The following is a 70,761-nucleotide window of genomic DNA, read 5'->3' as shown; positions in this document are numbered from 1 at the left end:
GTTCTTGCTCCCAAAGGTGAGGAGGGCAGCCTCCAGGCTGACCCAGTCCTGTCCTCAGCGAATGCTGGATCCTCAGCCAAACCCAAGGATGTCAGCAGTGGTGGGGAGGAGACCAAGCTCGAGGGCCAGCTGGAGACAGGACCCAGGACGGGTGAATATGATGAGCTCTGGAGGCCTGCAGACCTGGGTACAAGTCCTGTCTTTGCTGCCTTCTAGCTATGCGCCCCCTGATGCTGCCAAAGTCTTCCTGGCATCTGACCCGAACTAAGAAGTATTCCACCAAGGCTGTGAGCCCTTGTAACCCAGGCTGGGCTCACCGGAGACACAGCTGCCCTGTCTCTCCAAGGACGTCCTCTGATGGGGCAGACTCTTGTGGGGATGATGAGCGTCAGGGACAGAGGGAGGGCAGGACATCAAGGCAGAGGCAGACGGAGGGGTCTGCTCAGTGGGGAGGACTTTTTGATCAAGACATTGTTTGAACTTCCCAATGCATGGTGATAATAAAACACAAACTGATTTTAATCCATTTTATTGTTTTTAAACTCACTACAGACAGTGTAACTCTTCTTGCCTGAACTCAGAGGAGAGGGCTCCTACCACCCCTGCCCCTGCGATGCCAGATGCCAAGGCCCCCTCTCCTACTGCTACCTTCTCTGGAGAGCAGAGGGGAAGCTTACCTTGACTCCTTGGGGCACAGACATGATAGGCCATTTATTGACTTACTCAACAAATATTTATGAAGCCCTGCTACATGTCAGGATCAGTGTTAAATGATGGAAATACAGGTATCTATTAGACATGATACTGCCCTTGAGAGAGGCTTATTCGTTCATTTCCCCATTCACTCATTCATCCAATATGATATTAATTGAACACCTACTGTGCCCAGCATGGGAACTGTGGCCCCTCAGTCAGGTTATCTAACTGGGATGGTTAGACTTTCTCAAGGAGATGCCTTCAAGGTGCTTCAGCTCTCCTTTGCAGGACAAGTGGAAGATAGCTAGATGAAGAAGGGGGAAAGGCATCTTCCAGATGAAGGATCAACACTGGTAAAACCCCAGAGGTATGAAACAACTTGAGGTCCAGGGAACCATGAGTACTTCTACATGGCTGGAAGAAGGGTCCACCTGGGACACTAGGCAGGAGAAGGGCCCGAGAGAGGGCAGGGGCAGATCATAAAGGGCCTTGAATGCTAAGCCAAGAAGGGGAACTTTTTACTAAAAGCCATGAGAGAGTCACTGAAGTGTCTTAGGCTGGGTGGAGAAAGGGGGTAACAGGTAGGGACAACCGTCATCGGATATCACAAAGATCTGGCTGCAGCAGGGGGAATGGAGGGGAGCACAGGGCACTCAAGACAGGGAGCCCAGGTAGGAAGCTGTCAGGAGGCCAGTACTGAGGAGGCAGGGGGATGGAGAGGAGGGGCGTGTCAAAAGACATCAGGAAGGTGAAATCTGTAAGAGGTGGCTTGTCAATTAGTTATTGCCAGAAAATGCTGCAAACCCAACCACTCCAAATAATGTCTTAAAGCAACATTGATCCCAGATCAGCTAAGAGTTGGCTGATCCTGCCTAGGCTCGGCCAGGCTTGGCTGGACTTGAGCATATATCTGTTGTTGGCTGATATCAGCTGGGCCGGCTCAGGGCAGTTTGGTCCTGCTCTGTGAGTCCCTCCTCTTCCTCCTGGCACCAGTGGGCATGCTCTTCTCATGGCAACGAGGGCAGAGGCACAAGAGAACAAGCCTAATCAGGCAAGAACTTTACAAGCCTTTAGTTTTGTGATACCCATCAACATTCCACTGGGTAAGTCATGGGGTGGAGCCCAAGGCGAAGTGGTGGGAGCTATATTCCATCTTTTTGGAGGAAGAACTGCCAAGTCACATGGCACAGGGCATGGATTCAGGGAGGGGTGAAGAGCTGGGGTGTCATTCAAGCTATTTCCTGCACCAGATCAGGGCTGGGAGGAGAGGAAGGGAGTTCATGAGTTTCTTGCCAAGAATGGGGTACATATCAGCCCAACTACCTCCGGAGTTTGGATCTGTTCCACTCTGGACCTCAAAGCCCAATCAGGAATTAAGCCAGGGACAGGGGTCGTCTCAGATGCAATGTCTATGCAGCCCACCCACCCTGCACTGAATGTTCTAGGGAAAGAACCGACCCCTCAGCACCATACTCCACCCAGACCTTCCCTGATCTTTCTGCCAGCCCTGGCCTGGGCTCCCCAGCTTGCCTCCTGGAAGACTAGCTTCCCTTCTCACTCAGACTGTGTTGATTACACATTCTGGAGTCTTGTTTTCCTCCGTGTGGGCAGAAACAGTTGCACAACTGCTTCAATCCTGCAAACAGAGAGGTGGGTGGGAAAAGAGATGTGTGTGTTGGGGGTGGGTGGAATCTACTGCTTCCATTCTTGGTCTCACTGGGATCTCCTCTCCCCCTCTGCACACACGTCCTCCTCTCTGGCTGACCCTCCAGACCATCTACCTGATTTCTCCAACTGCACAACAAATGAGAAGAAGATTTAATCTCCCCTAGGGGTAACCCTGAAGGAAGGAAGCAGAAGTGGCCTGTACCCTGGCTGGCCCAACTGGGTGACCTGGGGGACGTCATTTCCCTTTTCTGGATCTTAGTTTTCACACCTATAAAACAGTAACATTGGTCTAGTGGACATTTAATGTTGAACAAACACTCATACAATGCTTACTAAGTGCCCTGCTATCTTAAGTGCTTTGCAAATATTTACTCATTTAATTATCATAACGACACTTCAAGTCATCTCTATTTTACATCGGGGAGACTGAGGCACAGAGAGGTTAAGTAATTTCCCCAAGGGCACACAGCCAGGGGATGACAATGTCAGGGCTTCAAGCCAGGCAATCCAGCCCCAGAGTTCACATTTAACCACCATATTACGCTGCCACTTGCTTTACTCTCCTCTCCAAATTTCTGGAAGTCCAGAAAACTCACCTCGTGGAGTCATGCCTGTCCCATGTCCCTCTTTATTTCCTTTTAAATAGGTTTTATGGGTTGCATTGTGTCCCGCCCCCCATCAACCAAAATATAATTCAAGTCCTAACTCCTGGTACGTGGACATGACCTTTTTGGAATAGGGTCTTTGCAAATGAAATCAAGTTTAGATGAGGTCATACTGGATTAGAGTGGGCCCTAATCAGTGACTGGTGTTTTTACAGGAGAAAGGAGGGGGAGATTTGGAGACAGACACATCAAGACACAGAGATACCCAGCTGTGTGGAAACAGCGTTAGAGATTGGAGAGATGCAACTACAAACATAGGAACGCCAAGGATCATAGCCACCCCCAGAATCTGGAAGGGGCAAGGAAGGATTCTTCCCTAGAGCCTTCAGAGGGATCATGGCCCTGTGGAGACCTTGATTTCAGACTTCTAGCCTCCAGAATTGTGAGAGAATAGATGTTTTTTCTTTTAAGCCACCCAGTTTGTGGTCGTTTGTTACAGCAAGCCCTGGGAAACCAATACAATGGGTAAGGAAGTCTTGAAGGTTCCAAGCAGAGACAGCTCCGGAGAGTAACTCCAAGCTGGAAGGCTTCTCTACCCTCCCAGGTCATGCCCCAGATGCTCTGTCTCCTGCCACCTCTTACGTAGCCACTCAACCTGGCTGACCTTGATTCCTGGAGAACTTCGGTCCTGAAATGCAAACTCCAGGCTGGGGAAGGCTGAGGAGAAAGGATGACCAGTGGATATGGAAACTGAATGGTGCGGGGACAGAGATTCTGAACTTCGTGGGGGCTGAGAATTGGGTTTTGGGAACCTTGGGGGTGCGGAGGCTTGGAATTCTCAGTGGCCATGCCCCTTAAGCCCAAGTCCTTTACCTCCAGGAAACTGGAACTCTCTGAGCTGAAAAGTGGCTCAAAACCACTACAGGTGCCAGTGACATCACCTCTCCACCTCAGTCTCCCAGCTGGTCTAGAGCAAGGCTGATTCTGCCCTCTGCACCGGTGATGGTAAGGATGAAATAAGACAGTGCATGTGGAAAGGCTTTAGAGGACGGCTGAGCAGAACAAAAGCTGCTTGGGAGCCCTTGTGCCTCTTCCCACCTGACCAAGTTCCTGGACTCTTGAGTCCGGCTTATCATCCCCTTCTTTAAGCCCTGGACCCACAGCCTAGCTCATCGTGGGTGATCATAGTTTCAAACTGAAGTGAATTATGCCTTGTATCTTGGTTAGTCTCCAGTTTGACAAAGGCAGCATTCCATCCCCCGTCATCATTTCTACTGGTGACTGATCTCACACCCCAGCAGGCATTCAGAGGTGATCCAGGCAAAATGACCAACTCGGAGAAGTTCGTTTGCCCACAAGCTAGCTCCCCTTCCTCTCCACCCCTCTTCCATTCCCTCTGCCCAGCAATACCCACCCCCCCACACACGCACAAAATCCCTCCCTCCAGACGGTTCTCCAAAATTCTCTTGCTGGGGCTTCCCTCTCAGCTGTCTGACACCTGCAGTGATGTCTACCGGGGTTTCAGGCAGACATTAAATGAAGGTCTGGTGGGACTTAAAGCCCTCAAGGATCCTAAGATATGACTCCCTAACGGTGGAATCATTGATTCTCAGACTCCTGGCTGAGATCACGTGTCACCTGTTACCCTGGCAGGGAGCTCCTGCACCCAACACGGTGTCTCTGCTCCCTTCATAAGTTTCTACCTCACGGCATCCACCCACCGCCCCCATCCCACTCTCAGATGCCACCCTACTTAGGCAGAGAGTCCAGAAAAAGGATGGGTCATCTGCCCTGGATGTAACCCGATGTGTGGTGAAAGAGGCAAGGTGGAAAGATGGAGTCAGACAGACCTGGCCTCGAATTTTGACTCTTCTACTTGCTGTGTGGTCTTGGGCAAATTACTTCACCTCTCTGAGCTCATTTTTTTTTAGTTTTTATTTTATATTGGAGTATAGTTGATTTACAATGTTGTGTTAGTTTCAGGTGTACAGCAGAGTGATTCAGTTATACATACAGGTATATCTATTATTTTTCAAATTCTTTTCCCATTTAGGTTATTTTAGAATATTGAGCAAAGGTCCCTGTGCTATACAGTAGGTCCTTGTTGGTTATCTATTTTAAATATAGTAGTGTGTATATGTCAATCATTTTGAAATGAGGAGCATAGCAACTTCCACCCAGAGTTCGGTACAGAATAAGACCATGCACCTCTTCCGGGCCTTGCTTGCAAGTGCCTGGCACACAGTGACAGCTACAAAAGGCCAGTGGGGTGTGATGGAAAGTTCCCAGGCATTGGAATCTGACAGGCAGGCATTTGAATCCCTACTCCGTCATCTCCTAACTGTGTGGCCTTGGGTAAATCAATCCACCTCTCTGATGCGCAGTTTCTCTATAAAACTGGAATAAAGCCCCTGTTCTTGGGTGTGGCCCTGGTCTCAGGCAGAGGGGCCCAGGACCCAAGCAGGCCCTGTCCAGTGCTGACTCGCCTGGTGGCAGCCCCGTTGCCCAGGGAGGGGCTGCCGCAGGCCTGTCTGTCATCACTGGCCAGGCCCTTTCCATCAGCCCCAATAGGAATTAGCAGAGGCTGCTAAGTGGCCTCCTGCTTTCCCCTGTGCTCTGGAGAATGGGGGCAGGGAAAGGGTGAGGGGGCAGCAACACCAGCGGGGTGTGCATCGGGTGATTGTCATGGTTACGCTCTGACAAAACAAATGACTCTGCTTCCTGCAGGCCACCTAAACAGCCATCACAATGTGGGCATCATCAAGCCGGCTGCTGGGGCCTCGACGCTGGGCTTGGCACTGGAGCCCTGCCCTGGGCGCCCCCTCCAGCAGCTCTGGGCACAGGGAGGCAGCTGCTCGGGCTGTGGACAGAGGGAGTGTTTGCCCAGACAGTGTTGTTTCTGGGGCAAGGTAAGGGCTGGTCCAGCTTGTGTGAGGGTGAGGACCCGGCAGCTGGGCTGTCCCGAGTGTGCGTGTGTGTGTGAGCATGTGCATACATCTGCATGTGTACATTGTGTGTTTGCACTAGTGGGATGGGGGATCCGCCAGACACAGGGCTCAGGATGCTCCAGCAATAGAAGTGAGAGATCACACGACCACATGTTGCTGCCCGCGTTCCCTCTCTCTCTCTCTCTCTCTTTCTCCCCACCTCCCCCCACTCCTTCCCCTCTCTCTCCCTCTTTCTAGAGCTCTCTCTCTCTCTGTGTGTCTAGTTCTCTGTCTCCTTCCTGTGTGTGAATCTCTCTGTATCTTCTGCCCCCTGTGTGTCTCTGCCCCCTCCCCCCTTCCCTGACACCTGTTCCACCATCTCCCCGCCGGGGCCATCAGGAGCTCTTCGGGCCGTCCTCCCCTGGCTGCCGGGCTCGTGCCCGCTGCCCTCCGGGTGCCGGGCGTGTGACTGTCCCCTAAAGCCAGCCGCTAGCTGATCGTGTGCCCTTCTCAGAGCCCCGCACCCCCGGCTCCTGCCAGGTAAGCGGAGCTGCAGGAGGGAGAAGGGGTCGGCGGGCGGGTGGGAGGCGGGCAGGCTGGGGATGCGGGTGGGGGGGACCTGGCACCCGCGCACAGCGGTGGCGTCTGCGAACACGTCAAGCCCGGGCTGGAAGTCCCGTCATAACATCTCCCGCAGCAGCGCCAACAGTCCCAGCCGGAGGCACCCTCCGCAACGCCCGCCCAGCAGAGGCGCAGACCGGGGCTTGGCAGGGCCTGGGGGGAGGGACCGAATCTCCCCCTTCCCCATCTCCCCTCCTAGAGCCGCAGGCACCTTCCTGTCTCTGCTCCTACCGCCCTGTCTTCCTTTCTTTTTTGAAGAAGACTTAAGAGCAGGCAGAGCGCCCTTCCTCTCCTCCTCTGCTGGCACAGAAGCCTGTTCCCTGCGTTCGCCTGACCTGGGATCTGGGCAGAGGCTCGGAGGGACCTGGATGAATCCCACCCTCCTGTTCAGGGGTGGAGGGCAGAGGGCACCAAGGCTCCCTCCGTTAGCTGGAATTGGTGGGGGCGGGGGGGCTTGGGGGCAGGGGGCCTGAGCGCCTGGGAGTGTGGTGACCGTGGGATGTGTGCTCCAGAAGAGTACCGGCCCTGTGTGTCCCTGGAGGGTGTGAAGGGTAGGGAGTGAGCCTCAGGAGTTGGTAAGGGGGGGCCGTGGTGCATGGGTAAATGTGCTGACGTGTGTAGGGGTACATGGATGGGATGTCCTGTGTCTACTGGTGTGCCAGGATCGAAGAGTGTGGGCCATGCGTGTGTGTGCGTGTGCACACATGTACACATGCCGGCGGTTGTGGATGGAACTTGACCCAGAGGTTGGCGGCCAGGATCCCCGAGGCCTGACATGTTGGCCGCATGCAGTACCTGTCACCCAGCCTTGGTTAGCACCCCTCCCCAGGGACAGTGCTCCTGCCGTTTCCAATCCAGCTCCCCACCCCAGGTGATGATCCAGGGCCCCAGGTGAGGTGGGCACTGTGCCCTGATGGGTGGCCTGCAGACCCCACTGCTTTTCTGACATGAGGCGGGCCAAGGGTCCTGGGCTGGGAGGGGGGACTGGGGTGCTGAGCATCCTCTCCAGCCTTAGGTGACTTGGGGTCTGTAGGAGACCAGCCCCAAATCCGAGCTAGTTAAAGCTCTAAGGGACTCCAGTCATTGGCCATTGGTTTGCTACCTGGTGAATGGGCTGCTAGTAAAGTGGTCCTGGGCCCAGAGGGAAGAACAGCTTTTCCCTCACTGAGCTGGGCTCATTCGCTGGCTGCCTCTCTTGACCAAACATATGATGCTGACTGCGGTGCTGGGGGAGGCTGCTCCGTGGGGAAAATGGACACTCCTGGGCGAATGGGGACAGTGGAAGAGGCACCCAGGTGCTCCAGGTCAGCTGCTCCTTCAGGACCCTCGCCTTGGGCTCCTGCTCAGATTCAAACTGTCCTCTCTGCTGGGTGAGTGGGTCTCTCTTAGCACGCCCTGGCCCATTCCCTCCAACTACATAACCAGTGGCCAAGCTGACTTAGGTTTCTTGTGGTCTCATAGATGTTCCCAGTCCAGCCAGACTGGGAAGGGGGCTTGGGCCATGCCAAGCAGAGCGTCACCATAAACAAGAAATCAACAGACTTCCCTTGAGGCATGAGGAACAGTCCAGTGGGATCAGTGGACAAAATATGGCTCCAGGTCACCAGGACTGCACAAATCTTTTCATCCCGTTAAACTCCTTTAAGAGCACGTGCCCATCGGGCACTGCCTGGTGAAAATCCAGCTGGAACCCTTCCCTAACCTCTGCTCTCTGGGGTTACTCACCCAGCAGAACGGCTGACCCATGAAACCCTCTGGAAGAGGGGGCTGGGGCTAGGGGTGTTCAGTGTGGAGCTGAGAAGGCTTCCTGGAGGAGGTGATGTTACAGTGGGAACCCGGAGGAAGCGGTGGAGGGATGTGGATACATGGATGGATAAAGAGGAGCAGAGGAGCTTTCATACTTGGCCAGAGGTGTGAGTACAGGCAGGGTTGGGAGGGGCAGGAGGTCTTGGTCAGCTGGTATCAAGTAAGTCGGTTGGCATGAACTAAACAACCTAAGGTGGAAAGAGGGAAAGGAATAAAAATCACTCATCACTGGGTGCCCGCTTTATGTCAGGCTCTGTGCTGGGCATTGCGGTCTCAAGTGGGGAGAGCAAGATTAATCAATTACCCAAGATGATACAAAAGAGCTTCCATGACAAGAGCTCTTTGATTTGAGGTCTCTTCAAGCCAGCCATGAGGAGAGTGCCTAGGGGACTTACAAGAACCTGAAGCCCAGAGGTGAGGGCCAGGTGGAGAGAGGCAGTTGGGAGTCATCCACTCACACACTGGAGCAGGGCAGGGGTCAACCACTTTGGGAGGGAGCAGAGAGCAGAGGAGAAGGCCTGAGATTGGACCTTGAGAAATTTTTGCCTCCAGTGACCAGTCACTTGCCTCACTTTAGCCCTGGCCCTGAGGGATGAGCCTCCACAAGAAACAGAGAAGAGGCAGCTGGAGGGAGGGGACCAGTACTGAGTGTCCGCCCTGCCTGGTGAAGTCCCCTTACCAGGTTCCTTCCCTATGGTATTTTATTTCATCCCCACTTTACAGATGATGAAACTGAGTCTTGGAGAGCTCAAAGAGCTCACTTTGAGGTCACATAGCAAATGACAGAGTCATTTCCCCAGAAATGAAGTGAGAGATGTGGGCAGGTCCAGCAGACAGTTTCTGAGTCTGTGCTACGTCCTGGGTGCCCTGAGAGGAAGTGACATGAGAAGGGCCTCGTGCCATCCTTTAGAAGAGATGTTAGGACCACCCCACAGATGGTGATTATCATAGCAGGATGTGACTGAGTGAGGCTGTGTCCTGGGGGGCTCAGAGGAGGGAGCAGTCACACCCAGATAAAGGGATCAGGAAAGGCTTCAGGGAAGAGGTGGGACTTGACAGGGCCGGGGGATAAGTCTGTTTAGAAACACATAGATGGCACAAGGGTGCTCTGGGTTGAGGGGAGAGCACAGCCAGGGCATGGAATAGGGGAAGGGAGAGCAAATATTCTGTTTTTTCAGGAGCATAGGGTAAGAGTGGAGGAGTGATATGGGACCAGGTTTCAGAGGTGGGTTGTGGGGTGACCATCAGGGAGGCTGGATTTGACATGCAGTTGGCCTTCAGTTAAGGCTGTTGACGGTATGGAGCAGATAGCACAGTGATCAGGTCTGAACCTCAGAGAGACAAATGGGCAAACCTGAGGAGTTGAAATTTCACTGCTCGCATCCTCACCGGGATCTAGGGGGATCCCAGTCCCTAGTTTGAAAACCCTTTGCTGGATTCTTCTCCCTCTTCCTACAACCACACTAGGGATCAAACTGTTGGGCCCAGGACACTGGTTACGTGGTTCTTTCAATGAGTGCCACTCTGGAGATAGTGAAAGACACAGGGTTAGCACGGGCAGCAGGAGGGGATGCTCGCAGCACAGCCGCGAAGGGGGCCGTGGGTGAGGGATCGGTCCGCCTGCTTTGCTTGTACAGACCTCATGCTGGAATCTGAGTAATCACTATCTGAGACCCCACAAATGTGAGGCTGTAAGTTAAAAAAAAAGTCACCATATTTAGAAGAACGTTAAAGAACCGACCACTTAAAAAGTAGTCGCTACCTGAACAGCTCTCCTTGCTCAATGCCAGCATCAATCCCTGCCCATCACTTAACATCCATGCCCATCAGGTCCTCTTTGGTAGTTGGGTGGGGTCAGCAGTTGACCATACGACGCCAATGGACTGCACGGTGAAACTGCAATCCTGTGAAAGTTGTGGATTTTAATGACACCAATCAAAGGGGACAATGGAGGACTCTTCTAATCCCACACAAAGTCATAGACAAACGAGAACCTGGCAGAGGTAGGCCAGTTAATAACACCAGGAGAGAAAATTGGCCACAATGAGTTCATGATAGGAAACTTTAATCATTACGCCGTGACAGTGAAATATGAAATGAAAAAACGTCATGTCATGCTAGCATATACTGTTCAAAAATATTACCACTCCCAACCCAATCAATACTTGCTTTGTTCTTTGTTCATTGAAAATTTTAGCATGTGGTTGTACTTACAATCTTATTTTGATAATGTTAGTTTTTATTTTATTTATTTATTTATGGCTGTGTTGGGTCTTCGTTCCTGTGTGAGGGCTTTCTCTAGTTGCGGCAAGTGTGGGCCACTCTTCATCGCGGTGCGTGGGCCTCTCACTATCGCGGCCTCTCTTGTTGCGGAGCACAGGCTCCAGATGCGCAGGCTCAGTAATTGTGGCTCACGGGCCTAGTTGCTCCACGGCATGTGGGATCTTCCCAGACCAGGGCTCGAACCCGTGTCCCCCGCATTGGCAGGCAGATTCTCAACCACTGCGCCACCAGGGAAGCCCTATTTTCATATTTTTAGTTTCATTTCTTACAATAAAATCCCAGTTGAAAACTTTTTTCCACTCACCATTTCCTATGAAATTTTCTACCCTGTCTTAAGTGGATTCACTTGGCCCCTTTCTGGTCCAATTGTTGCGGAAATATGGAGACCTTATGTGGTCAGTGTTTAATATTTGTAAAGTTTATGAATGAATGAACGAATGAATGAACGAGTGAGTGAATGCCATGCATTTAGCTTTTCAAGTCTCTTGCTTCTGCATTGCCTGCCTCCCCTTAGGTCATTCCTTCATTTACTCAACATTTAATGAGCTCCTGTTGATTGCCAGGCACTAGGCATACAACTGTCTACAAAATATACAAAAATCTCTGCCTTCATGGAGCTTATATTCTAGTGGACTCATTGGCAAATCTCCCCTTCCCCCACCTCTTACTCCCTTCCCAATAGTGTGGCTACTGTCCCTGGGACCATATTTGCTCAGAGACCCATGTATGGATCGACTCGATAAGTTAGATGCGGTGATGCTATAGTAACAAGCAGCAGCGTTTTCATTCTTGTTTGTGCCGCACATCCTGGGGTCATGCACGTTGTCACAGGACGCAGTCATTTTTCGGTCCAGGATAACAGAGGCTCTTCGTGGACACGTGTCTCCATGATCACCATGGCAGAGAACAAGACATGGCCAATTACACACTGGCTTTTATAGCTTCCACCTGGAAGTGACCCACTTCACTTCCACTCAGTTCACTGGCGGAAGCAAGAGACACAGCCACGCCTTCAGAAGGGCAGGGAAGTTCAGCCTGCCGTGTGCTCAGAGGAAGAGAACCAGGAAGATCTGCTCACCAGCACAAAGATCACACTCTGGCTTCTCCAAGAGAGGGGCGGCGTAGCCTTCAGGAGGATGTTAACGGGAAATTGGGGGAAGAGGAAAGGTTATCTTGGGTTGGATCCCTTTGAGCATCTTAGCTGCCAGTCCTGGCCGCTAGCTCTGATCAGCAGATATGAATACCTTGTGGCCAGCAGAGCTTGCTTCTGCCACTCTCAAGCCCCAGTTTAGCAAAGCAGTAGGTTGGTTTTCACAGGGTCTTAGCTTGTGCTGCTGTAACAAAAATACCATAGACTGAGTGGCTTAAACAATTTACTTCTCATAGTTCTGGAGGCTGGTTGTCCGAGATCAGAGTGCCAGCAAGGTCAAGTTCTTGGGGAAGGATTTCTTCCTGCTTTACAGACAGCTGGGCACTTTCTTGCTGTGTGCTAACAGGGTGGAGAAAGAGAGCTCTGGTTTATTCCTCTTCTTGTATAATCCCATCATGGGGGATCCACCCTCATGACCTCATCAAAATCTAATTATGGAAGGCCCCACCTCCAAACACCATCACATTAGGGATTAAGGGTCTCAAAATATGAACTTAAAGGGGACACATTCAGTCCATAGTATAGAGGAGGCTCTGCTACAGGAGTTCCAGTTCTGTTCTGTTACTTCCCCTCTGAGCCTCAGTTGCCTGATCCTTAAAATGGGGATAATAATCTTTACTTTGTCCCTACTTGGAGAGCTCCAATTAATTCATGGATGTGAACGTGCTTTAATTATAAATCGCTTCATACAAGGCATGAATGCTCTTTATTATTACTTTTAAGGCTTGGTGGTGGATTTGAGAGGGTAAGCTGGTCAGGGATCAGAACCCCCTCACTACTTTTAATTCTATCATTTCAATTCTTTGAATCTTGAAGCGTTTTCTAAGATGTCCCCTTTCTAGGAGATTCCTCACAAGCCTGTTGGGAGGTCCGGCCTTGACCAGCTTTGTCCCCCATCCCATCTTTAATGAGGACCCCAAGACCCAGGTGGAGTTGGGAGGTGACTTCTTATTTCATTCTGCAAAAAAATATTGAGGGGGTGATAAAGCCTTATGGTTAAGACATCAATCTCTGAAGCTAGAGTCCAAATCCCAGCTCTACCACTTATGAGTATATCACCTTGGGCAAGGGATATAACCACTCTGGCCTCAGTTTCCTCATCTGCAAAATGGGGATGATAATGATGCCTACTTCACAGGGTTGTCCCGAGGGTTACCTGAGCGAATAATGAGAAGCATTTAGAATAACACCTAGGTGTTCATTGTTCAATATATGTTAGACGTTATTCTTTTTAAAGAACTGTTTCAGCCACCTCTCTGTGTGCTGGGGAATATAACAAGGAACCAAATGGCTTTGGTCCCTCCCCCCGGGGCATCCACCCTCAGGGTGTTGGACAAAGACAGACACTAAGCCAGCAACCACCAGTCTTTCCGTCCCACCGGCTGTGCTGTGTGCCAGGCCTGAGAGGTGGGCACAGGCTGTATGTGTGACAGCAGGGTCCAGTCTGGGGCCCACGTGAAGTGGATGGCAGAGCTGGCACTCAGACCTGGGGGCCTTGACCTCCTGTCCAGTGGCCTCAGCCTACATAGCGTCTCTGTGCCATCTGAGGGGACAGCGTGTGTGTGGGTGCAGCCTTGCAGCTCGGCATAAGCCAACCTGGGACCTCAGAGGGAGGCTAAGGCAATGAGGCAATTCTTCAGCCAATACCAAGGCTGGGCGCCCTGGGAAAGGGGGTCCCTGGGGTGGCTGGATGGCAGATCTGGGGGCTATGTGTGGCCATGGCCACCCTGGGGAAATGCCAAAAAACACAGGTGCCCAGACGCAGTCTAAGTTGGTGGGAAAGTAAGACTAGGAGGAAATCCCAAAGAGAAAAGGACATACACTGGGACAAGCACTGTATATGCAATAGCTCACTTGTAATCCTCACAATAACCCTGGGGAATAAACTACCATTTTACATGCCCATTATACAGAGGGTGAAATTGAGTTTCAAAGACGTTACCAATGAGAAAGTGTTGGATCCAGAGGAGGAAAGGCAGGTTCCGGGAGCAGGAATTAGCTTCCCTGTCTGTCATTTCACCACTTAGAGGTGTTTGGGGAGGGCACACCACAAGGACGCCTAGGTACAGTTCCCTATGGCAAGGGAGCAGTTCCAGAAGGGAAAGATTTACAGGGTGGGTTCTAAAATAGCCTTCCCTCCGCGCCATCATCCCATGAGCTCCTCAGCAGACAGGGAACGATGGCCTGGAGATACATGGATGAGGCCGAAGCCACATGGAGAATCCATTTAGTGCCTTTCAATGGGGCCCGCAAGGATGCTGGCAGGTGAGCCAGGGGTGCTCATCTTGCAAATGTGCCCCTGGAAGGATGGGTATAAACTGAATTTATGGAAATGGAGTCTAGTTTTCCCAGCGATGTGGGAGCTCATTTCTGAGTGACCCCCGCCTCAGAGGGTAGAGACTCCAATGCTGGAAGCTTGCTGGACCCCCAGAGAACAGGCATCCGTCCACCTGCCGACCAGCACCACGCATGTGTATTTAAAGCATCCTCTCCCGAATGTCATACAACAAAGACTCTTATCAGTAATGGTACTGACAGCCCTCATGGACCTGGAGTTTTTGAATGCAGACGTGCCTCTTTCTCTCTCCTTCAGCAGGTCCAGACGCAGCCTCTTAGCTGGAAGCCTCAGAAGGCGTGGGCGGCTTCCGCCTCAGCCACGCGCGGGGCTGACCGTCCTGGACGCCCGGACTGGCTGCGCTCCAGGTCCCTCGGGCATCACAGGCACGCTGGGCGCTGAGCTGCCTGCTCCAGTTCTGTCCTGATTGTCCCCCCAGATCCCCACCCAAAAGGAGACTGCAGCTGTCTCTGGGATGGAATCCTCCAGGCTTTGGGTTGAAACAGAGGGATTTGCTCTACTATTCGATTCTTTAAATGAACCCATTGCCAGGGCCTCTTCCCACTCCTGCCGCATCCATCCTGGCCATTCATTCACCCACTCATTCATTTATTCCACAACTGGAGCTCATGCCGTCATTCATTGAGTTCATTGCTGAGCGACCCCTAGGTGCCGGACACTGGGGAGGGAGTTCTTGCTTTGAGTTCTAGGAGCTGACAGCCTCCCAGCTGGGGCGGGTGGAACCCCTTCCTCGGGGCAGAGTCCTTGTCTGCCTGTTCACCTGTGTGGCTCAGGCCAGCAGAGTGTCTGACATGCGTACGTTTGTTGAAAGGACACACAACACGCGGATAATGAGATGGCTAATGTGACAGGTGACGATTGTGCTGCAGGGTGGCTGTGGAGCCATCCTATTCCGCATAGGACCCCCGAGAAGCCTTCATGGAGGTGGTGGCATTTGAGCTGCACCTTAAAGAATGAGTCAGATCTCCTCTGGAGGAGGGGATGGCGTTCCCGGCAGCGCCAGCAGCATCAGAAGAGATGTGGAAGCAGGAAAAATCAGGCCTGATTGGAGGAATTCAAGTGATCTTACGTGGTTGGAGCATGGGGTGAATGAGGGGAGGGAGGGGGTGTCACAAGCGTGGGTTTGTTTACCCACATCGGCTGGATAGGAGCCCAAAATGGGGAGGTTTAGAGGAAGGAGACCAGAATTTGAGAGCCCCGGAATTCTAGAAGCTTAGAACAATCAGCTGGGATCCAGAGAACCCATTGACTCCGCCCCCACTTGATGGGAGCATCAGTGTTGGTCTGTGGGTGGGGTGGTCCTTGGAGGACAGGCTCCCAGTGAGGGCATGAAAGCATGGACTTCCTAGAAGTGTCAGCGACAGGGAAGAGAATGAGGACCCCCCAGCCCGAGGTGAGTGGGAGGGGGGCAAGGCCAGAACTGCTTGGCCGGCTCACCGTCTGCATCTTGACCAGGCCTGGCTGAGCCCACTCGGCTGGGGGTCTCCAACTCTGTGGATACAATCTGGGGGAGATCTGACCAGGGTGAGGGTGAGAGGCCTCCAGAATGGCTTTCCAGGCAGAGAAATGGCTTTCCAGGCCTTGCTTGTCCCTGCCATGCTGTCTCTGGGACAAAAATGACCTGGGGATGAAAGGAGATGGGGAACTTCAGCTCCAAGGGCAGAATCAGAGGAGTTACTGAGACGGGCACTTGGGCAGAGACCCAAGCACCTTCCCAGCTGGGTGGTCTGCACAGGGGTCAACCCAACCCTGGAAGTGGCCCTCACAGGGACAACCGATGGAGGAGGGCAGAGAGGAGAAGACCCCAGCCCCATCAGGACTTGCCCGCTTCCCGCCCAGTGTCCTAGGAGGCAGGTGCCGTCATGGTCCCATTTTACAGATGTGGAAGCTAAGGCACAAAGAAGTTAATAACTTGCTCAAGGTTACACAGTATGTACGTAGCAGAGCACAGCCGAGTAATTGGCCCAAGGCTACCAGGAAGTGGCTGTCCAGAGAATCTATCCTCAGGCAGTACTCTAGATCCTGGGACCTAGCTGCTACCCCACAAGCAAGTTTCTCCCTTTCTAAATCCCTTTCTGAAAAGCAAATCTCCCCTGGCAAGGGAGGCATGAGGCCCCGCTCCTTGACCCCAGGACCCCAGTGCAGGAGTTCTACACTGCTGCCAGGAAGACTGAAGCCAGGCAGGGCCCAGCACCCTTTTCCTTGCTCCTTCCCTGCACATCCTTCCCTCATTGCATCTAAATCAGGTCACACTGCGCCTGCTGCAGGCACCTGTCACCCAGCCTCTGTGCTCAGCCTGGAACACTGCACCCCAGGCTGTTCCAGGACAAACTGGGGCCTGGGCCACAGGCTTCCCCAGAGGCATCTCTGGAGCCTGGAGATTGGACGGGGGCTGGCAGGGTTCATGGTGCAATCGGGATCACAGCCCCACCTTGAGAGGCATCAGAGCAGGGGAAGCCCAGGGTCTCTGAGGCTCACAGCCCTAGTTCACCAGGGTCCTGGTCCTCCCTCCCCCTCCCCCTCCCTCCCTCCCTTCTTTCCCTTTCTCCTGTGCTCAGCACAGACCAGGAAGCAGCTGGGGAAGGGAAAGGAGCAAGGCTGCTTCCTATCCCAGCCAGCCTGACCACTCACCAGTTATGTGATCCTGGCTTCCAGATGTGCCCCTCAGTTTCCCTACCTGTAACGTGAGGGAGTGTGTGCATTAGCAATGACTGCAAAGCACTAGACCCTGGTAGGTGCCTCCGTTTAGAATCCCTCCTCTGAACTGAGCCCTGGCAGGGAGCTGGGGCACAGGCAAAGGAGGAGGGGCACCCCCTGTCCTTACCTCACTCACAGCCCTGTGGAGGAGACAAGCCATCACAGATGGGCAGTTACGGAGCTTTGTGATGTGTGATGTAGCAGACAAGTTCCCAGAGGCTGTGGAGGTCCCGAGGAGGGCATGTCTGATGGGCTGGGTCTCAGGGAAGGCTTCATGGAGGAGATGACAGTGGAACTGGGTCTTAAGTGGTGAATAGGACTTTGAAAGGCAGAGAAGAAGGCCACAATCATTACAGGAAAAGGCTCCGGTGTGGGAAAGGCATAGTGAGGTCAGTGTGTTTGGAGCAAAGTGAACATGTAGGACATGGCAGGAGGTGACACTGAACGGTGATAGGGAACCGATGGGGAAGAAACTTGAATGCCATGCTAGGAGTTTAACCTGCCTTGTTGGACAAAAACAATGGAGAGCCATTAAGCTCAGGGGAAAGGGAGGCTGCTGTGTGTGTGTGTGTCTGTGTGTGTGTCTGTGCACGCATGTGCCTACACATGGGGTGACAGAGGGGATGGGAAGGGAAACAGCCTGGAGGTTGAAGGACCAGGTACGAGCTGGTAGAGATGGTCCAGGAGAGAGCAACGTAGCAGCCCCAATGGGGTTGGAGAGCAGAGGAGGATTTCGGGAGAGCGTTCGGGCAGAAATGTCAAGGCTTGGGGAGAAGCTTAATGCAGGAAGCAATGTAGCCTCACAGTTAAGGACATGGGCTCTGTAGTCCTCCTGCTTGAGTTAACTCCCAGCCCCATCACTTACTGGCTGGGTGGCCTTGGATAAGTTACCTCACCTCTCTGAGCTTTGGTGTTTTCATCTGTAGTACATGGATAGTAAGAGTACCTACCTCTGAGGGGTGCTACCCAATTTTATATGTAAAGCACTTGGAATGATGTTTCATCTATTTGACAAGTATTTATTGAGCATCTACTATACCCCAGTATTATTCTATGGGTGGCAGATATAGCCGAGAAACAAACTAAAAATTCTTGCCTTCACTGGGGATTATACTCTATCTAGAGAGTTGGAGAGACACATTAAACAAGATACATAAGCGGAATATACAGTCTATCAGATGGTGGTAACTGCTAAGGAAAAAACAGGAAAAGAGAGCTAGCAAGTGTCGAGAGGTTGCAATTTGAAGAGCAACCTAAGTGACTGAGTGACTCAGGTTTTGGGGATGGAACAATCATGAATGGCATCTCAAGTTCAAGGAATGAGTGGAAATTGGAGGCTGAGCTGGAGGGGTAGCAGAGGTTACTGAGATGCGGGGGTTTGGGGATAACAGCTCAGTGAGTTGGGTGCATCCTTCCCATGGATGCTGAAGTCACCCCAGGTGATGGCAGGGCTTGGGGAGCAGGGAAGCCAGGTGTCAGGTGCCAAGTGCTTGCTAAAAGGAGGGTGTGGTTGGGACCTTGAAGATGGCAAGCAACAAAGCGGGGGTGGGGTGTAGCTAAAAGACATCAGCCTCCCAACCTGAGGGGTGCAAGGAATAGCAGCCCCTCCTGGAAGAAGGGGAAGCAGGTCCTCAGGCAAGGACACAGAGAGCCTCTCAGGGAGCCTGCTGGCTGCCGGGTGGTGGCTGCAGAAGGCATAGTGGGAGGTTAGAAGAGGAGGAAGAGGGCCAGGGGCTGGCTCAGGGGCGCAGAACCACAGAGCATCCCCTATGGACGGATGGTCTGTTCGAAGATGGGTGGGACCTCCGTGCTGGCGGGGAGGGTGTATCTGGGCTGCTGACTGATAAATACTGGGATGAAAACCTAAATGATGGATTTAACTCTGACATCTTCCCTGGGGAGCTGCCCTCAGCTGGAAAAATGGGAAACCCAGAAATGGCCAGCTTTGCACTGTGATTATATGTATTGATCCATTCATTCATTCAACAATATTTATTCACCACCTGCTAATAATGCAAGCACTCCTCAAGGCACTTGGGATATATCTTGAGAAAAACAGGTCCCAAATCCTTGCCCTTGTGGAGGGCAGACAGGTGATAAGCAATAAACATAATAAATGCTTTATATAGAGTATGTTAGTAATATGTGCTCTGGGAAAAATAAAAAAGCAGAATGAGGGATTGGAAGTGAAGCCGGGGGAACGGGTTGCAAGTTGAAATACAGTATTAAGGATAGGCCACCCTGAGAAGGTGCCATTTGAGCAAAGACTTGAAGGAGTGAGGGTGAGAGCCACGTGGATAGTGAGGGGAAAAGCATTCCAGGAAGCGGGAACAGCCAGTGCAGAAGCTCTATGGCATAAGAGCCAGAGCAGAGTCACCAAGGGGGAAATCAGAAAGGAAAGGGCATGGGGCCCAGATCAGGGGGTCTTGAGGGGCGAGGGGAGCTGGCAGGGGTTTGAACTCTAGAACCACATGACTGGATCCATGTCGTCAAAGGATCACTCTGGCTGCTCCACTGGGAATAAACTGTAGGGGGACAGGAGGGTGGCAGCAGTGGAAGTGACAGGAAAGAGTCAGGTTTTGAATCTGTTGGCTTGCAGCTTCATTTAATATCTGTCACCTCCATTAGTTTACATGTCACTTCTGCCTTGTTCTCCTGTCTCCCAGCACCTAGGTGACCGCTAAAGGTTAGTGTCCCTGGGAGGCTGCCGGCATTCATTCATTCATTCATTCATTTCACGTTACAAATATTTATTGAGCTCCTACTATGTGCCAGGCACTGTGCTGGGTACTTTGTACACATTATTCAATTTAATCTTCACAGTGCTGATGAGATGGGAGCTATTGGCCCCTCCACTCACCTGGTATTATAAAGGAGGGGACGAATACCCAGGGATTACAGTGGTTCACTCACTTCTTAGAAATCCTCTTTCCTGCCCGCCCCCTCACTCTCCCCTTGGCTGCTCTAAGGTCTAGTGGCCCCTTCCATCCCTTCTCCCAGCCCATTCACTCCCCTTTCTCTTTTCTCTCACCTCACCAGCCCAGATTCTGCATCCCAAAAGTCAAGGACCTGGGAAAAGACAGGTGGTCTGGCCAATCAGGAAGGAGGTGAGGCGGGTAAACGCCTAGTGAAATATTGACCCTGCCACACTAAGATCAGCCCCTGTCACCACCTCAGCCCCGCTCACACCACACTGTTCCTGAGGCCGAGCCTGGCTTCTCACACTGTCTTGGGGATGATGCTGGTGGCTTCCTCCCTGTTAGGTCTCTCCTAGGAGTTTCCTGTGGCCTGATGCCCACTGGAGGCCCAGGTTGGGATGGTTGGAGGGAGGATGCTCAGCCTTACTTGCTCTGGTCCCCATCTCTCGCAGGGATGCCCCTGGGCTCCTCCAGGAGAAAGTCCCACACACGCACCCTGGGTACCAGTATGTCCTTGGGGCACCCCAAACTCATGTGCAAAACCAAACGCATCTGAGGCCTCGATGTCCTCACCTGCAAAACAATACACTTTATAAGGTTGTGAGAATTAAATGAGATAATATGTGTGCCTGGCACAGTTTCAGTTTTCAACAAATTCCACCTGCTGTTACCATTATCTTCCCCCACTCCCCAACTCCTCTGCCTCTGGAGTGTAAGGTCCTTAAGGACGGAGTTGTATCTTATCTTTGTATGCCTAGTGGCTAATTCAGGGCCTGGAACGCAGTAGGTGCTTATCAATGCTGGATGAATTGATGAAGACTTCATGAATTAGGCCCTGCAGAATTTCAAGTTTACTCTTCCCAAGAGGGCTGACATTGTTAAAGAGTCAGTGCTGCGTGAGTCTGCCTGTGTTATCAACGTCGCTCACCCAAGCCCCACTCTCTGGGTGAGAGTCACCCCAGGAAGCTGGGGTGGGCACAGGGCAGTGTAGGATGAGTGGGTTGGCTGAGATGCCCTTGGCAAAACTCTACCTCGAGTTGAACTGAAGCTTAAGTTCAAGTCCACCACATGTCTGGGTGCTGGTTCCCAATCAGCATTCCGGACAGGAGGGAACCAGGAGGAGGAGGAGGAGGGCAGGAGTGTGGATGGCAGGGGATGAGGCTTTGTCAGGAAATGACCTCCGCCATCTTGTTCTGGGCTTGGCCAGTCCCCTGAGACAGAGAACTCCTGAAAGAAGGCAGCTGGGGATACAGCGGCTCCCTCCCAGCCCCTTATCTTCCTCCTGCTGTCAGTCAGCCCACTGCAGATAAGCCAGGGCTGAGAGCTGTCTGGGCCGGAGCCACAGAGAGAACATAATTAAAAAGATACTGCTAAAAAAAAAAAAAAAAAAAAGATACTGCTGGCCTGGCAGCGAGGGAGGGAACAGCCGAGGATCCTTGCCTGGGGACACAAGGAGGACGTGGAAGCAAAGAGTTCCCTTCTCAGAGAAAAGGCAGAGTAATCAGAACTCACTGAACAGCCTTGCAAATAAACGGCAACAGGCTACCAGCCCGCAGCAGCTTTGCCTGGCACGTACATCACCGAGAGGAAGACCCAGAAAGAATCTCAAATTCGTATTCCACACCTTTTGTTTGACTTTGCTTCCCACTCCCACCCCACCTCATGAAGGCAGGTGATTGCCTGGGAGGGTATCAGGAACCTCATAGAGAATCGATACCCTGCCCTGAGAAGCGCTCCGAGGTCTTTGGTGTTGGAATGATGACAGTCATACATTCTTTTATGTATTCAGTCAGCACTGAGGATGCCATGGGCAGCAAAAATAGACCTGGCCTCCAGGGGCGTGCACTCCAAACGGGATGACGGACATGAATAAAGTAATCTCACGGGAACAAGATGCATCCCTACAGACTAACGGAAGTGCTCCGAGGGAGAGAAGCTCGGCTCTGTAAGAGGCAGAGAAAGGATGCTGGGCATGCGTGGACTGGCTTCCCAGCAAAGGGGGGCCCTGAGTTGACACTGAAGGACAATAGGAGGTCACTAGTTTACAGTGGGTCATGGGGTGAGCCTTAGAGGTAGAGTGTGGCAAGTACAAAGGTGGAGAGAGCACAGGACACATCTGAGGGATGGCATGGAAGCTGGGAGACACACAAAGTGTGGTTGGGAACATGATGACAGATCAGCTAGAGAGGCAGGCAGGGCCAGATCACACAGGGCCCTAGGCCAAAATTTTAAAAGGGTTTTGGTCTCTATTCTAGGAGAAATAGGAAACCATTGGTGGGTGAGAGAGGGTGGCAGGGGTGATGGAAATCTGTCCAACTTGTGTGTTGGTCTGTTCATTCTGGCCACTGGGTAGAGAATGGATTCCGGGGTTGGGGGGGAGGAGTATATTCAAGAGGCCAGTTAGGAGCTGTGGTCCAGGTGGAGATGGTGATGGCTGGGACAGGGATGCTGGTGGCAGAGGAAGAAAGGCATGGATGGATGCCTGGGTCTTCCCAGAGATAAATCATGATCTTTGGCAATAGCTTAGGTGTGGGGGTGGGAAAAAGGGGTGCTGAGAACGGCCCCCAGGCTTTTGGTCTGCACACCTGGAGGGATGGTGTCTCTTTCACTTTCGTATCTTTGGAGGGGTGGGTGTTTCTCACTTCCCTTACACCCCACGTGTTGACTGTAGTGGGTAGATTCACTGCAGTCAGCGAAGGAGGGGCTTGGTGAGCTATTCCAACCATCTCATTCTGCAGAGGAAGCATCTAAGGCTCAGAGATCACGGGACTGACAAAGGGATGGGACCAGAGCCCCTGGACTCCCATCCGGAGCTCGGAGAGCACTGCCCATGGAGGAGCCCAGGTTGGACACGAGCTTGCCTGGGCTCTAACCCTGCCTGCGCTCCCACCCACTGAGTGAATCCGGGCGGGTCACATGTCTTTAGGCCTCAGCCTCTCTACCGTGAAATGGAAAGAAATGGAATGACCACTCCTTCTCTTCTGAGGGGTGGTCAAGAGTCACTGTGGGTCACTGAGTAGGAAGTAGTTGGGGGAAGTGAAGAGAACAATGCTTTGACTTCCTGTGGGGGCCGAAGTGGGAGAACTGAGTCGGGGAGATGGGGGGCCTCTCCCCACTTCCTGCCTTCCTGTCTCTTGCAGGCCCTGAAGGCTGAGTAGCCAGCAAGATGCCTGGTCTGTTGAACCAGATCACAGGGGCAGCCCTGCCCCTCACCGCATCCGACGTCACCTCCTTTGTCAGTGGTTACGCCCTGGGTCTCACCGCCTCCCTCACCTATGGCAACCTGGAAGCCCAGCCCTTCCAGGGTAAGGATCCCTGTTGGGGCTTCCCCAGGACCACCTGCTCCTCCAAGCAGAATCCCCATCCTGACATGTATTAGCTGATTGACACCGGACAAGTCATGTCACCTCTCTGAGTCTCAGTTTCCTCATCTGTGAAATAGGAATACCACTTCTGCCCTGCAGGTCTTAAAGCTGGTAGCAAGTCAGGTCAGGATTCGAACCCAGGTTGGGGCTCGGCCCCAGCCCACTGTCCCAGCCCTATTTATGTTCACAAGACATGCCCACCTGTGTCAGACAGTCAGTCCTCCACTCTCCCCAGTGAGCCTCACAGTAGGAGAGGCGTCCAGACTCAGTGGAAGCCAGGAGCTCCCAGTCGTAGGTGTGGCTCTCGTGCCCGTGACCTTGGGGAAGCCGCTGTCCTTCTCGATATCAGGGTGCTCCTGCACCTGTTTGGATGCCAGGGTTTGCAGGAGGAACAGATGAGGTAATACATGAGGAAGGACAGCGTGGAATGGAAAACAGTCTGCAAATATGAGTCATCAGCGCAAGGCAGTCAGGAGTGTGGACCGGCGTTCCCCTGCAAGAGATGTCTGTAAATTACACTCCTCTCCTTGCACTTAAGGAAGGGCGTTATGGGAAGGCTGGCCGGGAGGGTTCTGCGTAAAGGCTTGTTATGGTTAGCGTCGCTTCTCATCCACAGTGATGGGGGCCTCCTAACCCCCAAACTTCATGTCTCGGGGCACCACCCTCCAGCCTGACCTGAGCTTCTGAAACTCTTTCAATTCCCAAAAGAAACCTGCAAGGGAAAGTCTCCTCCCTGCGGAAATCTCCTGGGCAGAGCAAACGACCCTTTTCCTCTGTTTAAGGAAACCTATAGAGGGTGGCTTAAAGTGAGGCCCGCGAGGAACCCAGGGACTAAATTACTGAACAGCTCTGGGAGAGTCCTTTGGCTTTCCATGTGCAGAAAGAACAGTCCCCCCATTTTATAGATGAGGAAACTGAGGGATGGGAAGCTGGGATTTGTGGAGAGTTCACCATGGGCCCAGCACTGTGCTGCCCTCATGTTAGTGGGCAGATAAAATGAGATACGACCTTGATCCTCTGAGTGTGGTACCCCAGCCATCGGCATCACCCAGAGCTGGTTAGAAATGCAGAATCTCAGGCCCTGTCCCAGAACCACTAAATCAGCATCTGCATTTTAACCAGACCCCCAGGTGATTCATGTGCTCTTGAAGTTCGAGAAGCACTGAGATATAAAGATGTAGGGCATGCACTATGGGGGATATAGTTTAATAAGTGGTGGCTGTTTTTTCCATTTTCATAACGACCCTGAGTTTGGCTCTATTATCCCCATTTTACAGATGGGGCTGTGAGGCGTAGAGATGCTAAATGTTTTTATCCAAGGTCACCAGACTGGGGAAGGGGGCAGGGCCCGGATTAGAACCCTAGCCCTATTCCTCCAAAGCCCCAGCTCCTGGGCGCCACGCACGGGACCACCACACAGAGGTGTCTTATTAGTCCCACACATCAGGTCACATAAAAATCCAGATTTCCACTCTCTCTTGAAAAATCAGAAGCCCTGGTCACACCGGCCTCACAGGCCAGCAGAGTAAGAGTTGGCTGGGACAGGGGAGCAGCCGTCCCTTTCCAGCTGCCCTGCAGCTGACACAGAGCCTGCTCCTGTGCATCTCCTGCCCAGCCCCCAGAACCAGGAGGCCCCAGCCCAAGTTCTCTCTGGAGTCCTCCAAGTGGCAGTGAGTACCATCCACTCATCCATTCGGATGGCAGAACAAAGGCTCCAGTTCCTTCTCTGGGGTGGGGCATGCAGAGTGGGTCTGGGGCACCGCGCAATGCTAGGCCCTGCTCTGGCAGGTCTCTTTGTATACCCACTGGATGAGTACACCACGGTGATCGGCTTTGAGGCAGTCATTGCCGACCGAGTCGTGACAGTACAGATCAAGGACAAAGCCAAGATGGAGGGTGGCCACTTAGATGCCACCGGCCTCCGAGCTGCAACTGTCACAGGTAAGAAGGCCAGAAAGGCTGTGGCAGGGCCTGGGCATGGCTGGAGTCTCAGGCAGACTGAAAGGGCAGCAATGGGATAGGGTAGAGAGGGCACTACACTAAGAGTCAGGAATCCTGTGTGACCTCAGGCCAATAATTAACCTCTCTGAACCTCACCTTACTATCTGGAAAATAGAGGTAATTGTTTCTGTTCTCACCTGGAAAGAGTGGTAAGGCTCAAAGGAGACAACAGAAGGATTGTTAAGATATCTCTAAAACACAAAAGATCATGTCATTTAAGCTCAGAGGTTGTAGAATGAGTCACACCAGGATTTGACTGCCTATCCTGCTGCTTGCAAGCTTAGATAAGAAATTAAGCCTCATTTGTAAACTGTAACTAATAATCCTATGCATCCAAATCTCAGCAAAGAGCATGCAGAACACTCATCACAGTCCCTGGTACAGAGTAAGTACTCACAGCATGGCTACTGATGCCTGCTATTGAGGATACTGAGTCTCAGAGAGGGTGAGTGACTGGCCCAAGGTCACACAGCATGTTAGTGGCAGAGCCAAGGCTTGAGTCCAGACCAAGGATCATATGATATGAGATTCTTACCATTGGATTTATGATGGAGGTGAAGTTTGTTCACCTGATCATTGAGATGTTCAAGAATCTTTTAATGAACACTCATGCTCTGTAAGATGCAAAGTTTCCCCCAAGATTTTAGGACTTCTCCCAGCCTGGAAGAATAGCTAGGACATGCCCAGTAGTGACCACGATAGTAAGTTGACAGTGGCTATGCCAAAAGCGGTCCAGATAATGTCAGAGGAGGGAAAGAGTGGTCCAGGTGGGACCAGGGAGGTTTTTGTGGAGGGGCTGGATGGATGGGTAGGATGGGCTAAGAAGGAATGAGGGATGGGCCTTTCAGGTGAAAGGAGAGAGCATGGATCCTGGGGGAGGGGGGAATGCTCCACCGTGATTCTCGGGGGGACATAGAGTCTGCGGATAGAGATGTGACCCTCTGTTGGGGAGTTGTGGGTCGCAGTCTCCCACTCCCCGCAAGATACAGTGGAAAGTACACAGGCTTGGCATCAGACCCACATAGGTTCAGATCCTGGTTCAATAAATTAGTTATTTGTTGAGTAACTTGAGCAAGTTGCACCCACACGCTGAGCCTCAGTTTTCCCATCAGCAGAGCAGGCTGCTCTAACCTAACACACAGCAGGCTTAGAGGGGATGGGAGAGAACGTATGCACAGTCCCTGACTCCAGGCCTGGCACTTAGGAAACACTCTGCATCATCCCTCCTTCCTGCACACCAGGAAAGGTGGCTTTGGATGAGGATTTGGAGCGGATCCTCTTTGTGGTCAACCTGGGGACCGTCGCCCCTATGGAGAACGTCACCATCTTCGTCAGCACCTCCTCGGAGCTCCCGACGCTGCCCAGCGGGGCTGTGAGGGTCCTGCTACCTGCTGTCTGCGCCCCAACCGTGCCTCAGTTCTGCACCGAGAGCACTGGCCCCTCCAACCAACAGACCCACGGGTGAGGAGCCCCCGCCCAGACAAGCCCAGAGTCCCGGGTGGGCAGCAGGGAGTTGGGCGGGTGGGAAGGATAGGAGGTGAGGCTGAGCTCTGTAGCTGCCCCCATCTCAGTAACTGTCCCTCCCCTGCTCACGTTTCGAGCACTTAAGAATCTCCTGAAATGCTCCGTGTTGGTACTGGTCAGAAGGGTTGGGATTTGGACAGCTTGGTATCAGAATTTCCAGGCGTTTTTCTTTAATGCATTCAAGAGGTATTTTCAGAGCACCTAGGTGCTAGACACTGGGGTGGGTGCTAGGGACACAGAGGACATGAAATCCACATGGTCCCTTGCCTTTTTGGAACTTGGTTGGGAGAGATAATTATCCAACAGATAACACAACTAATGTGAACTGTTTATGAACTTGCATGCATAATTAATTATGTGAAAAGTGCAGTAAAGGAGAGGTTCGTTGGCTAAGAGTATAAAAGAGAGACCCAACAAGGGGGGGGGGATCTGGGGGCCTGGTCAGGCTTCTCTGAGGAGTGGTATTTCAGCTGAGGGCTGAGCCAGGAGGGGGATGGATATAGGTACAGAGAGAAGCGTACCTATAGGTGGGAACAGCAGGGGCAAAGGCCCTGAGGCAGCAAGGACAGGGCCCCAGGGGCGGGACTGAAGGACAGGTAACATGAGATGAAGCTGCAGAGATACAGGACACCCCGTGGCCCTGGCAGACTTTGGATTTCTCCCGGAAGCAACAAGGAGTCCTTAAAAAGAGTTTTCAGCAGGGCCGGGAGGGTACACTCCAGCACAGTTTCTCTGTACTCCCTGGGTGGGGGAGGAGGGAAAAGGGGGTGGGTCACAGCCTGAGGCACCTGCAGCTGAGATCGGGGCTCCTCCCATTTTCCCACCTATAAGCCCTGGGGGACTAGCGTTTCCTCTGCAGGGAGAGAGGAGGCCAGTTTTAAGGTAGCCTGATGCATACAGGAGATGTCTTTTGAAGTCGTGTATCTTATTCAATTCGTGTCATTAAAAAAAAAATCTGTTCCACAGTATATTAGCACCACTGTGGTAGAAAAATAACACTTGAATTAATTACCAGTTAAACTACTTAACTCCCCCTCCCCAGCTTTGAGCCTGAATCTTTGAGCCAAGTTGAAATCTGGGAAGATGTACCATATGTATCTAGGAGTTTCATACATACCCTGGTTGGGCTATGGGGGCAGCTGGGAGCACGTGCCCACTGGGACACAGAGGAGAGTGACAGTAAATCCCTGGACACCACCAGTTAAAGTGCTGACCTCAAGGTGACCTGACGGGGAGGGGTTATTTTAGCCTCCCACGTGGGGCCAGCCCAGAGGGCACTCCTCAACCACCCCACAAATAGTAATTAAACACCTACCATGGGACAGGTACTGTTTTGGGTGCTGGGAATACAGCAGTAAACTAGACAGACAAGGTCCCTGCCCTTGTGGGGCTAGCATTCTAAGGGGGGAGACAGACAATAAACTAATAAGCCCACAAGCATGTCATATGTTGGGTGATGAGCTCTATGGAGATAGATGCTACAGAGGCTAGAGGGGCAGAGGATGGGGTGGGTGCTAGTTTCACTAGAATAGACAGGGCTTAGGCAACATTTGAGGCCTGATCTGAATGAAGGGGGCTGGCCATGGAAGAATAGTGGAAGAAGAACATTCGGGGCAGGGGGCAGAGCGGGCAGTAAGTGCAAAGGCCCTGAGGCAGCAACAGGCTTGGTGTGTTGGAAGAGCAGCTGGAAGGCTGGTAAGACTCTAGCAAAGTGGGAGAGTCAGACTGTGTAGGGCCTCGAAATCTAGAGTGAGGACACTTGTTGGTACAACAGAGAAGCTGGTGGCACCAGCCAGTCTCAGGCCAGGGAGCACCAGCTCGTGTGTCATCTATGTAAATGCTGCCATAGGCACCAAGCCAGGTGCATGGGAGAGGCAGGACCTAGCAGACCTGGGGACATTCAAGACCTCGGTGGATCAGGGAACAAGAGGCCAAGGAGTCCTCGGTGCCCCTGAGGTGGCCCTGATAAGCTAAGTCCTGCCCGTTCCAGCAGGCAGAGTTAACAGAGATGCTCTTGGGAGACGCCTGCATCGAATTCTGATGAACCTCAAAGTTGCTTAGATAGAGTGACATGGGAAAAAATAAGAAAAATAGATAACACCAAGTGTTCGTGAGGATGAGGAGAGAAGGAAACTCTCGTTCATTGCTTGTAGAAGTGGAAACTGGCCCAGCCACCCTGGAAAGCAATCTCAGGCAATACTCGGTGTGTGCCCTTTGACCCAGGGATCCCAGAGAAATCCTTCTATACGTCCAAAAACAACACATGGATGAGGATATTCATGGTGCTGGCGTCTGTGGACACAGGGAGGTGAAGGCAGGAACAAATACGTACAATATAACAGATGGCCGCAAGCCATAGCACATCAGCAGCAAAGACTTCGCTTTGCAGACAGCCAACTGGACAGAGCTTAAAGACACAGTGTTGGGTGAAAAAAAGGGGAGCAATTGAATGAGATTCCTAATACAATGCTTTCTTTTCAACCAAATGTCATGGTGTGTTTTACAAAAATATGTGCATATTCAGAACGTGTACCGAAGACCTCAGAGGGCATGACCATAGAGGGGAGGGAAATAGAGCAGGATCAGAGACAGGGTGAGGGATGACAAAGATAAAGGGCCAGAGACTTGAGCGTTCAGCAGGTGACACTTTGCTAAGCGCTTGCTCAAGACAGCTGTGTCATTATTATCCCCATTCAGTGATGAGAAAACCAAGACTCAGAGAAGTGGCTTTATGCAAGGGTTCCCAGCTTGCAGAGACAGAGCAGGTATTCCAGAAGTGATGTGACATAGTGTAAAATGTTTCACGGCCTAGCCAGAGAGACCCGGGTGAGGATGCACGCTCTGCCGAGTCCCAGTGGTGGCCACTTAGGCTAGTGACCTCATCTTGCTGAGCCTCGGTTTCCCCACGTGGGAGGTGGGGGAGATGAGGGCTCTGAGGCCGCCCTCTGGGAGCGTGGTGAGAACAGTGTGAGCCCCCATGCCTGGTGCCTGGCCCATCCATCGTAGGTAGTGGTACCTTAGGTCTGAATCCAGGCTCTCCCTGCAGTCAGGCTGAGTGGGAATGTCAGGATCTGGGGTGGAAGGAAGCTCCTCAGCCCCTTTTTGGGTGGGGCTGCAGGGGTGCCAGGGCTGCCTGGGACTTGCCGTTTTCTCCATGTCTTCTCTTGCTGGCCCCCTGCCTCAGCCCTGACTGGCCGCCTCCTCCTCCTCTCGGCCCCCTTCCCAGCAAAGACAAGCATTGCTTCGGCCCCCAGGCCCTGGACTCCTGGAACAAATTGTGCCTGGCGACTCTCCTGGACACCGATGTGTCCAACCCCATGGAATACGAGTTCAACTTCCAGCTGGAGATCCGTGGGCCCTGCCTGCTCGCAGGTGAGAGGGAACTGGCTAGACCCGGATGGGGCTGGAAAGAAGATTCGAGGCCACGGCGGGGTGGGGAAAGGAAGGGGAGGGAGGGAAAGTTGGCCAGCCCAGATGGAAGACAGCCTGAAGCTCATGCCCCTCCGCCCCCCGTTTCCTGCTCCCCAACATGCGGCCCAAGATGAGTCTTTCCCAAGGACAGGTTTCAAGGCTGTCCCCCCCGCCCCCAGTGGCTTCCCTGGGGAAATGCCCACGAGGCCATGGCCGTCCGAAGTCCGCGGTCCTCAGCCTTCTTCTGGAGCCACAGCCACAAAGCTGCTTCCTGCTCTTCCCCCTGCATGGCAGAATCAGCTGGGGAACTTTCCAAATCTCACCACCTAGACCCCACCCCAGAACTTCTGATGACATTGGTCTGGGGTGAGTCCTGGGCATTGCAACATTTGAAAGTTCCCAGGCGATTCTAACGAGCAGCCAGAGGCGGGTACCACTGTTCTGATGGTTCCCCTCCCCCACCCAGTCAAGGTTTTAAAAAGACACTAGGGTGTGGTTTCTTGTCAACAAGCGTTCTCCCAGAGCAACAGGACATCCCAACACAGAGGCATTTATGGAGTGCCCGCCGATGGAGCATGGAGCTCTTTCTATCTTTCTGTGCCCTGTGAGGAAGCCATTCCTTTGACCCCCACTGGATCGTGAGGTCAGGGAAGGAAAGGCCATTAGACCTCATCTAGCTAAGCCCCCCTTTTGCAGATGGGGAAATTGAGAAGGTCTGTCCACGGTTTTACACAGCAGGTCAGGAGCCCCTGATGGGGCTGGAGTGCCAGTCATCTCTGGCCTGAGTCTCAGGGTCCCCCACCAAGCCCCTCTCTCTCCGGGGACTCCTGAGCCTATCCCACCTTTCTGTGCCACTCAGGGGTGGAGAGTCCCACCCACGAGATCCGAGCCGACGCCGCCCCGTCCGCACGCTCGGCCAAGAGTATCATTATCACCCTGGCCAACAGGCACACCTTCGACCGGCCCGTGGAGATCCTCATCCACCCCAGCGGTACTGTGCACCAGGCGGGGCCCCCAGGATGCCTGTGGGAGGGAGGAGGTGCTGATCCCATGGGGCACAGACACGTGGCCCCCCACCCAGTGGCCAGTGAGAGGGTAGGGGCGCGTGACAGAGGAGAGGAGACCAACTACTTGCCTCCTGGGAAACTTAGAGCTAACTGGCAGAACTGAGTGTCTCCTGCCGCATTCTAGCTCCTGAGACCCCAGGGTCTCATCCACCCAGTGGTGCACTTTGCCCCCAGGCCAGCTGAGCAGAGATCTTTGAAACCCTAAGCTCCATGAGGCCCTGGCAGCTCTGAACTCTCAGGGAGCAACTCTTTTGTCTCTTTAAGTATTCATCGAATGTTTAGATGCAAAAAGATCAGAGCCCAGAATCACTCCCATTTTACAGATGGGTAAACTGAGGCCCAGGGAGGGGCAGTGAATCACCCACAGCCACTAGGCTCTCCTGCCTCCCAGCTAAGGAGTCTTCTCAGGGTCCCACACTGCCTCAAGCAGCCAGGGATCCCATCCCCCTCTTCCAACTGGGAGTCCTCCCCACTGTGAAGATCTGCCACTCCACGGAGGCCCCCAGCATCACCCTCACCCTCGGGCAAGTGCCAAGAGTTGATCTCATCTCTGCAGAGCCCTACATGCCACATGTCCTGATGGAGAAAGGGGACATGACCCTGGGAGAGTTTGACCAGCACTTGAAGGGAAGAACAGATTTCATTAAAGGGATGAAGAAGGACAGCAGTGCAGAGCGAAAGGTGAGGGTGACTGAAGCAACATCAGTGGTGGCAGAACTGGGGTGGCACTGGGGACTTGGTCTTTGCTGGACCAATGAGGAGCCTGAACCTGGGGTTGGGGGTGGGTGTGACTTGCCCGAGGTCACACAGCAAGCTGGTGGCAGAGGGAAAGTGGATGTCCAGATGCGGCAGTCACACCGGCGCTGCCCTCCTGCCTCCTGCCAGGTTACCTGCTCCTAGTGCCACCGAGGTGCCTAAGCCAGGCAAAATTCTAGGCTGGTGGCAGAAACAACCTTGGTCTCCTCCAGGCTAATCCACCCACAAGAAGCACCAAGGACCCTACAGCTGGGTGCCCTCCCGGCTCCATCTCTACTCCTGGGCCTCCCTTTTCCCACCTGCTGAATGGGTCTCTTGCTCTTCCTAACTCTGGGATCCTTGCTTGCTATTAGGTAAAGAATAAAGGCAGAGCAGGGAAAGCCCGAGAAGGATCCTTTCCCTCTGCCCACCCCTCCCCCACGAAGTGAAAGGATAAGGGCGCCATCAGCAAGGGGCTGGGGGTGGGGAAGGGGGTAGGAGGATGCTGAGCCACAGCCACAAGCCACCCCCGCAGTCTCCCTCCTGCTCGTGACCCTGCACATCGAGCCGGGTCCTGAGTGCCAAGGTAGGCTTAAGAATCGCAGGATACTTCTTTTTATTGTCTCCCCTTTTGAGATGAGAAAACTGAGGCTTAGCACCCAAAATAACTGGTGAGCTGGGAAAAGGGAGTTGGCTTTGGTGACAAAGAGGCTAAGGACTTTGCCTTGCTCATGTGGGGCAATTGTGCCGGATGTAAGGGTCCCCCACCCCCGTTCCTGCTGGCCTGACTGGCAGAGGAACAGACAAGAACACGGAGATAACTTACAGCTGATGACATCGTTCCCTTTGGTAGAGATCCCACTGGAAGCCCCTGCTTGGTGGGGGGTAGGGGAGATAGCGAAGGGAAGGTGTAGGTGGCTCAATGCCCATCCCCACGTTAGAGACCCCACTGGAAACACCTGTCCTCCCAGAGGTGCCCCCTCATCCAGATGAGTCAGCTGGGAGAAGAGGCTGGAGCCAGGCTCTCAGAGTGGTGGTGGGAATGCCAGGGGGTGCCACTCAGCTCTGAGAACTGCAGCACGTGGGCAAGGGGTGTCGGCAATGAGCCTCCCAGGCCTGCCTGCTAAGCCTTAAACCAATTAGCTCTGGGACCACTGAAGCAAATGAGAATTAATTTGCCACCTCGGGTTGGTTGTGCAAATACCCTGTATTCTCTTGAGCTCCAGGGATGACAGCCATCAACCCACAGCTGCTAAGAAGTGATGAGTTTATTGTAATTGGATAATGGGAGCTCGAGACATCAGAGGATCCTGAGCCCGGACCCCCGCCCCACGCCTCGGAGAGGCAAAAATCGGGCTCCTGTCACTACCAGATGTGGCTCTTGCTGCCTCGGGCTCTGTCGTCCAAAGGGCCAGGCTGGGCGGTGGCTTTTGGCAAAGGAGCTCCCGGTGGGAGGGAGGAGGGCATCCAGAGGCATCAATCAGGAAGAGTGAGTGGGATGAGCTGTCAAAAACTGCGATTTAGCAAAGAGGGGGCAAATGACACAGGGGGAGACACTATGTATGAGAGGTGGAGATGCAGAGAGAAGCAGAGACAAATAGAGACAGAGAGACAAGAAAACTGATGCATATAGGTCAGTAGCAGACAAAAAGACCCCCACAGATTCATCCTCTCATTTATTCATTCAACAAACACTAAGTGCCCAATAGGTTCTAGGCACTAGGAAGAAAGCACTGAAAATGACACATCCTTTCCTCATGGCGCTTATATTCTAGCACAGGGAAACAGACAAGAAGCAAACGCATGAGCAAGATTTAGGTGAGGGCTGGGGACTGTGAAAGACAAAACAGGATGATATGATAATGAGTGATGAGCACCGGGTGCTGTCTAGCCAGGTGTTTAGAGAAAGCCTGTCTGAATATGAGACCCGGTGGATTGTGAAGCGTTGGAAGAACATGCAAAGAAATGGAAGCAGGATATTGATGATGTGTTTGGAAAACAGAAAGATGCCCAGAATGGCTGAAATGTGGGGCAAACATGAGGTGGATGGGTAGGCAGGGGTCAGTCCTTAGCGGGGCTTCACGAGCCCTGGTACAAGGTGTGAGGGGAAACCATTGCTTAAGCAAGAGAGTAACAAGAAAGATCACACTGCCTGCTCTCTATAGAAGGGACCACGGGGAAATAAAAGTAGAGGAATGAGGCCAGGAAGAAGCTATTGCCAAGATCCAGGCACGAGATGGTACTGTCCTGCGCTTGGGTGATTGCAGTGGAGACAGAGAGAAGAGGACAAGTTCAGAATGTATTTTAGCTGCAGAACAGGCAGCCCTCTGCTGAAGGAGTGGATGCGTGGGGTGAGGAAAAGAGAGGAGTCAAGGACAACTCTTAGGTCTTTGGTTTGAACACCTGAGCGGGTGATGATGTCATCTACTGAATTGAGGAAGGGACCCAAACAGACAGAAATTGAGAAATAGACAAAGAGAGATATGTACACGCAGAGACAGTCAGATACAGAGACAGAGAAAGTAGGGGTGGAGAGAGAGGGCGGCAGAGTGAGGAGAGAGGAAATGAGATTTGGTGCAAAGTGACCGGAGAGTCAAGGACAGTTCAGTAGCGGTGTGACAAGGCCAACTAAGAGGACACATGAAAAGATACAGAACTCTGGTGCTGTCCTTCCTTTAATGTTTACTGAGCCCATCTCTGCACCAAGCTCTATGTTAAGCCCTGGAGATGCAAGAGACTCACGCATGACCTGCCTTCAAGTAGCCCCCAAGCTAGAGGGGAGACAGAGAGATGAGCAAAAACTCGCAGTGTGAGAAATGCCTGGGTCCCCATGACAAATAGCAACAGCAGCGGCATGAGCGTTGATGGCTGCTGTGTAGACAGTTTCTCTGCTGGGACGCCGCCTCACAGGCATTGCATTTAGTCCATACAACTCAGTGAGCTCAGACAGGCTTTCTCTAAACACCTGGCTAGACAGCACCTGGTGCTCATCACTCATTATCATATCGTCCTGTTTTGTCTTTCACAGTCCCCAGCCCTCACCTAAATCTTGCTCATGCGTTTGTTTCTTGTCTGTTTCCCTGTGCTAGAATATAAGCGCCATGAGGAAAGGATGTGTCATTTTCAGTGCTTTCCTCCTAGTGCCTAGAACCTACTGGGCACTTAGTGTTTGTTGAATGAATAAATGAGAGGATGAATCTGTGGGGGTCTTTTTGTCTGCTACTGACCGATATGCATCAGTTTTTTTGTCTCTCTGTCTCTATTTGTCTCTGCTTCTCTCTGCATCTCCACCTCTCATACATAGTGTCTCCCCCTGTGTCATTTGCCCCCTCTTTGCTAAATCTCAGTTTTTGACAGCTCGTCAACTCTTGTCCTCATTTCATGCACGAGGAAACTAAGTAATTAAGTCCACCAGGAAGATGGGGGCAGGTTTTCCAAAGAGGTAAAATTTGAAGGGTGAGTAGGAAGTTATCAGTGGGAGAGAATCAATAAACCAGAGAATCCAAGTTCACAGCCAAAACGAGCCAGAGAGTGGCTTATCCCCTGGGTGTGAAAGGGAAAGAAACCACTATTCAACTGAGGACCTGCACGTGTGCCAGGACCTTCCCATTTGCATGCCAGCTCAGTTCATCCTCAGAACCACCCTGAGAAATGGGCATTATTTGCCCCGTTTTACAAAGAAGAGTCAGACCCAGAGGAGGGTCTTGCCCAAGATCACATGGCTGGACGGTGACAGAGCTGGGATTCAAACCTAGGCCTTTCTGTTGTTGCAACCTGTGAATGTCTAGCAGAAGACCCAGGTAGGGTCAACCTGGAAGTCTTTCACACAGAGGATGAGTGGGATCCTGACAAGCCCTGGAGAGTAATGGGGGACCAGCACGACCCCCAGGAGTAGCTCTGGACCCCTTGAACGCCCAAGTGAGAGAGTTTCCCTTTCTCCTCCAGACAGAAATCATCCGGAAACGCCTCCACAAGGACATTCCCCACCATTCTGTCATCATGCTCAACTTCTGTCCTGACCTCCAGTCAGTCCAGCCGAACCTAAGAAAGACGCATGGCGAGTTTATCTTCCTCATCGACAGGAGTGACAGCATGAATGGGACCAACATCCACCGAGTCAAGGTACTTCTCAGAGGACCCCTACCCCAGGATCTAGGCTTCCAGGGTAGCCAGCTTCTCAGCACTTTCTGTCCCAAGCATCCCTCCTTCCACACCTGAACCAGTTCCTTAAATGACTATCCATGGCTAAGAGAAATGACAAACAACTATTCTGTATGTCAGTTTAAACAGAAACCCCACCTAAACTCAACTTGCTCCCCAAATAAACCCCTGAAGTGATCTGAGCAGAGGTTAACTGCTGTCCAGTTACAAGGGATGAAGTGATCAGTAGCTTCCCTTGGCATTCTACACGCCTTTGTTGTGTCCCTGTTCTGGCTAAAACACCTCACTAGGTACTAAGTGGAGAGGGATACAGAGAGAAGAGGAAGGGAACTAACATTTGCTGAGGGCCTACTATGGGTCAGATACTGTGCAGCCACTTAATGCACAGCTTGGTGTTTAATCCAGATAATAATCCTATGAGGTTGGTCAGATTATCACCATTTTCCAGGCAGGAAAACCCATCCTGAGAGTTTCAGTAATGTACCCAAGATCATGGTCTAAAATTAAACCCATATCTGTCTGTCTGACTGTTTCTACCACGTGACATTGGAGATTCATTGGACATGGCCCCTGCCATCAAGGGATGTGTAGAATCCAGGAGAAATGATTTGGTTCATCTTTTTTTTTTTTTCAAATGCCTAATATGTGCAAAGCCCTGTGCTTGGCCACCTGGAAAGACGGTAGGTTGTAAATATAGCTCCTGCCCTCAAGGAGCTCACAGTCAAGTGAGGGACATAGCCCTGTTAACCAAGCCTGCCTGGGAGCATGGTCTTGATGCTTTGGAGGGTTCTGAAGGAGTGCAGGAGAAAGAGTGATAAAACCCTCCCCTCACGCCCAGAAGCATTCCATCTCCGTGAGGAGATTATTCACCACAATTATGGCATTATCCAACACTTCCTTGTATTTTTAGTTGTGCAGATGTCTGTCTCCTCCTCTGGAATTATCCACTCATTAAGGAAAAGGACCAGGTCTTTCTCATCTGTCTCTCCCCATGGGGTCTAGCTCTGTGTTTATGCGTAAAAAGCCCTTGGTTGCTGTTTATTGAACTGAGTAAAGGATCATAGTTCAAGAGAACAAGGGATGAGAGAACAAAGAGAGGGCGCTGCTGTCACCTGAAATTTTGTCCCTCTCCCTACCTTGTCCCTCTTATTTCCAGAGCAACAGAATGAGCCAGGAGGAATGGGGTTAAGTGGGATCTGTGATGCCAGCTATCTCCTAAGCCTTGCTGTGACTGGGTTTGGTCTTGAAGTATGACAGAGCAGTCATATATGAGATCCAAGTTCTTGTTTGAGCCTCTTGACATTGGGATGCAGGACTAGTTGGTACCTTTTCCCCACCCCTGCCCGCCATCAAAGGCAGGCATTGAAGTGAGGACCTGTCCACAGTGCTGGAGTGCTGAAGCACGCTCCAGGGCTGTGTGGCCATGTGTAGTCCATTCCACAGCTGTACCAATTTGTAAGACATCTCTTCAGTTCCTCTAACGTATCATAGGATCACAGACCTAAAACATCTCTCAGAGAGCATTTAGTCTATTTTCCCTGCCCTTTTCCAGGTGAGGAAACTCAGTCCCCAGGACGCTAAATGTTCTTCCCAACATCACAGAGCTGGTGCGGGAACCTGAACCTTCTGTATCTTAATTCAATGCTCATCTTCCTTACATTGCCAATAGGGAATTATACAGACTCTTCCACTGAGAAAACCTCTCTTCTCTGATTGTCATTCCTGCTACATGGCTCTGAGAAAAACAATGCCTGGGTTCCGGGGTCAATTCTACCACTGACTCGCTATGTGGCTTTGGACAAGTTGATTCTCAACTCTGGCTTCATTTATTCTTTCTGTAAAATAAGAAAGAAGGATTCATTCAGGGAGGGCAAACATATGTCACACATCCCTCTGTTCCCCTCCTTCAAGCCCAGACAGACATCAATAATTGACCATGACACTTTTTTTCAGTGCTGAGCCTGGATTCAGTCTCTACCTCCTTCTCATCTTGGTGTTCCAGGCAGTTACTACCAGTTAAATGGAGCTGGTTTATGAGTAGAAATCCAGTTCCTGAACCAGAGACCTATTGTCAGAATTCTCTGACGATAACTTGGTTCACGTCTCAGTCCCTTTCCCCTTGGAGTCGCTCTTGCTTTCTTTTCCAGTTCAGCTCAGTGAGCTCGAGGTCATCCTTTCACAAATGGCTTTGCATTGGCACAATCCATTCTGCTAAACACGCCCCTTTTAGAAAAAGTCATTACTCAGGCCACACATCCCTTTCCCCACTGACAATGAGGCCATTGAGGGGTTGCTTGAGTCATTAGGTGGCTCATTAGGTTGAAGTTTTAGGAAAAACTAGGCTTAGGGACGTAGGAGAGAATAGAAATCCAAACAGCCATGCCAAAGCGGAAAGTTCAGCCAATTTAATTTCCTGCAGCTGGTCTCATTCTACAGGCTGCCACTTGCTGCCAAAAGCATGGCTTTAAAATTCTAATAGGTGTGAGCAGAGACAATCCGTATGAGTCTCAGCAGAGTCTCCTCCTAGCAGCAATACACATCAGTAACTAATGAAAAAATAAACAGATATTGACTTCTTTTGCAGAAAAACAAAACATATTGACACAAGCAACAAAAGGAGATGGACAGAACATTAATGTCAATATTTACAGAGGGGAATGGAAGAGGGGCTGCAGGGCCGTGGAGCCTGGAAGGCCATATGGTGTAAAAGTTGCCAGGATCTACTTGCTGCTGTTTCCTTCAAGATTTTGGAGTGTAACAGTTTGTTTCTCTGAAGCTATGCTGAGATCCCTGGGGTGCCATCAATAAACTCTATAGGGATGAGGGAAAGCCACTCATTCCTGAGTTCTGTGCCAAGGCAGAGCCAACATAAATAAAGATCTTGGAGCTATGCTTTGAAAGCCTCAGTCCTATTCTCAGGTTTTAGGATCCAGTGCAATTCCTTAACCCTCTGAGCCTCAGTTTCCTTATCTGTAAAATAGAGGCATTGATACTAATATGTATCTCATGGGGTTGGTAATAATAACCATTTACTGAATGTTTACTGTGTGGCACACTGAGGTTCAGAGGAGTGATATAACTAGCCCAAGGTCAAGTTAGTAATAGCAAAGGTGAGATTGAAACCCAGATATGTTTAACTTCAAAGTGTATCTCCTTAACCACTACACTATAATACATGTTATAGAGGTTAAATGAGATAATGAATACAAACTGCTTAGCATATAGTAATTGCTTGACATTTATCATTGCATTGTATCATCATTATCATCAATATCATCATTTTCCCTCTTGTCATCTCCTCCACCTTCTCTTTGTCATTATTTTTTAGAATATACCTTGATCAAAGTCTCCTGGTATTGCATAGTTAAATAGGTTAAGACTCTTTAATGCTCACAGACCTTGAAGCAGAAGGCTGCTTCATCACCAGTGGGACCTGGACCAGGCCACGTGCCTCTCTTAGACATCAATTTTGTTTTGGTGGAAGGGGGTGGGCGCTCCCTGCTCTCCTTACCGCTCAGGGTCAGTAGGAGGTGAAACGAAACTGGAAAACTGTAATAGAATGGCTTTGAGAAATCAGACTTGCTACACAGATGAGGAGTTTTATGATGATGGCTTTGGCTCAGCCTCTGGTCAACATCAGCGAATTTCTTTATCTGGGGGAGAAAGTGATGTTGGGTGCAGACAGAGGGTGAAAGGTCCACTTGGAGGCTGCTTCTGTGCTGGTATGAGAACAATGCTGTGTGGTGGCCAAGGTAAGAGCCCCTTCCTGAATCCTAAAAATTCCTTTCTTACCTGTCAGGATGCCATGCTGGTGGCTCTTAAGAGCCTCATGCCAGCCTGCCTCTTCAATGTCATTGGGTTTGGATCCACGTTTAAGACTCTCTTCCCTTCCAGTCAGACCTACAATGAGGTAAGGAGGGGGCATGGCTGGGACCAGAAGGGGTCAGATGGTGAGAAACAGAGGCAAGGAAGGAAAAGGAAAGAGGAGGTAACCCCGAGGCCTGCCCTCATAGAACCTGTTCACCCATATAGAACCTAGATGATGCCAGGAGCAGAGGAGCAAAGGGAGGCTATCTCCATGTAGGCAGTCTTCTGGCCTCCCCCCTCCTTAAAATAAAGATCATGTGGGGCAAAGTATGGATGTACACTGGGAGGGGGTAGAGGGAAGGGATAGGGAGAGGATATATCTTAGGCCTCCCACTCACTGAAGCCTCCATCTCATTAGAATGATAGACTCGTGCAAAGTTGAGCTAAAGGAGTGAATAGCAAGGGATAGAGGAGTGAATAGGTGGGTGAGTGGGCTAAGAATGGCGCTCACATGGCTCAAGGTAACAGTTTGTAACAAGAGGACCCTTGGCCCCAATAGGATGTTCAAAATGGGAGCATCCTAGGGAGTTCCCTGGTGGCCTAGTGGTTAGGATTCCGGGCTTTCACTGTTGTGGCCAGGTTCAACCCCTGGTTGGGGAACTGAGATCCCACAAGCCATGAAGCACAACCAAAAAAAAGGCGGGAGGGTGGCGGACATCCTACCCAGGTCTAGGAACAGGAAGGAAGGAAGGGAGGGAGGGGTAGAGGGAGAGAGAGAGAGACGGTGGGTGGGAAGGGAGGAAAGAAGGGCACAGGAGCCACTTTTCAATTAAAAATAACTTATTTGTCGGTTTTTTAAATACAGAAATAATATATATTGATTGTCCCACAATTTTTAAATCTAGATCATCAAAATGAAAAATTTGAAAATCTCCCATGATCAGTCAGAAAAAAAGAAAAACCACTGTTAAGAGCTTAGTATAAATCCCTTCTTGCTCTAAGCATTTACATACATTTTCAATAAAGGTAGGATTAGACCTCCCATACTTTCTGTAACCTATTTTTCTAACAAAACAGCCTATCATGAGCATATGTCCACGCTAGTAAGTATTCATCTGCAACATAATTTTCAATAGCTGCCTACTATTTCACTACACAGATAGGCTGCGACTTATTTAACTAAACCACTACAGGTGGGCATTTAAGTTGTCTCCATTTTTTTCTATTTAGTTATCTTTGCAGCAAATACTTTGCATACATCCTTAATGATTCGCTTGGAATAAATGCCTAGTCTTGCTGGTTCCAAAGGTACATATACATTTTAAGACTTTTGAAATATTCCATTACTCCAAGTGTGGATGTTGGAAGAGCATCTTCCTGAGTCAGGAGCAGGAAAACATCTGATATCCAGTGAGAATCTGTCCTCGCTACAGTGACATCCATCCAGTGTCAGGAATCCTTGGCCAGTTGGGTCTCACAGTGTGGGTCCAGGAGGGAGGAAATCTGAAACCCAGATTGGGGAAATGGTTTCCTCAGAGTATCATAGGGATTTAGTGCCACAGTCAGGCCAGGACTCAAGTCTTAAGGTTTCTAGTCTAGTGGTCTTTCCACCATACCTCCTGCCTCACTCATCAGAAAAGAAAACCTCATTTGTGCTGGGCAGTTAGGGCTTGATGCGCTACCTTTTCCAGGGGTGTTTATATTTTTAAAGAGGAACAAAGAAAGGACAACAGTAGGTTAATACATCATGAATGGTGGCATTTGGGACATTGGTAGGTGGTGTTATTGGGCAGACTCACACCGAAAAGTGGCCACCTATTCTTCCTGTGCGTGGGGCAGAGATGAAACTGGGAACATGAGCCAGCTCCAGTGAGGCTGAACTAAGATCCAGGGAAACAAAGGATTCATCCTCCAAGAGGCTTAGAGTCTCCACACCATATAATGACCCTGGGGACGATCTCCCTGCCCATGACCTTTCTCTGCAGGAGAGTTTGGCCAAGGCCTGTGACAAAATCCAGAGAATGCAAGCTGACATGGGTGGCACCAACATTCTCTCCCCGCTCAAGTGGATCATCCGGCAGCCAGTGCTCCGAGGCCACCCGAGGCTCCTCTTCCTGATCACAGATGGTGCCGTCAACAATACCGGGAAGGTGCTGGAGCTGGTGCGAAACCATGCCTTCTCCACCAGGTGGGCACAGGCTGAAGGTTTAGGGCTCGGTTATTCTGGGCTGCCCTGGGCTGGGGATGTCAGAACTGGGGCAACGTGGAAAATGCCAGGAGGAGAAGAGGGGACCCACAATTCCTACAGAGCTTTGCTTCCAGGATGGTGTGGCCAACTTCAAAGTCTGCCTTTTCCCCACAGTGGTTCAGGAGGGATAAGATGCCCACACCTCTGCATCCAGGTCTCAAAGAGCAGTCTAGGCAGAGGAAGTCCTACCTGCTTCGACTCTGTCCTGGGGTGGGAGGTGATGGGCTGTCCATGTGTGAATGTGAGTGCCCGCTGATGACCCTCTTTCTTCTCCCTCACCCTCTACCTGAAGCTGGGCCAGCTCTGAGATAGCTCTGCTGGATCATGATCCACCCCTTTCCCCATCAGGGGACAAAAATGGCAGAGAGAATGGGAAGTAGCAGCCTCTCTTGTCCCCCTCCTCCAGGTGCTATAGCTTTGGAATTGGACCCAACGTCTGCCACAGACTGGTGAAAGGGCTGGCAACTGTGTCCAAGGGCAGTGCTGAGTTCCTGGTGGAGGGGGAGCGGCTGCAACCCAAGGTAGGCAGAAGGGCCTCCATCTCTTCTGGTGCTGGGACCTCAGAGGCCCACACTGGTCACACAGCAACTCAGTGGTGGAGCTGGGATTTCACCCCAAGTCTGAGCACTCCACTAGGCTACACTGCACCCCAGTGAAAATCAGAGTTGGAGGCCACAGAGTGGACAATTCCTGGAGCTAGTACAGGACACTAGATGCCCTGGTCTCCAGCCACTGGCTCATATGCTCCATCCACTGGCTGGGCAGGATTGGGGCTCCCAAAGGAGTCACTGCCTCTATGGATAGGAGTTGTGCTTGGGGTCATTTCTGGCCATGTTCCTGATGATGACAAATGATGGCTCAGAAGAATCTAAAGGACCCAGAAATCAAGGCAATTATAGTCTTCTCTCCATGTCCTGCATAATTGGCACAAATAAGCCAACACTTAGAAAATCCCTGTGTCAGTCCAGACCTTCCAGGGACAAGAAACAGAGCTGAAGTTAAGAGTGCAAGAGGGGGTTTCCCTGGTGGCGCAGTGGTTGAGAATCTGCCTGCCAATGCAGGGGACACGGGTTCGAGCCCTGGTCTGGGAAGATCCCACATGCCGCGGTGCAACTAGGCCCGTGAGCCAAAATTGCTGAGCCTGCGCGTCTGGAGCCTGTGCTCCACAACAAGAGAGGCGGCGATAATGAGAGGCCCGCGCACCGCGATGAAGAGTGGCCCCCACTTGCCACAACTAGAGAAAGTCCTCGCACAGAAACGAAGACCCAACACAGCCATAAATAAATAAATAAATAAAATTTAAAAAACAAAACAAAACAAAACACACACACACAAAAAAAAAGAGTGCAAGAGGTTTCTTGAGGGATAAAATCTGTAGAAGGGAAAAGAGGAGGAAACAGGAGGGAAAACTTTTTAGTCCATGTGCAGATGCAACACTTGTGAAAGGGAAGGAGGGGAGCAGGATTGGTCAGGGAGAGCCTCAGACTGCAGTGCAGGTCTGACAGGGTCTCAACCAACCCACCAGGGATCTCTGGAGCAAGAATTGTCCATTAGGTTGTCTATCTTGGGTGGAAAGACCAGGCACTAATATCCCTGCCATGCTCATTTGTTGCCTGGGGGCTTCCAGGGAGAGGTGTGAACCTGGTTTGAAAGCTGAGGCATTGCACATGGAGACTGTCATCTAACTGCATTCCTTGCAGCAAAAGAACACAGTCTTTCTCAAAGGGAAATTTGAGGGTGCACCTCTATGGCTGCCACAATCCTCAAATCATTTTTCTCCAGCTTTGCAGTACATTTGAGGAAATCATCCTAGGGGATGTTAAACCACTGTCGAAGTTGCTAAACCAGCTGTCATTTATTGAATGCCTATCATGTGGCAGATACTTCAAATGCAGTATCTTCCCAACTACAGGTAATCTTCCCCACTACACTGAAAGTTGAGAATTACTAACTCCCTTTAACAGAAGGGGACACAGGGGCCCAGGAAGGCAAATTGACTTGCTCAAGATCACTGTTCAGTCCATGTTTTGAGACAAACTTTCTGTGTGCCCCAGGCTCATCACAGCCCTACTCTGAGTCTTGGGTTTTTCTCATTTATAAAATGCTAAGCTTAGAGAAGGTGAAAGCAAAGATCTGCTCCAACTCTGATGTTCTAGAGGCATGTTTGCTGCTGAGCAAGCCGCCCAAAGTCTACTGTCACTTCTTCCCTGCTACCTCTTCTCATGCTCACACCCACATGGTCTTCGTGCCCCTCATCTGTGCATATCCCCGTTCACACATCCCCCCAACCTGTGTTCTGACCCTGTCCAACAGATGGTCAAATCCCTGAAGAAGGCCATGGCCCCAGTCCTGAGTGATGTGACTGTGGAGTGGGTCTTCCCTGAGACTACCGAGGCCCTGATCTCACCTGTCAGCACCAGCTCCCTCTTCCCTGGAGAACGGCTGGTGGGGTATGGCATAGTATGTGATGCCTCCTTATACATCTCCAATCCCAGAACAGTAAGTATTTTAGAAATTCCAGGGGTCAGTGGGGGTCCAGAACCCTTCCCACAAAGCCATCCTTGGCTGGAAAGACAATTTATTTGTGGCAGCTAGGAGCCATTGGATCTGGGTTTACTCTTTTGGGGTATAGTTGTCAGGCCATGGGCATTCAGTCATGGTGACACTGCTTGGCTAAATGCTACCATCTCAATATGTGGTTCTCAAGATCCCCTGCAAGAGGAGAACTGGGGGAACATGTTTAAAATGCGGAGCCCTAGCTCCAACCCAGGTCCCCTGAATAAAAATCTCTGAAGATACGGCCCAGGAACCTGCATTTTGCATAATCTACTCCAAGTGATTTTGATGAATAGTTCAATTCAGAACAATGGCACTCAGATTTCTTTCCTTGAACACTCTAGACAGATCATATCTCCTTAGATGAATTTGTGTTTTATTTATTTACATGGATAATTCTCTTGTATGTGGTGGCAGAAGTGGAATAAAAGTGAGGAACTTCTCAAAGGGAGGTGGAATCCATGCTAAAATGTAGAAGATTGCCTGAGATGCTATTTCCTCATCTAGCTTCCCTCGTTAGTAAGTCTCTCCACTCCCCTTTAAAGGATTTGTCATCTTGTTTTGTTTTTAAGCGGGAGTCACAAACTCAATGCCTAGAGGGATTGGGCAGGTATAAAATGAACGAAATGGGCTTGTTGTAAAAATTAAAGGGACAAATGTCATGAGAGATAGCAGACATTCCCCATATAGAGGAAATAAGGGGTGGTGAGGAATACAGCAAACTGGAGAGCACACACTCTGTCTAAATGCTCAGCCCCTACTCAGCCCTAACAAACAGTTACCATGCAAGAATGTGGACCCTATGTTAAATGTGTTTCCAATCTTTCAAGAGAAGTTAGAATTTTATTTGAAATTTCCAGATTTTAAAATGTTATGGAATCTCTTAAGAACCATGGTCAGTAATGGTAAAAGTGTTTTGGAGATTAGAGTGTTCAGCTGCAGGGAGAACATGCTAAACAAAATGCTGGTCAAGACTTTGCACAGTCTAGGCCTTTCTTGGAGTTCTGAGAGGTAGCAGATCATCCACAGACCTTACTACTAGCAGGGACTGTCAAATCTATTCTCCTTTCGTTACCCATGAGACTGGCAAGGCTTTCTCCTACTACTAGAAGAGTTGTTGGGTAAGGGTATAATCTTGACTTACCCTCCCGGAAGGTGATCTAGAAATAACTAATAAAATTAGAAATATATACCTTTTCAACCCAGAAAAACCTCCTAAGAATCAAACACATAGAAATAAAAGTGATGTAATAGATTCACGGTCAAGGATTTATTGTAGCATTTTTTACGGTGGCAAAAAATAAATGGCCACAAAGTGAATGCTTAATAAAAAGGGGTGGTAGAATATCGTACAGCCAAATGTTTAAAAGAATAGTTGATGTGAAAGATTTCCAAAATGTTTTAAGTGCAAAGTTCAAGCTACTGATAAATGTAAGTAATATGGTCCAGCTTTTGTAACACAAGATGACCCCAAAAAGCCCTTATATTTTTATATATGTTTATATCATGGAGAATGGAACGAAAGGAACAGATGGTTCATGCTGTTATTTTTGGTTATCTATTTGGAGACAGCAGTAGGATTTAGAATTACACTATTTTTAAACATTTAATAAAGAATATAATTAAAAATATAAACAACATAAGTGATATGAAAAACCACCTCCATTCACCATCCCTTAAATTTAGGCAGAAGTCTGCCTAAATTTCCCAAGCAAGCAAAAAATTTTCTTATTATTTCGGTTCTTCAAAGGTAGAACCTGCACCATCTCCTCTCCCACCCCTTGCTGCCCTTTGGATGTCCTTCCTGACATCCAGCCTCACTCTAAGCCCTCTTTTCTCTCCCTCCCTCCAGGACAAGAGAAGCCGATACAGCATGCTACACTCTCAGGAGTCCGGCAGCTCTGTCTTCTACCACTCACAGGATGAGGGGCCTAGCCCAGACAGCGGAGACTGTGCCAAGAGCTTGGGGACACCCTTCACCCTGAGGCAGGCCAAAGATGCCCAGCCATCCAGCAGAGACTCCGCCACCTATCCTGGTCAGCCAGTTGCTCTTTGTGCTTCACTCCCTTCTCCAGGGAGGCCATGATTGCTACATTTTTACTGAACACTTATTATGTGTTAAGCACTTTTTACAATCTCATTGAACGGTTAGCAGCTGTGGAGGTGGGTGCTATAATACCCATTTTACAGATGAGGAAACTGAAACTTGGAGAATTTTAGCAACGTGACTAAGCTCATGGAACTTGAAAGAGGTAGAGTACAGATAAAGAGTTTAGACCTGTCTTCCTCCAAAACCTCTTTATGGTTTTAGTTTCCATTCAGAGGGTAATTACTGATGACCTACTCAGGCTAGGTACTGAGCGCAGTGTGGGAAGCCAAGATGACTCAAACATGGCACTTGTCCCTCAGAAGTTCTCCATCTAGTGAGAGAGATACAACTGGCCTTAACTCTCTTAGAAAGCAGAATGACATGGACCACAAGAAAGTTTAACAAACTGTAAGGATCCCAGGGAAAGGAACATCTGGTAGAGGATATTAACAGAGACATAATGAGGGCACTGGTTCTTAGAAGTGGGAAGAGAGAGGAGATTCCAGGCAGTAGAAACTGCCTGACAAAGATGTGGAGGTGTCATACCTAGAAAACGCATACACAGCTGGTATATTTGGAGCACATAATACCTTAAAAAATGAGCAGAAAGGAGAGTAGCTGGGTGGATAGATTAGAGCTAGGTTAGGCAAGGCTTTGAATGCCAGGTGAGGTGAGGCATCTGCACATATTTCAGTAGGTAAGCAGTGGAAAACACAAGAAGTTTCCAAGCAGGAAAGGGGTATGCAAGCCCCTCTCTCTTTCCCCACTGTCCTCCACCCTGATGGCTTCCCTGTCACCACTCCTGCCCAGGTCTAGACTTCTCCCAGCGACGGCGGGCATACAGCACCAACCAGATCACCAACCACAAGCCCTCTCCAAGGGGCCTCACGGCCAGCGACCCCACAACAGCTGCCAGGAGATACCCACTGAGGAAAACCAAGCTGCAGGACCTCACCAAGCAGACCAGCCTGGATGCTCCGCGGTGGCAGATTGATTTGCAGGTACCCAAGTAGGGCATATCGGAGTTGGGGGTGGCCACGGATGGGGAAGAGCTCTGTCTCCTGCTTCAGCCATAAGGATGGAGCTTGACCACAATTTACAGTGAAGTGAGTCACTTCTTCCTCCTTTTTCTGGATCTTCACTTGCCTGACCTCCAATGACAACTTCCTAATAATGATACCCATTGGTCAATGACATCACCCATTCTCTGCTCATAGAACTTCCCAGTTGGCAAGGAGCACCCCCATCTACACTCTCATTTGATTTTACAGCACCCCTTGGAAAGGAGGGAATGTGGGGGCCAGCCACCCCCACTCCGTACAGATGTGGAAACTGAGGGTCAGAGAGGTAAAGTGACTTACCCAGGGTCACACAGCCAGTCAGGGAATTGCAGCCAAGGACCTTCTTCCTGAAAAGCCCTTCCTTTCCCCTCTCTGTCACCTGCTGCACCTTCTGAAAATCCCAAGGCTGTACATTCACCGAGGGCAGAGATCATCTCAGAGTTAGAAGCACAGCAGGACCAGTCATCCAGTGTCCGGCCAGACCAGGGTTTCTCAGCTCCCACACTATCGACACGGGACTTCTTTGCTGTGGAGGCTGTCCTGTGCACCGTGGAATGTTGGGCAGCCTCCCTGGCCTCTATCCACTGGATTCCAGGAACAATACCATCCCCAGTCAGGACAGCCAAAAATGTCTGCAGACACTGCCAAATGTCCCCAGGGGAGGGGGGCAAAATCACCAGGTTGAGAATCACTGTCCTAAACCAAATTGGTATTTGCTATTATCTGTATGCCTTACCCCATTTTCTTAAGAATGGGCTTTATGTAGCTTTGTCATTGTGAGTCTGTGGTTCCGTAAAAGTAGCCTTTCGCTCTCCCATTCCCACCCATAACCCCCATCCCTCCCCACCTCCAAATACACATAAGCCCCCTATGCTCCCCAACGGCGGGGACACTGCCACCTTGTCCCTGAAGGCTCTTCTTTGTGCTTAGCCAGGAACCACTCGATGCAGTTGGAAGATACTGACCTTGGAGTCAGGCAGATTCTGCTCCTCAAGCATGTTGCTTAACCTCTCTGGGCCCCCAATTTCTTCATCTATGACATGAGGAGAATAGCTTGTCAGATGATTGAGCTAACAGTCATCAACAGATGTTTACTGGGAGCCAACTGTAGGTGGAGGACTCTTGCAGCATTGGCCGATAAAAGATGAAGTCCCTAGTGCAGCACCTGGCACACAGTAGGTGTCCTTTAAATGCAACTCTACTTGATGAGAGCTCTGGGCAGCTTGGCAGCTCTCCTCCTCACTTCTGGCCCATCTTTGTTCATATCTCCCCATTCCCTGCTTGGCTTCTTCCACAATCTATCTCCAATACACGTGTCTGAATGCATATGCATGCACACACACACACACATATATACTCCCTGCAGCCTATGGCTGGGTGAAGGGGGCTGAATCTTAGACTAACTTGTTGCTATGGAAACTGTAGCAGCTTCTGTTTCTCAGTGTGCTGGTGATGGTGGGGCAGGGGTAGGGGGAATCCCAGTCTCTGCTGTGGTAAAGAGGTTAGGGATGCCCTGGGACCCAGCAGCCTTGGCTGGGTACCAGTTCCCACTGAGGCCGTCCTAAGAGGAAGCAGTCCCTTTCATCTCCCACACCCTTGTACCATCCCCAGGACCTCAGGCTCAGAGGAAACAGGAAGGTTGAATCTAGCCCCTGCCCCAAGGAGAACCCATCTAATGGGGAGGCACAGTCCTCTTTCCAGTAAATATTTGATAGAGATGAAAAAGACCCCATGGTTAACTGTTAGCCTAAAAACTAAGAGGCACTTTTTCTCTCTGTTACACCTAATAAGTGCCTTTGTCCCCCCATCCCCTCCTCCTTCCAGGCAGATGTATGTGTTCCCAGAGGCGCAAAATTTATTTTTAACTAATATTCTTTAATTACAAAAGTAATACGTACTCAGGGTTTTCAATAAAAAAAACTCTCGAACAGTTCATTTGAATATAAAGTAAAAATAAAAGTCCCCCTCCCCTGTGCCCTGACCCACTTGGTTTTGGGTGTTTCCTTCCAGAAATACTACACACACTAAAAAACACACATATGTGACACACGTATATGTTTTGAACAATCATATATACAAACTGCTCTCCAATTTACTTTTTAAATGTCTTTTTAATTCACTTTTTATATGCAGTAACATTATTCTTTTCAGTGTACAGCTCTATGAGTTTTGACAAATGCATGTAGTCATGTAACTCTCTCCACTATCAAAATATAGAACAGTTGCAATTTACTTTTTTGAAATAAACTTTATCTTGGACATCTTCCCGTATTGGTTTGGAAAAAATCTGCCTCTTTCATTTCACTGTTGTATGGTGTTCCATTGCATGGATGTACCATAACGTATTTACCAACCCCTAGCGATGGACATTTAGACAGTTTCCAGATTTTCACTTTTACAAACAGTACCGTAATAAATATACAATACGGGCACACGGATATTTGCATCCTTTTGTATTACCACAGAATTAAATTCCTAAAAGTGGAATCGCTGGGTCAAAGGAGATTGTGCCTCTTGTTGAGAGATAGCACGCTGCTAAATCATTCTTTTACAAGTGTGCTTCAGTGCACAGTCCCAGCAACAGTCCATGAGAAACTGTCTCCTTGTTGACGACTATGGTTGTCATCAAACATTTAAATATTTGCTAATCCAGAAGATTTAAAAAATCATAACTTATTTCAATTTAGGGCAATGCTTACGAGACTGAGCATTTTTTCATGGGCTTATAGAATCCTCTTGCTATGAACTGCCTGCAGATGCCCTTAACCCATTATTCTATTGAGTTTATCTCCCTTCTCCTCCACCCCAGTGATTTATAAGAGCATTTTCTTGAAAATGATCTTTGTCATGTGTGTTGCAAATATATTTCCCAGTTTATTACTTGTCTTTTGAAGTGTTTTGTACTAGCACTAAACAGATTAAATCCAAAAAACAGAACAGAAAGTCCAGAAATAAAACCAAATATACATGACAGCTTTGTCAGGATAGAGGTAGAGAATTGATAAGCCATAGGGACTCAGTGAATGAACTATATTCAGTAAATGGTGATGACGCTTGTACTCTTCATAAAATCAAAGAAAAGGCTGTTTTCTATTTCTTTACATCAAAATAAACTTTTTTGTGAATCAAAGATTTAAACAAACAAAAATAGAATCACAAAAATTCTAGAATTTTCTTTAGTAGGAAAGACTTTTTAAGCATGACAAATGAGAAGACATAAGGGAAAAGGCTGATAATTATAACCACAAACACACACAGAGTTTTAAACTTTATGGCCAAAAACAAAAAAGGTGGGTTTAGAACATTATCCACGGTATGTGATTTTCCACGGTTTTCCTGGTTTGGACTTTATCCATGGTTTGGGATTATTTGTGTTGAGGTTTCTCATGGGTAGTGGAGAGCAGGTCATGTGTCCTTGGGTACTACAGGGGCAGTCCGCCAGGAGGAGCTGGGGTAGCCAGGGAAAGAGTTGTGGCTGGGAGTGGAGGGAAGAGGGCCAGCCACCAGGAGCTCAGCCTCCTCCCCTTCCTCTTGCATTCTTAGCCCTTGCTGAACAGTGGCCCGGACCCGAGCCAGGGCCCCAGACTCTGGGGTCCAGGGGCCCGCAGGCCCTCTCTGCTGCCCCAAGGCTGCCAGCCCTTCCTGCCCTCCGGCCAGGAGACCCAGGCTTGGAGCCCCATGAAAGATCTGGATCCTGGGTCTGGCCTGAAGCCTGCCTCAGACAGCTGCAGCCCTGGGGAGCTGGGTAAGTGCCCACAGGGTCCAAGACCTTACTGGGGACAGGGAGGAATCCTAGGCTGTAGTCCAGCCTAGGGCATCTGGGCTGTGGGGGGCATCTGCTGTGGCCCATCCCTCCCAGAGGACCTCACCAATCCCTCTCTCCCAATCAACCGGGCCGTTGGGCTGCCTGTGAGGCTCCCAGGTGTCCTCCCTGCAGAGTGACCCACCACCCTATCTGGCCCCCTCAGGTACTGGCTTCCTGAGATGTGGGTCTGCCCTACTCTTGGGGACAAGCCAGTGCCACCCCTGCTCTCCTAAGGAAAGAGTTGTGTGTTCCCTCGGGGCGGGAGGGGGGAGGGGGACTGTCCTTGCTTAGGGGTGTCTGCATCCTGAGGAGGGATGATGTCGCCTGGGAATGGACCCCCTGTCCTGCAGCTCAGATCACAGCCCGCTTGTCCCTCCGCCCCCAGAGCTGTCCCATCACCCCTCCGCCTTCGAGACCGAGACGTCCTCGGACTGGGAGCCCCTAGGCGAGTCCGAGGAGCAGGCCAGTCCCCGCAGGCCCGCCACCCCAGGACCCGTGCTGGGCAAGGCCGTGGTCAAGGGCCTGCGCGACAGCCAGCCTTTGCAGTGGGAGGTGAGCTTTGAGCTGGGGCCTCCCGGCCCCAGGAGGGGCGGCGCGCGCGAGCCCGACCTGTGGAGCGAGACCTTCCACCACCTGGCGGCCCGCGCCATCATCCGCGACTTCGAGCAGCTGGCGGAGCGCGAGGGAGAGATCGAGCAAGGTGAGGGCCGCGGGCCCGCCCCCTCCTCGCAGCCCCGCCCCATGCCCCTCCCCTCCCTCTCCCCCAGGGACTGCCCTCCTCCCCTGGCTCCACCCCCTTTCTTCTCTCCACTGCCCTGCCACCGCCTAATGCTCCGCCTCCCCTCCCCATCGCTGCCCCCAGGTGCCTCCCTTGACCCCCACAGTCCCCCTACACACACACACACACACACACACACACACACACACACACACACACACACACACACACACACCGGCCCAGGGCTCCACCCCCTGCTTGATCTGCCCCCTCCCAGCCCCACGCTCCTCCACACCTCCCACACCCACCCGGTGACCAGTCCTCTCCTCCCTCCTCTTCCTCTGCTACAGGTCCCTCACTCCTCCTCACTTCCCAGGGCATCTCCCTGCAGCGCCCCTGTAGGGCTCCCGAGACAGAACCGTGGGGATCGCCCTATTCCACCTGCCTTGCTCCTCTGGGACCACACCTATCTTCCCACAGAACCCCTAGATCTAATCGGTCCACCCAGTAATCAATCAAGGCTGTTTACTGAGTACGGATCAGCTGGGGGCCAGGCTCAGGGCTGAGCAGTGCAATGACCACCACCATCCCCGTCCTTACTTATGAGTGCTTGACACAGATTAGCAGGGAAGCCAGCCGACATTAATCAAATACACACAATTAATTGAGTGCATTTGTCCTAATGCTATTAAGAAGAAACACAGGGATCCAAGAAATTGTATAACAGGGATGGTGGGGAGGCTAATTTAGTTCAGGAATTGGGGCAAACTTCCAAGACAGTGATTCCTGGGATCTTGATGGAGCACACTTGCAGAACAGATAAATAGAGAGATAAATAGAGATATAAATAGAGAATATTTCTATTATTTGTAATAGTTTATGCTTTATTTATGTAACAATACTACATGGTTTATATTTTATATTATTTGTATTTTTGTATACGTTATTTTTTTTTTTCTTCCCATGAGCACTTTACCTTACAGTTTACAGGACATTTGTCCATCCTTCATGCCAAGGAGACTGCTCACCTGCTCAGTAGGAAGAGCCTGGGCTTTGGGGACCATCCTGAGTCCTGATCTCAGGTCCATTCCTAACTTGCTGTGTGACCCTATGCTCACCACTCTCCCTCTCTGGTTTGTCTCTGCAAGGTTGTCCCAATGGGCCAGACCAATGGTCCCCACACAGCCAGGGGACCTGTGAAATCCTGCAGCAAGATTCTCATCAGAGAGCTGCAAAATGAAAATAGAAGATACTGACAACACAGAGATTTGGGTTTTTTTTTTAAATAACACTAAAGTTATTTAAGGAAAGTGACTGTCATTTTTTTATTAGATGTCTTACCTCTTTTACATTAAAATATCCTTATTTTATGAAGTGATGGTGGAGGTTTTAATAATCTTGAGGGTTTCTTTTAAATGACCTTAATGGCAAGTTGGTAACTCCTTAATTTTAAGGGCTTATTTAATTCCAAAGATGGGACCATGGATCTAGCCCTCCTTTTAGCTTCCAGAGCTTCCATGTCAGGTCCACACAGTGACCCCCCCCCCTTCTCCCTCTGCAGGGTCCAGCCGCCGCTACCAAGTGAACGCCGTGCACACCAGCAAGGCCTGCAACGTCATCAGCAAGTACACAGCCTTCGTGCCTGTGGACAGAAGCAAGAGCCGTTACCTGCCCACCGTCGTGGGATACCCCAACTCTGGTAAGGCAGGTGCACGGCCAGGGCTCTTCTGAGGGCCAAGCAACTCCCAAGTGGGCCAGAGGAGGGGGACTGAGATACAAAGGAGCCTAGACTGGTGGGGAGGGGTTCAGGGAAGGGCCTTGAAGCTAAAAGGCCCCCCAGCAGATGGTTTGGCCGCCAGGGGGTAGGGGGCACACGAACCCCCATCCCACTTCTCTGCAGAGGGCTGTGAAACCATCCCACTCCCCTTTTCCCACTAAATGAATATGACTTGATTGTATTTTTCCAATTGGTATGTGCTCACTGTAGAAAATTCTAAAATATAGAAAGACGTGGATGGACCTCGAGATTATCATATGAAGTGAAATAAGCCAGAGAAAGACAAATATCATATGATATCGCTTATATGTAGAATCTAAAAAAAAAAAGATACAAACGAACTTATTTACAAAACAGAAATAGACCCACAGACATAGAAAACAAACTTATGATTACCAAAGGGGAAAGGGGGAGAGAGATAAATTAGGAGTTTGGGATCAACATATACACACATATATAAAACAGGTAACCAAGAAGGACCTACTGTATAGCACGGGGAACTCTACTCAACATTTTGTAATAACCTATAAGGGAAAAGAATCTGAAAAAGAATATATACGTGGGTGTGTGTATATACATATATATATATATATATATATATATATCTGAATCACTTTGCTGTATACCTGAAAGTAACACACTATTGTAACTCAACTATACTTCAATAAAAAAATAAATAAAAATTTAAATTTAAATTTAAATATGGAAAGACATAAAATAAACAAAAGTGACTGGACTGACAGTCGTCCAGAAATGAGTACTAATTAATCCCTTGGTGTGACCACTCTGCCAGACTTCTTTCTACAGGTGTCTACATGTAGAGAAATCAAAAGACAGATCATTTTGCATAAATTGGATCGTACCAATATGTGCTATATCTTACAAACTCTGGGTGTGGGAAATATCTTTCCGTCTTTTCATTTCAATAGCAGCAGGTACCCCACTGCAGGGAGCGATCATCATCATAACAGCCAATTAGACAGTGTTCCAAAGCCCTTTATAGACATTAAATCATTTAATCCTCAAAACAGCTCTGCAAAGAAGATACTGTTTCCCCCATTTTACAGGTGGGGAAGCAGAGGCAGAGGGGGTAAGTAACTTGCCCACGGTCACACAGCAGTGAAGGGCAGAGTCAGGCTTTGACTCCCAGTAGCCTGGTTTCAGAGTCTGTGCTCCCTCCTACTCCGCTCCACTGCCTCTTTTATTTTTTTAATGTTTAATTAATTAATTAATTAATTAATTAATTAATTATTTTTGGCTGCATCGGGTCTTAGTTGCAGCACGCGGGCTCTTTGTTGTGGCGTGCAGGCTTCTCTCTAGTTGTGGTGCGCAGGCTCCAGAGCGCGTGGGCTCTGTAGTTTGCCGCAGGTGGGCTCTCTAGCCGAGGCGCGTGGGCTCAGTAGTTGTGCCCCGCGGCATGTGGGATCTTAGTTCCCCAACCAGGGATCGAACCCACATCCCCTGCATTGGAAGGAGGATTCTTTACCACTGGACCACCGGGGAAGTCCCTCCACCGCCTCTTAAGGTTTATCAGAATGTAGCCCCCTATTATTAGACCTTTTGTTTATTCCCCTTTTGATTATTGTAAATTGTGCTGCAAAGAACATCTCTGTGCACCTGTCTGGTTAATCTCCTCAGGGTTGACATTCAGAACTAAGATTGCATATCAAAGAGTTGGCCCATTTTAAATTATTGTGATGTATGTTATCAAACTGACCCTGCCCCCAAAGGTTATCATGAGGGAGGTTTTCTACCCTCACTACCACTGAAAATTGTTTATCTTTCTAAACCTACTAAACTGAGAGGGGAGGAAAGTATCTTCGGGGAATTTCTTTAGCTTCTTTGTTGAAAACTTTTCGTATGTTTATGGACTATATGTACTTTTTCTTTCCTGAATTATCAATACATTTTCTGTTCTTTGCAGCAGCTTTTTCTTTTTTCTTTTTAAAGCAGACCTCCTGAAAGAATTGTGTTTGTTAACAAAATATGCCTTTTCTGATTCCTCTGCCCTCCCCCCACCCTGCTTTTTAAAAATCTGGTACCAAAATATTCAACGACCCACTCCCTCCCTCCCTCTGTCTCTGCCTCAGTTCCTCTGATTTCAGGTTCTGGCCAGCAGCCCAGGCTGTCACTCCACTGGGTCTTCTCACCCACTGGGCACTGTCACCCTGAATGATGTCACCCCCTCCCACTCATCTCTGAGCATTTTTTTTAGCTTCTGTACCCACAGGCTGGGAGTTTTAAGGACCAGGCACATATCTTAACCCAAGTCCCACAGCCCCCTAAGATCTGGATCAGCACTTCCCAAAGTGTGTTCCAGGAAGCTAGAACCCTGGTTCCGTGTCTTGTTAATGGCCATTCAGCACAAAAATAGGAAATACCAGATTAGGAAAAAACATTTCTGAATGACTGGATTAAATAAAACTTAAAAGCTTTCTTTACTGCAGGACTTCTCAGAGCCTTTAGGGTGTTTGTTAGTATACATGAAGAGGCTCAGAGAATGGACTACAGTACGAAGCTTCTTCAACACTTATTTTCCAATGGAACTCTTCATTTTTTAAGGGACAACTTCCAAACTAGTGTTCTCCGAGAATGGAGTTTCCCAAAACACACTGTTGGGTGCTGTAGCTTCATCTTCATACCCTGATGGTGATGCTCTGGGACTCAGGGCCCTGCCCTGTGGGAGAGGAAACTGGGACCTCAGTTTCTGAGACAGCAAACTGAGAGAGAAGGGAAATGGGGTGTTTCTGAGAAAACCAGCCTTTTAACTAACTAGAAAACATTGGTGCTTTCTGAACATTATCTCAGCAATAGGATTTACCTGGCAAGGTAAGTATTATTCTCCCCATTTTCCAGGTAAAGAAACTGAGGCTCAGAGTGGTCAGTACCCCATCCAGCTAGTCAGAGATGGGGCTGGGGTTCAAACCCAGGTCATTCTGGCTCAGAGCTCATGGTCTTACCTTCTGCAATGCCTCCCTGCCTTTAGATAATTGACCGAGTGAAGCCAGAATCATTCCTGCCAGCCTTGGGGAAGAGGCAAAAGACTGGCACAGTTGTACCCATCTGACCCCTTCTCCTTGTCCTCATGAAGGTGCTGTGTTGCGGATGGTCAGCTCTCGGGTGCTGACCCGACAGTCGAGGGGCACTTCTGCTGGTTTCAGGCGGACCCAGACGATGCTTGGGGAAGACTCGGCTGCGGGAGATGGCAAATTTCACAACCTAAGTAAGAGCCGCCTCCGGTGTGCTCGGAAGCCTGGGCCCCTGAGCCACTGCACCCTCATATCCGAGGCCCCGAAGGACTCTCTCTGAGTCTTCACTCTGGGCCTTATGGGGCGAGAGCAAGACCAGGTTTCCTGGATTCTCTGAGGCCTGAGATGGGCAGGGGGTCTCAGCATGGCCCAGGCATGCGTCGTTTACACAGCTTTGCTGAGAGAGCCACCAGGAGCCAGAGAGCAGCCTGGCCTCCCTGCCCACGTGCCCACACCATCCCCCACCTCTCCCTTTTCAAGGTCCACCAACCCCAGTGGCTGTTTCCCGCCTCCAACCTCTGAGTCCTCCCAGGCACTGAATGCCAGGAAACCTAATAAAGGAAAAAGCAAAGAGGCGGTTCCATCCCACCTTCTGCTTCTTCCAGGATTCCCAAAAGCATCCTTTCCACCGTCACCTGATTTCATTGTGCCTGCAGCTTGGGTCCTTGAAGATCCATGATTTGACCATTTGGTGACCTTGCACTAATTCACAGGATTGCCTTAATCCTCTGTGTCCTGGATGTCTGCGTGTCTTTTTGTCCCACTAAAGACAGCCTAACTGCTGCACTAGTCCTAACCCCTTCCTACGTGCCCTCACGTGTACAATGAGCATCTCCTGCCTTCTTCTGTGCATGGGAAGGACATCAGAGGTCCCACCTGGCCACTAGCCCCGACCCCCAGATCATAACAATGTTTTACCTGAGGGATTAGAAAGGGCTCACAGACTTTGATGGGTTAAAAAGAACAGTTTGTAAGGAGGTGAAAATCCTGAGAAGGATCTCTTCAGAATTAAGGAGTTCTGCCAACTCCTTGGTCCCTCAGAGCCTCCAAAACCAAGGGGAACCTGCTCTACCCCTGAACCAAGCTGGGTTCCCAGTCTAGAGGAAACTTCTGGTCTACCCTTTCCTTTCTCTGTAGCTCAGCTATTGGTGGCCCATGACTTCCATCAAAATCACAAATCCCTTCTTTTGAATTGTCCTCTGATTCACACCCAGTGTGTAGGACTTCTAAACTCTTAGTCTATCCCAAGCCCTTCCCCACCCCCCACCCCCCCGACAAGGATGACAATGGCTAACACTCACTGAGGGTTTTCTATGTGCTGGGCACTGCTTTAATTATCCATGACTCCTCACACCCATCTGAGAGTGTTTCTTTTATTTTCCACATTAAGAGATGAGGAAACCAAGGCTCAGAGAGATTAATTGACTTACACAAGGTCACACCGCAGATGCACAATAGAACCGAGATTTGAACAAGCCGTGTCTGGCTCCAGCGTCCATGAGGTTAATTAACCACTATGCTCTCTGCCTGCTGGTTGCCTCATTCATTCAGTCACTGGTTCACTCTTGTGCTGCCCCCTGAGCATCCAGTGATAATCAGAGCTTCTTGCCTTCACAAAGCTACTAACGGTCTCATAAGGGAGACAGAGGCTTTGCAGAACAAATCTGTGCGTGAAGCTTTTTCCATAATTTGGATCATTCCTATATAGTATATCTGCCCGTCACTCTCCAGCCATTGAAATATTATAATAGTCATAAGAATAATCATCCTGATTATATATTTTGAACAAACTATGTGCAAGTATTATCCCCATTTTACAGATGGGGAAACTGAGGCTCAGAGCCCTCTGACATGTCAGTGCCATGTTCTGATGCCTCCTGGAGAGCTGGCTTGAACCCACCTTTCCCCCCACCTCCAAACACCACGCTCAGGCCTCTGACCTGCTCCTGCTTCCCTGCTGGGTCTGTAGCTTGCGGCTTTATTGAGCACTTATCATGGACCAGGCACTAAGCACTATCTGTGTATTATCTCATTTAATCTTTACAACAACACAGATCAATACTATTATCCCTGATTTGCAACTGAAACTTATAAAGCAAGTAACTTTCCCTGGGGTCACACAGCTAATCATTGGGAGAGTTGGGATTTGAACCCAGGCATGTCCGACCCTTACAGTGGAGCACAGGTGGTATCTTTGGGAGATGAAGGCTCATCCAGGCAGGGATGGGAACCCTGACCTTGCTCTCCCAGCCCATCCCCAGGTACTGTGAATTCAGACCAGCACTCTCCTTGGGAGGATGGGAAGTAAGGGGGAGGGCTGGGGAAGCTCAGGCCTCACTGGCTTCCTCTATTGTAGATGTGGAGGAAAGCCCCACTGTGCCCTTCAGTGAGAACACATCCCCGGGCCGCGAGAAGTACGCTACTCCTGAAGGTGAGTGGGCAGTCTGCCAGCTCTCCCTTTAATTAAAATAGTGATAGATCTTTGGGCCAAGAGAGTGTCTTAACCCAACAAAGTCCTTGTTGGTTCTTTTATTCCTCAAAACAGTTCCATGTATGATAAATAGGAGGATCCACACTTTAAAGGAAGAAAACTGAGACTCAGAGAGGTGAAGTGACTTGCCCAGGGTCACACAGCAAGTTGGTGACAGAGCTAGGCCAGGAATCAGGCATCCCAATTCCCAGCTGAGGGACCATTCTACCACCTCACTCTGCCGAGAATCTTCAAGCAATGTGCCCATTGAGGAAACTCAATGTCCCTACTTGGGGCTGAAGGGGGTTGATGTGAAGTTGTCACTGTCCCCACAGGTAACCTTCCAGAAGATGCCAGGGGCCACCAGCCAAGGGAACTTGGAGGCCTGCTTCTTTACACACGGACCCACATATTTCTCCCCTCCCCATACCAACTGGGTCAGAAACAGCCCTGCAGCCCAATCATTAGCTCAGATCCCTAGGGGTGTAGGCAAGCCCCTACCCCTCTATGGGCCTCTGTTTCCCCATCTGGGTAGTGAACAGCCGGACAGGGTCATCTGTCAAGCCCTAACTGTCATTCTGTGGCTCTCCAGGTCCCCTGCACAGTCTGGCCACCTTTTCTCCCCTTTCTTCCTTGAAGGCGTCAGAGACTCTCTTTGGATCCAGGTACATGGGATTTCCACTGGGGGTTCACTCTACCGCCACTCATTTTCCCAGGACTGTCCCTAGCTTGGAAGGCCAAAGGCAGGCTCAGGCTGACATTTACACAAAAATGAACAATCTGAAGGATGCCAAGAAGGACCCCTGCCCAGAGATAGCACTGTCTTCAGGTTATCACACTGCTGAAACCACCTCCGCCCCAAGTTCACTTCCCACGGGTTCATGGTGTCTTTGCAAATGCAAGTCCCCCTGAGAGGGTTAGCATGAGACTCTCTGACCACTGGGCTGAACAAGAACATGCTATCAAAAGAGAGTCCTAAAAAGAACACTACCTCGCCCCTCGCCCGGGCAAGCTGCTAACTGACTGAGTGCCTCCGGGGAAATGCACTGTCAAATGAGGAGGTCATCTGTCAGATCCCTTTCCAGCCCTGGCTTTCAGAAGCTGTTGAGTGGGCTCTGGGGGGCGGGGGGAGATGACCAGGGACACCACTGGGGCAGCGGTGGTCACTCTTCCCCGGCTCCACCCACACAGGCTGAATCTCAACAAATCCAGGCTGCTGACGCGAGCGGCCAAGGGCTTCCTGGGCAAGCCACTGACCAAGGCTCCAGAGTCAGCCCCAGGGAGCCAGAGCTTGGACTACGTCCCGCTGGTGAGTGCCCCAGACCCTAGACCTCAGGCCCACACTCAGCAGAGGGGCTGCTCCCTGCTCCCCCTCCACCAAGGGAGGAAGACCTAGACCTTCCCGCCCGCGTAGCAGCCGGGCAGGGGGAGTCTGCCTGAGTCCTCCGTCTGGGAATTACGAGTGTTGCTAAAAGCCAGCGCCAGCACCACGAAAAGTCTTTGCAATCTGCCATCTTCGCTTTAAAAATTCACGGGAATCTTGCCCTCTACTCCACCACCTCTGTGTGCCTGTTTTTCAATACATAACAATAAGCCTTGAAACGACTCACATGCAAGTAAAATGAACACCCCAGGGACATGCAAGGTGTTTAGCCAGTGGCTCTGCAGCTGCCCCAGCATGCGGGGCAGGGAGAGAAACCCAGGTCGGGAGTGGGTGTCTGTGAATTGAGGAGCAAGGGAGCCTGGTCCTGCCACATCCGGGGCTCAGCAAGGTTGGGGATCAAGAGGTGCCGAAAGGAGGGACACGGTTTGAGCTTCACTGCCCCGCTGCAGCCCCTGCACACCCAAGTGCTTAGTGTCACTTGGAGTTTCCAAATATCCCGGGCAATAGAGCAGGAGGCATGTATTCACTCAGCAAGGATTTGTTGAGCCAGGCACAGCGCGAGCCCCTGGGAGACAACCTTGAACTAGGTGAGGATGGTCCCTGCGCTCACGGCACTGGCAAGGAAACCGGGCAATTCTGATCGTTAGGTGCTGTGATGGGAGAAGTTGGGTTTGGTGGGGGAGAATGGGGAGGGAGGGAGAAACCTACTCCAGGCTTGAGGTCAGGGAGGAATGATGCATGACTTCTGGAAGAATGTAATGGTTAAGCCAATAGTTTACATGCTGAAGTTACATGGTTAAGCTGACAGTTTACACATGAGAGAGCGAGCTTGGGGGCTGGAGAATGGGGTGGAGGGGAAAGAGTCAAGGACGAACCAGCGCTTTGGAAATCATAGCTTGGATTTATTCTAGGAGAACATTGAAACTACTGAGCTGTTGGCCTCCAAATAGTGACAAGGTCTCTGCCTTACAAAGACCCTCAGGATGCAGGAAAGATGGAGTGAAGGTGGGGGGACAGGGGAGGGAAGTAGAGGCAGGGACAACGTGAAGTGGCAGACGGTGGATTGCAGAGCTGTTCAGAAAGTGGGACCCGTTGGGACTTGGTAACCGATTGACATGGAGGGAGGAAGAGGGTGGTTAGCTGCCCAGAGTCTGTTGGATGGCAGTGGATGGTCCCAGTGGCCGAGCTGGGCCCATCTGCCCAGGACAAGAGGCAGGTCTGGAGTGAGGATGTTGAGCTGGGCTTGGAAAGTCATCAGCTTGAAGTACCGGTAGGATAAAGCATGGCGATGCTCGGCTGGGCTGGGTATCCCGCAAACCCCCCGGGTAGGTGGGGCGAGCTGGCTGGGGGAGGTGAACGAGTGGGCTCTGTGCACCCAGACTTGGGCATGGCCTGGGGCTCCATGGGCTAAAAAGTTTGAGGCCCACTGAGGGGCTCCCACACACACAGGTGTCTCTGCAGCTGGCCTCCGGAGCCTTCCTCCTCAACCAAGCCTTCTGCGAGGCCATCCACATCCCCATGGAGAAGCTCAAGTGGACCTCACCCTTCACCTGCCACCGAGCGTCCCTCACCGCCCGCCAGCCCCCGAGTCCCCAGATGTGCACCAGCCCCTCACCTCGGCACCCCTCCTGCGACAGCTTCTCCCCGGAGCCTCTGGCCGAGGGCAAGCCGGGCTGGGAGCCCAGGGCTGTGGTAGAGCACACGGGGAAGCTGTGGGCCACAGTGGTGGCGCTGGCGTGGCTGGAGCACAGCTCCGCCTCCTACTTCGTTGAGTGGGAGCTGGTGGCCGCCAAGGCCAGCTCGTGGCTGGAGCAGCAGGAGGTGCCCGAGGGCCGCACGCGGGGCTCGCTCAAGGCTGCCGCCCGCCAGCTGTTCGTGCTCCTGCGGCACTGGGATGAAAACCTGGAGTTCAATATGCTCTGCTATAACCCGAATTATGTGTAGTGGGGGAGGAGGGGGGTTGGGGCAGGGGGGGAGAGGGAGGAGACCACGTGGGCCTGGTAGGGGGACTCTTGAAACTGTAGCCAATATACTGGTTGCTAGAAAGAGCCCTGGATTGGCAATCAGGAGGCCTGAGTTCAATGCCAACTTTGCTACCACCTAACTGTGCAACTTTAGGCCAGCCCCTCCCTCCCTTCTGGGCCTCAGGTTCGCCACCTGTAAAATAAGTGGGTGAGGTGAGGGAGTTGGACTAGAATCCCAGAACGTTCAAAGGTTCCTTTCTGCCCGGACATCCGGAGAGCCGTGGAATTTACTGCCACTGGGGGGTGGGGAGAGAGAGTATACAGTTTAAGCCTGAGTTCTCTCTGGAGGAGGATCACACGGGCAATGCCCCCCTCAAATGAAGGGTGGATGAGCGGACCCAAAGCCTGAAAGTAACCAGACCTGCAAGCTTGCATCCAGGCAGAGGGAGACCACCTCTGCCAGCTGCGTGTGGGATGAGCATTTGTCTCCATGGTGACAGTCCAGGACCCTAAATCCCACTTACAAACTGCCTGGAGAACCATCCTTCCCAGCACTTTAAAAGCGTCACCCGGGGAACTTTTCTTTTGGCTTGGAAGCCCTTCATATATTTTAGTGTTGGTTTGCAGACTATTTGTGACTTCCTATCTAAAAAGAGGAGATGGGCAGGGCAAGGGGAGGCGCCCTGCAAGCCAAGGTGTTAGCATTAAGCCGCAGTCTGTGCAAAACTAGTCCCAAAAGAAAAGCCGTGGTCACAGAAGTCAGTGGAGAAACCCGAGGACACCTGAAGTAATTTTACACACTTTCAGGGATTGCATAATGCAAGCTCTATCCCCTTGTGTTGAGGGGCTAGAGAGCCACCCTGTGTCAGCTGCATTCTGGGATAGTGGGGGCCCTCCCTTGCCACAGCACACTGTGAGACAGAGGGGCTTTTTTTGCAACAGAGAACCTTGCTTGGCTGCAGTGCATCTGGGGATGGCAGCTTCCACTGGGAGCCGTGATTTATTCAGTGAAATGAAAGACTCTTGAAGCTTCAAAGCAGAGAGCCCCTGGGGACGTCCCTCTCTCAGGCCCACCATGTGTACCATGTAGGGACAGGCGTGTCCCAGCCTCAGATTCCCTCGTGGCTGGGGCCCCATCACCTCTGTCCTGCAGACTCCCTTGGAGGTGGGTCTGGACCTCACCCAGGGAGCCCATCAGCTTGGGACTCCACACTGAATCCATGCCCTTGCCCAGCCCCCTCTCCAGGGCCTTAACCTTTCCTAATCAAGGAAAGGATTCCCTTCTGGCCCCAGGGCCCTGGCGAGAAGCACCCTCCCCCCAGATGGAAAAGGCAGCCCCACCAGGATGCGGTACCCTGCCCCGCACGCCCCCCGCCCCCAACGCACAGCCCTGCCCGACCCTCCTGCTGTGCTGCAAAATCTCCCACGAGGGGACTTCACCTCCCCAGCCCTTCTGAGGCTCTCCCCAAAAAGCCGGTGACCCATCCCGCATGGAGGGGAAGGGGCTGGAGACTTCAGATCAAGTCCCATCTGCTGCTTGGCTGACTGTTCTGCTTCAGATGCCCCCCCACCCCCGGGGAGGAACCCAGCCCGGCAGTCGCGCACACACAGGGATGAGGGCCCGAGGCTCTGGCTCCAGACCTTGTCATCTCCCTGCATGCGTCCTCCCCCGCAAAATAACACTTGTGCAGCTATGCAGCCAGCAGCCCCAGCTTCAGGGGAAGGAGGAAGGGGCGTGGCATCCCCTTCTTGGCCCCCCAGGAATGGGAATATTGTCAAGCTGAGAGCTGAAATGCCCGGCACTCGTTTGGGCAAGTGGCTATCCCTCTCTGGGTGCCCTGGAGCCAGGGTTGGGTGGGGGGGGGGGTTCCCCCTGCTTTGATATTCCCAGATTCTCTGCCTCTGAGGTGTTTCCCTCTTAGTGACCATGGACTTGCTTGATTGTCTGTGTGACCTTGAACAAGTCCCATGTGCTTTCTGGGCCTCTTTCCCCCTTAAGGTGACCAGGTGGGACAGGGCTGGCCAGCCTCTTGCTTAACCTGCTTCTGGGTCTCCAAGCTCAGTGTGGACAATGACCGGAGCTCAGGTGGCCCAGTACCTGCCCAGTGTAAAACCAGTGCTGCAAGACCCCTGGAAGGAGGCACTGAGAAGCCCGGCAGAGCGATGGGCACACCACCCCCTTCTCCAGGGAACTGTCTCAGACCCTGCCCCAGTAGCGGTTGCTGGAGCCCTGGACAACTCTGATGCACAAGCAAGTCGCTGTCTTGTGCACTCCCTGATTCCCCCGCTCAGCACCCAAAGGTGCAGAGGAACAAATGCTCCTTGATTTCAGATAACCCAAGGGCTTTGGGGGACATCTGGATAAGAGACATTGTTTCAAAACTCCAGTGGTATTGAGAGGACATGGGTCTCAGGAATCTGTCCCCAGGGTTGCCAAGCAGAGGACCAAAGGGACTTGCTTTAAGGAAGAGAGAAGAACCTTAGGTAATTAGCACATACATTGAAGCTAAAGTGGTTCCAAGGGTTCTTGAGTAGGTGAACCGATGCCCCAGCAATCGGGATTGATTTGGATTAATCTGGATTCTTTGTTAGCCTAGCCCTTGCTTTCTAGGTCATGCAGAAGGACGTTTATGCCCTGCCTGGCTGAAGAATCAGGAGGGTACAAATGCTTAATGGCATTGTCCAAAAAAGCCCAGCCTTTAGTGGAAAGAACTTGGAGCTAAAAGCTGGGGAATTTAAATGTTGATCTGAACTCCACCACTAGTGTGCTGTGTGACTTCTGGCAAGTTGCTTGCTTTCTCTGGGCCCCATTTCATATTTTGTAGAAGGATGAGGTAACACTAGATCAGCATTTCCAGCACTATTTCTTGGTTGATATGTGAATTAGCAATTCATGAGAAACTGTCTGGCGGGCAAATATGTTGGGAAAACACTAGGAAAACAGATTTCTTGAAGTCAGGACAACTCAGTCCCATGAATAGGTAAATACGCATTGTCCGTCTCCATCGGGTGATTCAGGTCTCTCCCCGGGTTATTCAGTAGGGAAAATGCTGGTCTAGATCTCCTTTTGGGTTGTTCAGGCACTGACATTCAAAACTCCTTTATTGAGAGCCTACTGTATGCCAGGCACACTGGGGCGGCGTAGTGAACATATTAGGTGGTGTTCCTGTGCTTTTTGGAGCTTGGTGAGAAGCATTTGAAGGATGTCTGCTCCATGAACCGTTTCCTCACTTCCTGGCCATCCAGGTGGGTGTGTGTTGACTGGTCACACCCCCACCCTGTGGTCCTGCCCTCTGCGGGTGTGGCCTCAGGCACCACTGGCACTGAAGACCGCCCTAAGCTTTCTGACACTCATGGGTGTGTGAATAAAACTGACCACTGCAGCCAGGGCGGAGGTAGCTGTGGGCCTCCTTGTCCAGTGAAGCGGGGCGGGGGCGGGGGGAGTCCCTGCCTCAAGGGTCCAACCTGCGGCTACACCCAGAGGCAAAGCCCTCTCTCTCAGACCCCTCGGCTGAGGAGACCAACTCCAGATCCCAGGAAAACTGGACCCCACACGTAGGCAGACTTACACTGGACGTGGAAATCAGCAGCATAAGTTTCCAGCCAGCACTGTTGTTTTCTCAATCTGTCCCTTGCCTGTGGACCAAACCAATGGCATCTACTGTCCTCCACTGCTTGGGCTGATGAATGGAGTGGCTGGTCCCAAGACGAGCTGCTGGTGGGTTTTCACCTGCTCCTCAGACATTTGAGAAAGCAAGGGTTCCTCTTCTTCCCTTCCAGCTGTTCACGTGGAACAGCTGTCAGAAAAGACCTCTCAAGTTTCCTTTAAATCCTGACTGGTCCCTGTTGGTCCCTACCCTTATTTGGAGGAGTCTCCTGAGATCTGTGTGCAACCAACCCCAAGGGACTTGTCACCTCCTTCACCTGCCTGGCTGGAACCTGTGTGACACAGCAGCACCTGCCATGGCAGGGTCCAAATGCACACAAATGCATTCTGCATCCTTAGTGCCCTGGGAAGGGAAAGAGAAGGGCTCTGCTACCCCCAGGAAATAGGTTGTGTGTTCACTGCCATGGCATTTGGAAGATCTCTTATTCCCCACCAATCTGGCAAGGACTAGAGAAAACAACGAAAATGGGCACATTCGCAGCTGTAGCACGCTCTGCAGTGCCAGTGTAAAAATAACCAGGGCAGGGGCGCGTGTGGCATTTTGCAGCTGGATAATCTGATCCGCAGAGATCCGTCCCAAGGTCAGGAGCTTGGCGGCATCTCCTGGCCAGGCCTCCAGTCCCCACTGTGGAGCTCCCTGACCCACGTGTTCACCCGGCCCCCAGCCTCTCAACAGCACTGCCTCCCAGGTAACCTGACAAAGTGGGATTTCTCCTGTTCATGCTGCAAATCTCCTTGGCTCAGAGCCAGCGGCCTTGAGCTTACAGCCGCTTTCCAAGGCAAAGCGCCTCGCCTCACTGTGGCCGAATGTGGGCACACCCGCGGCATAGTTTCACTGTTTGCCCAGATGGCTTTGGGCTCAAGTGGCATGGCCGGTGCTTGCCCCCCTCAGAGCCTCAAGTGCCTACAACGTGCTACCCCATCCCCTTGCCTGCTCACCTGTAATGTCCCCATGGTGCCTGTGACACTTCTTGTTCTTGGAATACACATCACCTTTCTGCCTGGTAGCCAGTTATGTAGACACTGTGGAATCCTGGACACCAGCGTCTAATGTTCACCAGTAATTAGCAAAGCATACCCTGGGGCTGTATGCGTGTGCCTGTTCTCAAAGGAATGGCTTCTTTGTAAATGGTGGCTGCTGTTCTCTTAAAGGCTTTTAGCTCATAAAAACTGTTGAACCTGATGATATGACGAAATTATACTTGTGTCTGCTCTTTTGTTCTCGAAGCCAGTGCTTGGCTTTCAAAATAGTGGTTCAGTGATCCTCTTGCCTCACTTAGTGTGATTACATCTGTCTTACGTTTGTCTCTCTCAGGTGACCAACGGTCCCCCAGTTTGCCTGGAACTTAGTGGGGGAGGGGGTCCCAGGATGTGGGACTCGGAGTTTTAAAACTGGGACAATCCCAGGAAAATTGGGACAAGTTGGTCACAGTAGTTCCCCCAGAAGCAGAGCCTGAGATAAGGATTCAGTGCAAATAATGTTATTTGTGTGATTCTAGGAAACACCCTAGGCAAGTGAGGAATTGAAATAGCTACAGGAAGGACACCCAGAAAGGGAATGTTACTAACCTGGTTACTACTATGGGTGTGGACCCTCATCCCCCTGGGGAACTCTAGGAACAAGAGTAGATGCACATCTCAAAACTCACAGGGAAGGAATGGAGTGTATGTGCATCGGCTCCATTCAGCCACTGGTTGAGGGTCCCTCCCTCCCAAGGGCATTACTTGTGGCTGGCCACAGGTGCACCAGCCACGCTGACTTCTGCAGCTAGAGAAAGCCACTGGCAAAGGACAGGTGCCAGCAGGTGTTCAGCCCCTGTGCGCTGAGCTGAATGGAGCTGAGGGAATACAGCCAGGCACGGACAGCACCTGCTGCAATATCTCTGCAGAGCTGCTTTCCCCGTTTCAGATTTTTCTCAGAAGCCATTAGTGGTCCCACAAAATATATTTCTTTGAAAATCGTCACCAGCCACCATTTCGTCTTGGAATCTACACAGACTGACCCCAAAACCAAACACAAGGTTCATTTGGAAATCCTCTAGCAGCCTGCCTTGTTTCCTCAAAATCATCCATCCCTTTGCAGCAGTCAGGGAAAACAGTGACTAAAACAGGAATTCCCAACAGGCCAAAAGCATCATCACAACATGCTAACAGCCCCTAATAGAAAAAATTCCAGGAGCCAACAAGCTGAGATTAAATGGTCAACAGAAATACTGTTCACGGGCAGCCTTCATTGGTGATTTTCAGCCAGGTAATGGCCTTCACTAAGATAGACAAGCCCTTCCTCTGATCCCCACCACAGCTCCAAGCTGCTGGGGGACCCAAGGTCCCTTCAGCACCTCACTGACTTACATGAGCTGGGCACTATCTCCACCTTTCTAAGAAACTTCCCACTTGCTGCTTCGTCCTCTTCTCCCATTGTGCATCCGGCAAAAGCTGGGGTTGGGGGCGGGTGTGCGCGTGAGCATCCTGCTGGGATGGCAGTAAGGGTCTCCTAGTGCCTCACACCATGAAAAACATGCACAGGAAAGCGGGGACTCAGGTCCTCCCCAGGAACTCTGTAGAAGGAGAGAATGAAGTGAGCCCAGTGGGTCTCTGGGCCTCCTGGGTCCTCTGTCCACTCCAAGGCACTGCTGGCCCCCTGAGCTCCCTTAGACTCAGTTCATCTTTATCCTGGTCTGAAAAAGGGAGAAAATACTAAGCTGAGTCCCAGCCTAGCTCTGCCAAGCTCTCTTCTTCTGCCATCCAGCACAGTGGCCCTCATTCCCATCTGAGCATCACCTAGAGTCTCTCAACCATCAACCCCTCCTGGAAGCATCCAGACCACCCACCCAAAGTCCAGCCACCCCAGATGCCAGGTTGGAGGAAGAAAGGGACACACATCCTCTAGGATATAATGAGACATAGGTAATCTGCTAGGAGGGGGTCCTCCCATGCGCTGGGGTGGAGGAGAGGTCCTGGTTACCCAGGGTGATGGCCACCCCCAGCTCCTGAGCCCTTGATAAGATCTGGGGGGCAAGTTAACTATCATGGCTCCCTCAGTCACCACAAGCAGAACTAACCTTCCCCTACACTACTCTTAAGCTCCAGATCCTCCAGGTTGCAGATATGGACCCTCGCAGACACTGACCCAGGGCCTGTCTATCCTTCATTCCTGACGTCAGTATCTCTTTTCCCCTGGCAGGAAACCAGGGGGCTGCCTGCACAAATGCCTTGGCACTCAGAGCCTGTTCTGATGCCGTCCAGCAGAGGGCGCTGTGGCCATGCACTGCCTTCCAGATCCAGGGTCTGGGGAGACAACATTTGGGAAAACAAGAGCAGCAGGGATGAAGGGAGGCTTTAGAAGCTATTCCTGTCCCCTGTCAACAGTCTTTTTTCTCTCCTAAAAATGGGTGATTCGTGATGGCTAGGAAGCCCACTGAAAGGCTGTGCCAGTCACGTATTCACCCGTGTGTCCAGATACCAGGCTAGCTCACCTGGGACTGGAAAGGAGAGATAACTACTTGGTCCCTCCCTGCTCTGCCCATGCCTCCTCCCCCACACCATATAGAACCCCCCCCCTTCCTTCCCCCAACTCCGTGCAAACCCACTTCTTTCAGGAAGTCTTTCCAGGCCTCCCAGGAGCAGCTTCTTATGGGATATTTTATTAGTGTATGTATGTGTGTATGTCTCCCCCATCAGACTGGGAACTCCCAATCACAATTGGCAATCTCTCCCCGCAGGGCAGGGGCTGTGTACCCACACCAGACTGGAAGCTCTCCAAGGGCACATATCTTATCTGCTCCAGCAGACCAGGGGTTTTCTCAAAGAGGGCTCTGTCTCCTCCAACAGACTGTACACTCTCGACGGCAAGTCTTGTGTGGCTCCTGTAGCACCTGTTTTAGGACTCTGTTCACAGACGGTGATGGGATGAGGACAGCTCTCTTCCCCACTCCCCCAAGGGGGGATCTGAGTTGCCCCCAAGTCCCATGAGCTTTGCACACTGGGTAAGAGAAAGATGGGATTTGATCAGGCAAAAGATCACCACTTTGGGAAAGAAGAACAGAAAGGGGGCGGCTGAGACTTGTAAGGGACTGAAGCCACCAGCCCCCCTTCTCTGCACCACACCTGTGCCCTGCTCCTGCGTCTCCTCTCTTCCATCTGCACGGTCACCCAGGATCTGGTCCTCCTCACTGCACATCACAACCAAGGTTCA

General features: G+C 51.0%; 1 protein-coding gene across 1 annotated transcript; it reads left to right on the top strand.

The window, feature by feature from the left end:
- Positions 1–22,893: 22,893 nt before the first annotated feature.
- VWA5B1 (von Willebrand factor A domain containing 5B1) lies at positions 22,894–62,879 on the top strand. Its single transcript, XM_061187036.1, has 21 exons — positions 22,894–23,032; positions 24,881–25,053; positions 26,298–26,554; positions 29,844–29,989; positions 30,888–31,019; positions 31,652–31,776; positions 35,776–35,952; positions 39,791–39,901; positions 41,784–41,986; positions 42,453–42,567; positions 44,360–44,545; positions 46,455–46,638; positions 47,502–47,692; positions 51,296–51,497; positions 51,943–52,257; positions 53,837–53,974; positions 57,144–57,257; positions 59,438–59,512; positions 60,144–60,216; positions 60,743–60,860; positions 62,385–62,879. Exons 1-21 carry the CDS (start codon positions 22,894–22,896, stop codon positions 62,877–62,879), a joined length of 3,669 nt encoding a protein of 1,222 aa, XP_061043019.1.
- The last annotated feature ends 7,882 nt before the right edge of the window (positions 62,880–70,761 follow it).

The sequence above is a fragment of the Eubalaena glacialis genome, chromosome 3 (assembly GCF_028564815.1).
Source record: "Eubalaena glacialis isolate mEubGla1 chromosome 3, mEubGla1.1.hap2.+ XY, whole genome shotgun sequence".
NCBI classification, from domain to species: Eukaryota; Metazoa; Chordata; class Mammalia; order Artiodactyla; family Balaenidae; genus Eubalaena; species Eubalaena glacialis.
The sequence above is the reverse complement of the archived record's forward strand: the minus strand, read 5'-3'. Positions and strand labels throughout refer to the sequence as shown.

Bases quoted from the DNA above. Each gene is read 5' to 3' on its own strand.
- VWA5B1 (XM_061187036.1), top strand. From the start codon at position 22,894: ATGCCTGGTCTGTTGAACCAGATCACAGGGGCAGCCCTGCCCCTCACC. The intron at 42,568-44,359 runs GTAGGCAGAAGG...CCTGTCCAACAG, and splicing joins GGGAGCGGCTGCAACCCAAG to ATGGTCAAATCCCTGAAGAA. The intron at 46,639-47,501 runs GTCAGCCAGTTG...ACTCCTGCCCAG, and splicing joins AGACTCCGCCACCTATCCTG to GTCTAGACTTCTCCCAGCGA.